This window comes from Nicotiana sylvestris, chromosome 10 (assembly GCF_000393655.2).
Source record: "Nicotiana sylvestris chromosome 10, ASM39365v2, whole genome shotgun sequence".
In the NCBI taxonomy this organism is placed as follows: Eukaryota; Viridiplantae; Streptophyta; class Magnoliopsida; order Solanales; family Solanaceae; genus Nicotiana; species Nicotiana sylvestris.
This window is the reverse complement of record NC_091066.1, coordinates 138215731-138287819: the sequence shown is the minus strand read 5'-3', so window position 1 is coordinate 138287819 and position 72089 is coordinate 138215731. Positions and strand designations below refer to the sequence as shown.

At 38.5% G+C, this 72089-nt stretch overlaps 4 protein-coding genes, 1 non-coding gene and 1 pseudogene across 5 annotated transcripts; 4 read left to right on the top strand and 2 right to left on the bottom strand.

The window, feature by feature from the left end:
* Window positions 1-4246: 4246 nt before the first annotated feature.
* Window positions 4247-6107, bottom strand: LOC104216089 (protein JINGUBANG-like). Its single transcript, XM_009766050.2, has 2 exons — window positions 5271-6107; window positions 4247-4873 (listed from the first exon to the last, which is right to left on the bottom strand). Exons 1-2 carry the CDS (start codon window positions 6017-6019, stop codon window positions 4348-4350), a joined length of 1275 nt encoding a protein of 424 aa, XP_009764352.1. The 5' UTR covers window positions 6020-6107; the 3' UTR covers window positions 4247-4347.
* Window positions 6108-11427: 5320 nt separating this feature from the next.
* LOC104216091 (secreted RxLR effector protein 78-like) lies at window positions 11428-11835 on the bottom strand. The gene has a single exon (XM_009766052.1). It carries the CDS (start codon window positions 11833-11835, stop codon window positions 11428-11430), a length of 408 nt encoding a protein of 135 aa, XP_009764354.1.
* Window positions 11836-16415: 4580 nt separating this feature from the next.
* Window positions 16416-16489, top strand: TRNAN-GUU (transfer RNA asparagine (anticodon GUU)). Its single transcript has one exon. It is a non-coding gene; the product is annotated as a tRNA-Asn (tRNA).
* Window positions 16490-22661: 6172 nt separating this feature from the next.
* On the top strand, window positions 22662-23147 carry LOC104216090 (uncharacterized). Its single transcript, XM_009766051.1, has 2 exons — window positions 22662-22881; window positions 22963-23147. Exons 1-2 carry the CDS (start codon window positions 22662-22664, stop codon window positions 23145-23147), a joined length of 405 nt encoding a protein of 134 aa, XP_009764353.1.
* Window positions 23148-24152: 1005 nt separating this feature from the next.
* LOC138880023 (uncharacterized) lies at window positions 24153-27904 on the top strand. Its single transcript, XM_070159674.1, has 3 exons — window positions 24153-24364; window positions 24491-24575; window positions 27833-27904. The coding sequence occupies exons 1-3, from the start codon at window positions 24153-24155 to the stop codon at window positions 27902-27904; spliced, it is 369 nt and encodes a 122-aa protein (XP_070015775.1).
* Window positions 27905-31677: 3773 nt separating this feature from the next.
* On the top strand, window positions 31678-32716 carry LOC104216088 (metalloendoproteinase 3-MMP-like; annotated as a pseudogene).
* The last annotated feature ends 39373 nt before the right edge of the window (window positions 32717-72089 follow it).

Sequence of the window (72089 nt, the reverse complement as noted above, 5' to 3'; positions counted from 1 at the left end):
AGATAGAAAAATAGAGAGGCATATACAGAGATTGGATAGGTATAGAGGGCACACACACAGACAAAAATTGGAAACTATCTTTCCATTGTTGTCTTGATTTCACTTGTTTCGACCTGTCTATTCAACACTGATTTTTCCAAGTCCCAACTGAGTTTACTGGTTGTTTATTTCGTTGGTTTGTTCCTGGATTTGGTCTATCTGGGATTTTGACTTCACTCCACTATTCGTTGCTATCATCTTGCTACTGTTTTCCATTGGTCATAGTTGCACCCTTGCATTGGGTTTGTTCTGCTGTTATTTGTTGCTACTGCTGCTGCTCGTTGCTTTTACTTGTGATCACTGCTGTCATCTGAGTTTGTTGCTGACTTGCTGCTTCCATTTTCTTCTTTGCATTTCAGCATCCAGGTACACATTTTTGAATCTCACATTGATGTAACAATAGCAATGAGTTGAAATGAAAGACGCGAAGAATTTTTAGTCCTTCGGTACTGCACCTATAGTCTTATAAAGTGTTAGTAAATTCGCGCAAATCTTTAGATTGTAACTCGATAGGAAGATACAACAGGTAGTTTTGTATTTAATTGAAAACTGGGTCTGTTTAATTATCTTAACTTACAATGGTTTATCTTGTTTAATTGTGTGTGTGATGTGATTACGCAATTCGTGGAATGTACGAGTAATTGGTACATCAAAAACTAGACTTCATTCTTAGTTATATTCTGCATGTATAAAATGGATTGCTATTAACCTGGACAGAGGCAACATTAGTTTTAAACTATTCAATTCAACTCCGTTACATCCGAATTTCATTAGGCAGTTTTGAATCTAATTAGTAGCAGTTTTCTAATAAATAGCCGATTTCATTAATCAAGCCCAAATAAGCTAGTTTAAATTCAAACTTGAAGGCCGTTTAGTGTAAGTTTAGTATATGTTATTAGCCTTGCTTGCAATCTCCCTTAGCAAATTAACAAGCGTATTCACTCGTTGAAGTAAGGCATGAGGCGATTCCCACCTCATAAGCAACCAATCAGATAATTAAACAAGAATCCGTATTTGTCCAAACCAGCAAAATTCGGCATCATCCTTTTCTTTAAAGATAAATGTAGTAAAGACGTAGTCATTGTAGGGTACCCTTCTAAAATAATGAGACGAGCCTCGCCGAATAAAAAGGCAAATTGCGGGGCCCTCAATAATTGGTCATAATAAATACTTAGAATTTGGGATGGACTGTTTAGTGAATTCCACTGCCTTCCCCAAAGATAATAACGCGTTAGACTTTTTAGGCGCGACTTAATTAAATTACATTCTTAAATTCGGGTGCGCATTTATGTGACCCAAATTCAAATCTCAACGGAGTCGAAATGTGTTAACAACTACGGGTGCATTGATTGTGACGTGGTTCGAGATGCATTTTCACGACGTTGCAATTCTATAAAAATAAATGATAATAATAAAAGCGGTTTAAAACTTAATAAAAGCACATAAGTCACAACATGTATTTAAATCAGATATTTAGCCATTATAACAATTTAAGCGACCGTGCTAGAACCACGGGATTCGAGGGTGCCTAACACCTTCCCTCGGGTCAACAGAATTCCTTACTTAGAATTTCTGGTTCGCAGACTTCATTTGGAAAGTCGAAAATTTCCTCGATTTGGGATTCAAGATAAACCGGTGACTTGGGACACCAAAAGCCAAACCTTTCCCAAGTGGTGACTCTGAATTAAATAAATAATCTCATTTCGAATATTGTCACTTAAATTGGAAAAACTCCCTCGCGCATTTTACCCTTCGAGGCGGGCGCGCAAAAAGGAGGTGTGACAATGTGTACATGCATTTGGTAATTTTATCGATTTATTTATTTATTTTAAATTGGACACAATAGATTTGCTTTTAATTGTGTATAAGCTTTCTATGAGCTTTTATTTTAATTTCCCTAGTAGTAGCACTAAAAAAAAAAAAAAAAAAGTTCATTTCCCTTTCTTACTGATACAGATGATTCAGCACTCAGCACTTTCAAATGTGATTATTGACTAAGGGTTGTAAGTGTTAGGTGTTTGCCATAATTTTTTTGTCATATTTAGTTTTTTTATTTGTTGAGTGAAATGGCAACATATTTATCTTAATGGGATTTTCGTTCTTGTAAAAGAAAATTACAAATCTCTCATATTTGGCTAGTCCTTTTTCCTGTAGGAAAAAGTTTGGACTTCTATAAATTGAGGATATTTCCTTCTTGTTCAGCAGCATTCACAATGTAGCCATAGGGGACTTGAGAGTCGTATTTAGGGGGAGAACTTTACGGGACAAGTGTTAGTATGTCACTTGTGTTTGCCTCTTCGTGAGGTTGTTCTCTCGATATTTTGTACTCTCTTTTATATAGTGGATTGCTCATCTCCGCCCGTGGACATAGGTCAATTGACCGAACCACATTAAATGTTTGTGTCTCTTTTGGTATATTTCTCTTTTGTTATCTGATTTATCATCATTCAAAGCTTGCTTTACTAGCTTCCGCATGACACCCAATTTTTCGGTCCTAACAGTAAGGTGCTAATTAATGGCTCCTAAAAACTCACGAGTAACCCGAGAACAGATGTAGTATGGGCGTAAACCTATAGATTCTTACACGGAAATTACAACATCAATAACACGTGGAATTCAATAAGTGGAGTCTGAAGAGCATAGTGTGTACGAAGGTCTTACCCCTACCCTGGGATGATAAAAAGGTTATTTTCGAAAGAACTCGTCTCAAGAAAGATAAAATGAAACAGTAGAAACAATTAATATCAACAAATAGGGTCAGAAAGATAGTAACAACAATCTCAAAGCCAGAAAAATAGATAGAAAGAAGCGATAACAACAGCAAATAGTAACAACAATAAGATACTAAGAGGCCATTTGCATCTATACCCACTTTTTGGGTCACGTTTTAACTTGTGTCCGCTTTGCAAAAAAAATTGCAAACGTACCCACTTTTTCACGTAACTTCAGCATACGGGGCTGAAGTAGCAAAGACAATCACGCAAAACTTCAGCATTCTAATAGACGGGACTGAAGTAACAAGTGTGCTGAAGTTTTTGTTTGTAATTGCTGAACTTAATCATAGTAGCTGAAGTTTTGTTCTCTATTTGCTGAAATTTTTGTTTTTGTAACTGGTGAACTTCAGCTCTAGAGCTGAAGTTTTTGTTTTGTAACTGTCGAACTTCAGCTCTTTTTGTTTTTGTAACTGGTGAACTTCAGCTCTACAGCTGAAGTTTTTGTTTTGTAACTGTCGAAGAGCTGAAGTTTTTGTTTGTAACTGGCAAACTTCAGCTGCTAAAGTGTTTGTTTGTAACTGGCGAACTTCAGCCTTCTAGAGCTGAAGTTTTACTGGAAAGAAAGAATTGTCATCATTGTGTTATAATAATAATGTTCGTCTAAAAGTTCTATTCCAGTAGAAGAAATCAATTGCTGAAACAGTGAAGAATTGTAGCAGTTGTAATAGCAGTTGAGTTTATTGGATTACTGAATTTTTTGACAATACAATTGTCTATCACACTGAGTTGAATTACAAGCATCTCTATGCGCTATGTTTCTCATGGACTCTGTAAAATCTCCACAATTCATGTCAATTACCGGAATATTTTCACAATTAGCCACTTCAAAAAGGAGTGACCTATCGGGTTGAGTGCGGATATAATTTTGAGAAGGAGAAAGGGGGCTGAAGTTGTTTAAAAAGTGAGTACAAGTTAAAACTTTTTTAAAAAAATGGGTATAAATTAAATAAGGACAACTAAATAAGGCGCCCCGTGCAATGTTTACGATTCTAACGGAAGCGAAAGATAATAGGAAAACAATATGAAATACTAGCAATCTGAGACAAAAGCTACCATACTGACCCTAATTAATATCCTCTGTACGGAACATAAATATGCTCCTACCTACTCACCTTCTACGATATTCTTCCAGCTTATTTGCATTCGATGTTGCAGCAAATCAAACGATTTAACTTTAGCAATTATAAGTTAAGATGAGAATATTTCTCTCCATGATTTAGTGACAAGTGTGTGTATGCAAGAAATATGTTTCTTGCATTTATTGTGTAAGATTAAATTACAGAGAAAGAGCGAAGTTCATAAAACTCATAGATACACATAATTGGTAATTACCATCAACTCACCAACATCCTAAAATTGGAGTTGAGCTACATACTTTAAAGTTGAATATGTTTTACGGAAGAAGTTATTGGAGTTATTAAACAACTCTGAGCTTATACCTTAAAATGAAGATTTCTCATTTCAATGTACAAAAAATATTGTATTGTGACCGTGCAAGTCTCTGAACAAGAGACAGATATCAAAGAGATAAATTCTATAGGGATGGAACCCAAAATTTCCAAACCTTAATATCACAATCCAAGCTACCACTATAAACCACATAAGAATTTCCAGAACCAAAATCATCTTTATTCCTACTACTACTATTCTTACTATCAAAAGCTGCAGTCAAACATTTGACTGGACCTCTGTGTCCTTCAAAAACTGACAAACATGAATAGCTTTTACCAATTCCTCTCTTCCATATCCTCACTGTTTTATCTGCAGATCCACTGCATACTAAATCTGACACCACAGCCAAACACAAAATTGCCTTAGTATGTCCTCTTAAAGCTCCAGCCACCACCATTTTTCCACTACCGCCACTATCTTTTTCCCATACAATTATGGATCTGTCACAAGCACCTGAGTATAAAACTGATCCATCTGTACTAAGAGCTAAAGCATTCACTGCTGATTTGTGCTTCTCTAGTGTTGCCACAAGGCTGTGTAATTTCTTTTCCCCTTCTTCTTTCTTCCATATTTTGATCTTCTTGTCTGCTGAACCAGTATAAACATACCTAGAGGTGGCAAAATGTATCAATTTTTCAGTAATCGTTCACTTGCTCAAGCTTAAACAGGTTGGTTTATGACTCGTTTTATCTGATTTAATCCAACAGGTTGAACTAGAAATAATTCAATCAAACTATTAGATTAAAATGAGCCAAAATAACTTAACCTGATGGGTAAAAATAAAACCCAAATTCATCGTACAAAATTAAGCTTGGAATTGAAATTATGTAAGTTTCGAACACTTAAGTTAGTAATTTAAGAAAAGTACATTAAATTTTGCATTTTCTTTATCAAAAAATAAATATAAAACACAAAAGGTTGAAATATTGGATGGGTTGGATACAACCTATTATTTGATCCAACTCGTTTTGACTAGAACTATGGATTTGCCATATTTATACTTACCCATTTTTCGATAAAGCTATTGCGTTTATCGCGTCATCGTGAGCGTTCAAGACTGATTCAAGGCATTTGAAATCCGAAGTTCTCCAAACTTTGAAAGTTCTGTCCCAAGATGCAGAGTAAAGCAGTGAACTATCTATTGACGAGGCTAAAGCTGAAACTGTATCAACATGGTGTACCCACGTACATTTCTTGTTTCTGCGGACTTCAACGTAGTTTTTTGCACTAAATAATCTCATACACCGATCATTAAGAGTCGGTAAAGTAGCAACGCATTTGTAATTCTGATTTGGTGCGTCGTTGTCAATTTTCCAGACACGAATTTTGTGATCTTGGTGAGCACTAAAGAGCTTATCCCCGAAAATGACTATGAATTTAACAGAACTGCTACTCCGTGCAACTACTATGTATTCTGTTGAATGATTTAAAGGGTCTCTGTTCCATAAGAGGATTTCTCCGTTGGAGTTGCCGGTGTAAAGGTGTTTTCCGGAGAGTGATAGGCAGAAGATATAAGAGGAATTGCCTTTAAAAGTCGCTGCACAGTAGGTGTTTGAGAAAAGTTCTGTCTGAGTGGAAGTCGGAGTTAAAGAAGGAACTGATGGTAAACTTGGCTGTGAGTAAAGGGAAGAATTAGTTGATTTTAATGATGATGAAGAAGAAGAATCTGAGTGAAGATATGTAAGATGAGATTGATCAGAATTTGTTGATTTTTTCTTGGATTGGCAGCGCAAAGGACATGGAATTATTCCCATTTTTGTTCAGAGATAAAAAAAGTTGGAAACAGTTCAAGTAGAGAGGTGAATGAATCTAACTTTGGTTTTGTTAGCTGTTTATAAAGAATTCAAAGATATGGTGGGAAAGCGTATTTTAACAGAATAGTTCTATTTAGCTAATAAAAATTTAAAGAAAAAAAAAGTAGTAGGACAGTGACGAAAGGGTACATGTAGGGCCAAAAGGGACTGTTCATGAATCAAACTAGTTCAATTTTTTCTATGATGTTAGGTACCCGTAGGGGCTGATTATATTTAGCCCCCCGTTTGGCCATACATTTTGACAAGTTTTTTTTAAATTTTTTTTGAAACTATTGTTTGTCCATAGATTAGTGATCTGTTTTTGAAAAATTTCATGAAAATATTTTTCAAGTTTCCAAAATCTAGTTTATGGTAGATTTTGGGTGAAAATCAAGATCCTACTCACAAAACTTCAAATTTTTTTAAAATAAAATGTATGTCCAAACATAATTTCTAACTTCCAAAAATTATTTTTCAAAACTACTTTAAAAATTATTTTTTCAAATTTCAACTCAATGTATGTCCAAAGGCTAGCTTAGATTGGTGATAGAAAATTTGATTAAGAATAAAACAGTACATCCACCACACGACGATTCAACATAACTTAAAGTAAGACCCTGATAAGATACCTTAAGCTCCTTTTTCAAAAACACTATACATATTTTTTATTTGAAGGATATTTCCCTTACTTTTTGAGATATTAATAAAAAAAAATTCTAATGAATAACACTATACACACATAGGCATTATTTTATAAGAAATATAGACGTTTGAAAAAGAAGCAAGTCTTTTCATATGAATGAGTATATCGACTAGAGTATTATATATATTTTATTTTTCTTGACATTTTTAATTCCAAGAATAAATCTAAACCATCAATATCAAATGTGACTTATACCTTAAGGTTCTTTCCGGGTTAAGGTATTTTTTTCAAATTCTCATCACCTAGTTATATCAAGTTTTTTACCTTTAACTAAGAAACCAAAATTATCTTCATACGTTTTGAATTGCTTAAATATATTCTGAAGTTTTCTTTTCTTAGTTTTGTTAAAACAATTGTACTTCCTTTGCTTCAAAATATTCATTTTTCTGGTGTAATATTGTGAGTGTTTGATGAAAGGATTATCACTTTTGCCTTAATGTCTTGATGATCACTTAATTTGTACTTGAGATTAACCTAGATGATTCGAACATAAACACGCAAATCTAAATACAAGTAAAATGATTGCTTAACTTCTTTAAGGGTTGGAAATCATGATTATCAAAACTATGTTCATAACATTTCAGATGTTTCTACTTTCTACAACACCTTTTAATTAGACTTTTCAAACTAATCTCTGTTTGTTAAAAAGCATACCTTTTTCCTTTTCCAGATGGTCTGAGAATTGCGCTGAACAATTTAGATGGTGGTTATTTGTAGAATTTTTCTTTGGTTTCCCATTCCGTATCCGATACCCCGATGAGAATTGATTAAATTTGAATTCGCACTGAAAAATCTCATATTAGAGGATACATTCTTCTTAATAAAACCGACTCCAAGTTAATCATACGATTGGATTGGACATTATTGATTAAATCTCAAGAACACATTGGCTTACACATAAGTTTATCAAAAATTCTGTTATACAAGGCACCATATCCGAACGACGGTATTGACCATAAAATATATCCTCCTCCTGTTTCAATAGATCATGTAATCTTGTTTAGTTAATCTAACCTAATGAAAACTATTCAAGATAGGTCCAGTTTTTGTATACGTACAATTATTCATGCATCATGCTAGTTATGTTGAATAAAGTTTAATTATGAGCTACTCTCAACGTAAAGCATTGCATGTTTACACGCTTAATGCAATTTAACCTGTTGTGATTAGTGATGGCAAAATGGTTAAAAGAAACCAGTTAACCAACCGTATTATCCACTAAAAAATAGATTTAATAATGAACTTTTTAAAAACGGGTCAAATATGGATAAGAACCATATTATTCATTTTCTAAATTGATAACTAATGGTAACTAATAGGTTTAACTTTTATATTTGTAAAGTCTCAAATTGGGGGTTCCTCAAGATTGGGAGATTAGGAATTCTCCCAAAAGTGATCATATTCTAGAAGTCATGGATACTATGGTTACTCATATTATCCACCAATTATCTGTATTTAATATGAGTGAAGTCGGATAATTTATCCATTTTTATTACCCGATTTTGAGTTTTTGACACGTCTCAAATCTGACACAACCCACCCGTTTGTCACCCATAGTTGTGATAATTGATAAGGCTTGATATTATGTGAGGATATATAGTTCTAGTTGATCTTTCCGTGATGTGATTGCGTAAATTTTTTAAAACACGGTCAATAGACAAATGTTGAGCCTCTTTGAACGATAGTTTTGAGTTTGGACGCTTTTCAATTAAAAATGAATCTTAGTGCACTACTAGTTAAGTTACATCATCTTATACCAGCCCAAACATCTGATCATCACTATTATATTTTGGTCTTACTTCGTCTATGTTTGTTAAGAAAACAATCATTTTCAAATTAGCTAAACAAAGTAATTATGGATCAAATATTAAAGTAGGGGGCAGATATAGGTAAACCGTAGTATGGTCCCCTTGTCCCAGCGCATAAAAGATATAGAGAAAATGGCAAATCGAAAAATGTAAAAGAACTAACTTTGGATAAGAAATATTTCATGGTAGGACAGATAAGTTGAATGGTAATAATAGGAAAATATAGCCTTTCCTTTTCAACTCTTTCTTTCTTGTGATATAATTGGAGTTTCTATTCTGTGACTTCATCTTTTTTATAAAATGGCTCTTTGTTGCTTTAGAAGTCAAATAATTAGACGTAACAATCCATGGATAATACCTAGCTAAGGAAAACTCAGCTCCTTTAATTTTTTTAGTTTCCAGTTCAGCAATAATTAAGACAAAATATATATAAAAATGGTCTCTTTTTCTAGAAGGCAATAATAATTAGAGAAACTATTCATTGTCAAAAGAGCTAGTTTCTATACCGCATTTGGAATTAATATATTTCTAGGGAAGTGGTAGGTTAGGCTATTAGCGACTCAAAATAGGATCAGAAAAGCTTGTATTTTCCGAAACGACAAGTGCATCATTTTCTTGGAAAAATTAAATGTATCTCTGTAACTCTGTTACTCTCTCCCCGCATTCCTTTTTACTTATCCAATTTTTTTTTTTTCACAAGAAAGTATTAACTAAATTATCCTTATTAATTATAATTGAAAAAATAACTATTTTTCTAATGATTTGTTAAAATAAAAAGCTAAAAGAAAATTTGTATTTTTAATATATTAGACAAGTAAAGAAAACGAAAGAACTATATCATTTTAGACCGAATATATATCGAGGTCGTGTACAAGTTTCATTCCTTTTATAATTACTTTCCCTATTAGGCTATTACTAATCATATTTGATTTTTGTATGTCTCTTAAGAAAATATTAATTAAGAGTTTAACTAATTTCCCTTATTATGTTTAAATCTTAATTTATTACTATTACTTCAACTATATTAATCATTCGCTGCATTTATTAGAGTAAGGGCAAAAGTAAAAAATTAATTAACTCTTTCTTAATTTATAAAATGATAAGTACATTTTGCAATAAATATTTTTAGTAAATATGACAACCAAATGGAACGGAGGGAGTAGAATATTGATTTGATAATGCTACTACCTCCGGTCCTTTTAAGTTGTCGTGGATACTAAAAATAATAGGTCCATAATACTTGTTATTTTATAAAATTAAGATATAATTACTTGTTTTCCCCCTATTGTCCTTAATATTAATTGTTTTTTTTTTGGTCAAAATAAAAATTTTATTCAACCAAGTGTATATATGTACATCTACTAATCCTTTTGGACTCTAGGACTAGTCCTCTATAGTCAACACCTAAGTAGTATCTCAAACTATACAAAGAAGCTAAAGAAACTGCTACTTCTATATAGGAAAACAATTCAGACTCTCTAACACTTTTGCCCATTTGTGATATCTCTGCCCTCTAGTATGCACATGGAGGATAATTTCTCTTACTTTATACGCACTCTCTTTCTTTTCCTGTTGGAACCTTCAGCTATTTCGTTCAAGCCATGATAAACAGTAGCAGCAAACAACCATCTTACAATTTCTTGTTTTACTTTTCCTCCCCCCGTTCTTTTAGCCATCCAATTTAGTTCTTCATTCCATGTATTTATCTGTCTAGGTTCTCTTATCCATCGCAGTAAGGTAGCCCATATATGCCTTGAATAGGTACATCCAAAGAATAAATGTGCAAAGATTTCATCCTCACTTGAGTTGCATAAAACACATTCCTTAGGAACATGAACCCCCCCCCCCCCCCATCTTTCCGGTCGATCAATGGTAGCCAATCGTTGTCGAACTGTAAGCCACCGTATGAACTGATGTCTTAGTATCAATTGTGTTCCTAAAATAATGTGTTTCCAAGGGACCTTCTAGTACTGTGGACATAAAGATAGATGTGTTTTCTTGATGCTGAAACCTTCATGTGTAGCATATTGCTGCAGTTCCATTGTAACGTCCTTGTCCTTATACTAGTTCCTGACATCGAAAATTTTCTGCACAAGCCAGCATGCTTGTTTAGGTGTTGGCATAGTGACTAGGTCCCTATTTTTTATATATAATCCATGAATCCATAGTACCCAAAGAGACTCTTTTCTTGTGATCACTGTCCAAAGAAGCTTACAGATTGTTGCTTTGTTCCATGTATGAAATTTGATGATGTTTAAACCTCCAACTGATTTGGGCATGCATAGCTTGTTCCCATGACACTAGTGCCTCCCTCGATGCATCACAGCTGCCTGTCCAAAGAAATGTTCTGCAAATACTCCTAGTAATTGAATTACTTTCTTTGGTAATAGGAAGACTTGAGCCCAATATGTTTGTATCTCAAACATCATGCTTCTGATCAGTTGTAATCTTCCACTATATGATAGCAGCTTGGTAGTCCAGCATCTGATCTTTGATGTCATTCTCTCTACCAAGGGCATACACTGCTGTATAGTGAGCTTCCTAGAAAAGAGGGGAACACCAAGGTATTTAAAGGGCATCTCCCTTAAAGTAAATTGCATTTCAGTCAAGATTTGTTCCTTCAGGATTGTTGAGACATCAGTGATATATAGAGAACTTTTGTCCGAATTTGATCTGAGGCCAGAAACAACTGAGAAGTGATTGAATGCTTGGAGCAACAGCTGAATTGATATTATATCCGCTCGACAACACATTATGAGATCATTCGCAAAGCATATATGCACCAACTTCATCTTCCAATACCTTGAATGGTAGTTGAAGTCAGGGATATGTTGTAGTTACTTGAGGGTCCTGTTCAACTATTCCATAGCCAGAATAAAAAGGTAAAGAGACATAGGGTTCCCCTGCCTCAGTCCCTTTTTTGCCATAAACTTAGGAGTAAGCCCTTCATTGATCAAGAGTGAGGAGCTCACTGCGGTAACACATTCCATGATCGAGTCCATAAACTTCCCAGGCAAGCCAAATTTCAGCAGTACACTCTTTAGAAAACCCCATTTCACTGAATCATATGTTTTCCTTATGTTGATTTTAATAAGGCATCTAGGTGATAATCCATTCTGAGTATAATCTTTAACCAATTCATGAGCCACTATAACATTGTCCAATATACTCCTCCCTGCTATGAAAGCTGATTGGGATAGCCCAACTAAAGAATCCACTACTAGCTTCAACCTGGCGGTGAAAGTTTTTGTTATGAGTTTGTACATGGTGGTGCAACAAGCTATAGGTCAATACTCTTTCACATATATTGGATTAGAGACCTTGGATACTAATGTTATTGTAGTATAGTTGATCTCCTTTAACAGTTTCTCATTTTCAAGAATTGCAGGATAGCCTAGTAACTTCATCTCCTATTATTTTCTAATACTCTTTAAAGAATTAATCTGCAGTGAACCCATCTATTCCAGGAGACTTGTCATAAGGTAAATCCCTCCTGAAGCACTTCCATTCTTGTGACAGGTTGAATAAGAGCTTGTTGTTGCTCTTTATTTAGGCATGGTCCATCTTTGGCATAGTAGGTATTTAGGCATGACTACTCTTGAGCACTTGTTCCTAGCAGACTTTGAAAGAAGTGTGTGAATTCTTTTTGCACCTGTGTAGGATCTGTTAGTTGCACTCCTTGATCATTCCATATTGAAACAATACTATTTCTCTCTTGTCTAGCTTTGAGTTGAACATGGAAGAACTTAGAGTTTGAATCCCCATGATTGATCCAGACAGCTTTGGATTTTTGTCTAAGCACTCTTTCATGGATAGTAGACCGTTTCTCTAGTTCCAGCAATATGTCTCTCTCTCTCTGATAGAATCAGTTGAGGAGTATAGAGATTATTTGCCAATTCACTTTGGATGTCACTGAGCTTTGACTGTGACTCCTCTAGTTTATGATATAGGGATGACATTTCTTTATTCATGGTCATAGTTACTTGCTCAATATGCTTCAGCTTCTTGCGCACTCTGTATATAGTATGCCCTGCGATGTTAATCTCCCAAGCTTTTTAAGTCGCCTCTTAAATGCTTCCTGATGTAGTAGCACATTTAGCAATCTGAAAGGCTAGGGTAGTCTCTGTCTAGGCACAATGACAGAGATGAGGATGGGTGAGTGATCTGAGCATCTCAGAATAAGATAAGAAGCTTTTAGATTGTCATAAGTGATGAACCATTGAGCATTGCCAAGAGCCCAGTCAATTAAACTATAAATTTTATCCTCGGGATCTTGTTTATTACTCCATGAAAACTGACATTCCTTCCTTCTGATTTGGCCCAAGCCAACTTTATCTATACATTCCTAAAAATCTTATTTTTCTGCTTGCTGGATAGGAGCTCCATTAACTCTATCACGAACCAACAGAACAGTATTGAAATCCCCCATTATCACCCATGGTTCTGTCATAGTATTGTTTATTCTTTTCAATTGCTCCCAAATTTGCTTCCTACCTTCAATAGTGTTATAACCGTATATATAAGTGGTATGGCAAGCAAATCTAGAATATTTGTCTTTCACATAGCAGTGCACTAATTGAGGATGTGATGATAAAATCCTAACCATAACCTGTTGTGACTTCCAACATACCCATATTCTGCCGTTAGGATTTGAGTTATAGTCTGTATCTACCTGCCAAGAATTACTCATAAAAATAATTTAAGAAAATCTCTTTCTACTAATCTATCACTAATTATGTAGCTTGAAAACAAGAGCAAAAACATGAATAAAAAGGTTAATTATCATTAGCAAAAAAAAAAAAAAAAAATCATAGAACGATGGAAAGAGACAAAGAAACAAATGGAGATTTGAATAAAAAGAAGGGAAAATGCATAAGTACCCTGAACTAAGGTCGAAGTTCCAACTACACACCTTATCATTGCCGGGGGTCCTATCACTCTCACTGAGCTTTTTTAAAACGGAATAAATATCATCCTAAAATTGAATGACCAAATTCTTGGCGGGCAGTAAAATACACACGTAGCCACGTGTCTATTTCGTAATTTTTGAATTTTTTTCTCTTTCTATTCCTTCTTTTCTCTTTCTTTTTATCCTATTACACTTTCTTTTTTAAAAATTCTTTCATTTTGGAAAAAATAGATGAAGACAAAATACGTCAGTAGGAGATATAGAGTTAAAATTAAAAAAAGGTAAAGGGTACAACAGAATTATGGAGTAATAAGTAAAGATATAATTAGAAAGAAAAATAGGAAACAATCCCAACACACCAAATCGGTTGTTTCATAAAATGGGGCTTCTCACTATTTCGGAACAATAAATTTAACAATACAATCAATTTTAATAAATAATCAAAACAAATATTATTTTGGGATAACAATATAATAAGATACAATATGTAACAACCATCCAAGCAAGCTGTTAAGGACGTAAAAAATGATATTCCCTCCGGTCTACTTTAATTGATTTTTGGCCTACTTTTTGTGCTCCATAATATTTGATTTTTTCAGATATCAAGAAGGAATTAATTTCTTTTTTCCGAAGTTGTCCTTGGAATAAAAAGTCTAGGAGTGTTTGTACGTTGTATTTTCAATGAACAAATTAAGACTAATTTGATCAATTTCATTATTAATTAATACTAAAGATGAATTTTTTAATATATATAAAAATAACAAAAAAAAATAATTAAAGTAAATCGAAGGGAATACTTAAAATGGACTGAAGGGAGTGATTAAATTTGAGGATTTTGTTATGAAACTGGATCCTATCCAACTTTTACCGCAGCACAAATTTTCAGGTAAAGCATGCTGCCATAAAGGTGTCGGAGAAAATATTCAAACATCCCCGGAATTAAATATATAAAAGATGGGGATCTAATTTTTTGCTTACAGTTTTCATATAATTTTTCTCCTAACTTAAATTAGTTGTGTGAGGCTCCTTTTTGTCTCACAAGTTTGTTGACCCCAATCTTACACTTTTAGGTTCACAAAAATTGGGTCCACAAAACTGTGAGACAAAAAAGATGTCTTATACAACTAGTGTCAGTTGTATAAGACACAAAATAAAATTTTCCAATTAACCTAATCAATTACGTACAAGTCTTCTTCTAGCCTGAATTTCCTGACCTTTTATTTTGGATGCGGTTCAAATTAAATGAAAGAAAGGTCGACCAATACATTTCCCTCACGAAACATTTTTGCAATTAGCCATTTCAGAACCACGAGTTAAGCGTGGGTACCAAAATGTACTCTCGGTTTAGCTAGAGTTGCCACAAATTAACCAAAATAAATCATACATAAAAATTAAAATCTTGAACCACTCTCTGATTTCGTCCAATAGCCAATGTTTACTTTCGGTCTGTCCACTAGTATTGGACTATTGGGTTCATACTGGTGATGTGGACAAATTGAGATCAACTATTGTATGTGTTTTTTTTCCTGTCATGCAATATTTGGAACTGTCTTCTTCATTCTCCAACCAGTTTAATTTCTCTTCAAAACATCTTATTAATTGGTGCAATATGTATCAATTACTAGCGTTTTTCTAGGTGAGCAGGCAGACGGGCCACTCCAGTGTGCAAGTTGTTCAGCCATACGAATAATAAATGGTCATTGTACACAAATTTCTTGAATATATGACATTTGACATGACGATTATTGCTTACTTATTAGACATGTGAAGTGAAATTTGTAGACATATATTGTTTGACCGATTTACTAAATCACTTAGTGAAGAGTGACAAGACTTTTTAGGTTTGTTTTCAAGACTTACTGTGCTGTGTGTTTATTTGTTATTCATTCATCTATATAAGGATATAATATATAATGAATTAATCTAAGCAACCGTTCATTCAATAGCTTAAAATATTTAAATAAATAGCTTTTGAAGTACGTCGGCGAAGGTATCCAATTTTTCCTTAGATATTTGTTGAAAGTGTGCACTTTTCTTTAGATATTTGTAAAAGAGAGACCCAATAAAAAACAATTACCTTTTTTTCTTTTTCATGATGAAACAAATTAAACAATTATTCTATCAGCACTTTGTTTTTTGGGAAAAGATTGTACAGAGACTTAAAGTGGAGAAGAGAATGACAAAAATAGGTAAGCGATTAAAAGTCTTTGAATTGTAACATTTCAGAAAACAACTCATCAAGAAAAAACACAAGCTGTAAAGCAACAATTTTCCAACTTATCTCTTCTTCAATCCTAAACCTTCCAATCATGTCAATTTTTGTTCCTTTCAATTACTTTTTTCTACATCCTTTTTCTTCTTCATCCAGATCTTTCAAATTTTCCGTTACATTCCAATTAAATCAAAATCACGACGCTAGTGATATATATATATATTTTTTTTTTTTGTATTTCTCGTCTTTTTCTTTTCCTCTCCTTAGTGCATCTATATGCTCGTGGGGACCAAAACTTGAAATAGACAATGGGTAGATTTCTTGCTTGGACATGACAGTTCTATGGAATTGGTCATTAGTGTTGAATAAAATGTATTACTTATTATATGAATATAAGTCAATTAGTAATCTAATATTGTCCCCCTTTATTTCCTTTTATTTCAATTAGAAGGACTAATGCGAGGAATTAGAAGGCAAAATTTAGTACAGGCACTCAATATATGTTACACCAAATTATATCATCCATCAAGGTAAATGATAAATTAATAAAGTACTATGTATTAATTATGATTTAGTATAACATAGTATGTGAAGACTACTTATTATGTATTTATTGAGTTGATGAAGACATTGCTATGGAAAAGTTTATTCCGAATTAGAGCCCACGAAATGTCAGACGTATAGGAAGGATATATTTTCATATTTAGTACTAAACAAACCAAACGGCTGGAATAGCTCAGTTGGTTAGAGCGTGTGGCTGTTAACCACAAGGTCGGAGGTTCAAGCCCTCCTTCTAGCGTTATTATATTTTTTTATCGTTTTGCTTAGATGGCCTAAATCTAGCCATTAAAATGGCCATACGCTCTCTTTTTTAGCGTAGTTCTCTTTTTTATGGGACATTTGCATCTATACCCATTTTTTGTGTCATGTTTTAACTTGTGTCCGCTTTGCAAAAAAATTGCAACCGTACCTGCTTTTTCGCATAACTTCAGCATACGAGACTGAAGTAGCAAAGGCAATCACGCAAAACTTCAGCATTCTAGTAGCTGGGTCTGAAGTTCAGCTCTAGAGCTGAAGTTTTTGTTTTGTAACTGGTGAGTTTTTGTTTGTAACTGGCGAACTTCATGCTTATTCCACTGTCCTCATTGAAATACAGGCAAGAATTGAAATTAATTTCTTCATCATCTTTATGATTCTAATACTAACATCTTTGTCTGCATGCATATATATATATATATATATATATATATATATATATATATATATATATATATTACGTACGACAATATGCATACTCATGTTTTTGTTGCTGAATTTGTGCTTGACTTAAAAATCATAACTGCGTAATTGAAATATGTGCCTTGGTTAATGTTAGAACACCGTAATTTGATTAAATATATCCATGTATCTATAGATGTATGTATCTTTATACAGTCTAATTAAAATAAAATAAATACTCATTTAACAAAAAACAATGTCCAGCTAAAGGTGGCCTTCTAGAAACGACGTATATATGGAGATCACTGGGAGAAGGAGAACGAGAAAAGGGGTTGAAGTTATTTAAAAAATGGGTACAAATTAAAAAAAAATTAAAAAATGAGCATATGTTAAATGGGGGCGACCAAATAAGGCGCCCGTGCAATTTTTACCTTTTTTATTGGCAAAACAATAATGGGCTAACTGTCAACCTATACGCCCAATCTAGCCACTAAGATGGCCTAAATCGGAGTAGAATCTTATGGACTAATCCAGCAGCTATTTCCACACTAACTGCTAGCCCATAGAGATTTGGATTGTTGTTCAACAAAAGGAATGCTGATTTTTAAGGAGGAAGTGCATGGTTGGCCTCTAATAACACATGTATTTACTTTTAATCTACCGTTTAAAATATCTTTAGTCTTTAGCCACTGCTTTAATAAACTTTAACTGCCCGAACGAAAATACCTTTCTGCTCATGTCCTTAACTTCAGGACTTCTGTACTACATGTCCTTAACTTTGAACTTGGAACTCTAAGTTCAGGACTTCAGGACTACATGTCCTTAACTTTTGAACTTATAACTCTAAGTTCAGGACTACATGTCCTTAACTTTTGAACTTGGAACTCTAAGTTCAGGACTTCAAGGCTACATGTCCTTAACTTTTGAACTTGGAATTCAAACTTCAAGACCAAGCGTCCTTAACTTTTGAACTTGTAAGTCAAAGTTAAGGACTCATTGTCCTTAACTTTGAACTTGTAACTGTAAGTTAAGAACTGCTTGTCCTTAACTTTTGAACGTGTAACTATAAGTTAAGGACTGTCTGTCCTTAACTTTTGAACTTGAAAATCAAAGTTAAGGACCTATTGTCCTTAACTTTTGAACTTGTAACTGTAAGTGAAGGACTGTCTGTCCTTAACTTTAGAACTTGTAATTGTAAGTTAAGGACTGCTTGTCCTTAACTTTTGAACTTGTGTCCTTAACTATTGAACTTAACTTTAGGACTTCAAGACTACATTTCCTTAACTTTTGAACTTGAAACTCTAAGTTCAGGACCGTGTCCTTAACTTTTGAATTTAACTTTAGGACTTCAGGACTACATGTCCTTAACTTCTGGGAAGGAATTGCATTTCATGTTTACTCATCACTCTTTTTCTTATTTTCACAATGTCATATCTTAATCTTTTTTTTTTTAAATCTGGAACCTCTCCCCATACTCCTTTTGCTTTTATAATCGTTCCCTTATGTTCTTCATGCTTGTTTAGCTTATCAACAAGAACTATAACCAAAGACATTTAACATTCAGTAGCATTAATAGAAGTTCGTACCATTTGGTGCTCTCGTTGACCTTCCTTACCAATGGGTGAAGGTGAGGTTCCGAATACACGATTGCGCACCTTAGATGTGGAAATGAAACAGTATAAATACACTGCATTTCCGTTTGGGAAAAGAGATAGAAGAAATGGTAACACAGTCTTTTCATATTAATTTTAATAGACTAGTGGCTACTATTGCTAAGCATTTAAAATGCTGGATAAAAAATAAATACCAGCTTAAACAGTGGCTACCCCACGCCATTTCTACGATTTTTAAGGAAAGAAATTGAGTTATTTACATAAAATCTCATAAAAAGGAGATTTAGCCGGATAGCCTCATATACTTTCATCCCTACGAACAACACCAACAACAATAATAACCTAGTAAAATCCTATAAGTGGGGTCTGGGGAGAGTAGTGTGTACGCAGACCTTACCCCTACCCCGAAGGGGTAGAGAGGCTGTTTTCGAAAAACCCTCAACTCAAGATAATAAAAAGACAAAAGGAGAGAATATTAAATTTACCACGGAGATCATAGGGAAAAAGGAACATAAAATGCAGAAGAAAAATGCAAAGCGAAAACGATGGCTAGTAAATGGATCCTGCGTCGAAAATAGAAAATAGTAAGACACGACATTGCCCCTAGATATCTTAGACAAAACCCCACCGGACTAGGCTCACAAAGGTACAAAGTAACGTAAGACTCAACTACCTCCTAGCCTACAACTGTAATACTCGACCTCCACAACTTCCTATCAAGTGTCATGTCATCGAAAATCTAAAGTCTCGCCATATCCTGCCTGATCACCTCTGCCCAATACTCTTAGGTCGCCCTCTACCTCTTCTCGTGCCTTCCACAACCAGCCACTCACACCTCCTTACTGGAGCATCTGGGCTTCTCCTCTGTACATGCTCGAACCATTTGAGCCTCGCTTCCCGCATCTTGTCATCAATGGGAGCCACGTGCACCTTCTCCCGAAATAAATAAAAAAAGACCCAAGAGTCACAGAGGAGTTTTTCATACTTTGTTTTCACACATAAATTCACGGGCGCCATTGCTTCTGATTCCATTTTATCAACAAGTGCCCTTATATTGTTGAGTTATCGGTTCTTGATTTAAATGAAATTAAAAAAGGAGAAAAGTGAAGGCACAAAACAACGAAGTGAAGCAAAGGCACGGATCACTTCGCGAAATGGAAGAATTTCAAAATCCGATGGCCACATGACGCGCGGAGGCAAACGCGGATTCCAACTTCTCCCATCCGAAGTTGGATTGAAAAGTTCCACCTCTCATCAACCCTAAGTAATATAAATACATCAAAGAACGACTTTTTAAGGGTGAGACAACATTTTTGAAGGCAAGAACAAGCAAGGAGCAAGGCGGAAGATTCAGAAACGACTTTTTATCTTTCTTCTTTCTTTTTCTATTATTAGTGATGAATTCATATATTATAGTTGTGTAAACAATTATGAGTAGCTAAACTCTTTATTCTAGGGTTTGATGGAACCTCTTGGAGGATGAAATTTTGTTGCGTTTAATATAAGTTTGCCATCGAATTTTCTCTACTTGTTCAACTACGTGATTATTGTAGTTGGTTGAAGCGCCCTCAATTGACTATGCTTATTTAGTGTGTATTACTTGGAAAAGGGTACATATTTAGGTAGTTGTTGAACAACATCACTCCTAACGTATATAAGGGATCAATACGGAGGGTTTAAAGGTGAGATTAGGAATAACGAAATCTTGGTGGGAACTTAGTGAGAGGTGAACTAATTCCAGCTAGCGTAGTTCGGAAGAATACATCTAGTAAATTGTTGTAGTTGCTCAGAAGATAATTACGACATCTAAAGTGCACACAATCGCTAGAGAATATCTAGGCAAATTTATAGGAGACGTAGCGGAGAGATTCCGATAAGAAGGGAAATCGTAACCCTAGACCTTTCCAATCTTGTCTACAATATTTGCTTTGTTAATAATAAAATTACAGCTTTTTAATTACCTTACTCTTAGTTAGTAAACAGTCAACTCATTATTCAATATTTCTGGAAGTTATTTCTTGAATTCTTACAAAACTAGCAATTATGATTAGTAGGTTAATTCCATGTGAGATTCGACTCCGAACCTGTAAACCGAATTATATTTACAATGATCGCTTTGTCTTTTTTATAAGGAATAGTTGGGCATGATCAAATTTTGCGCCGTTGCCGGGGAATTAACGATTTTATTAATTACAGCTAGAAGAATTTCTAGGATTCTTAGTTTAATTAATTTTCTTCATTTAAATTCATTATATTGAAGGTATAACATTTGTAGTCGTGTGTGTTACATCTGCATGCCTAGGAACTCTTCAAGAACTGGTGAATTCTTTGAAGTATTACCGGATTTTGAGAAAGCTTTTAAGGCATTAAATCGTTCAAACAAGAAAGACAAACAACAACAAAACCTAACGGAACACATCGAACTAGACATGGGGTATGTCATAGACGACTGAAATAACATAAACAATGTGAATGACCCGAACAATCAAGGTGTGGAACCTCTTGTGACAGAAGCATCCTTGTATGATTGGCCGCAACCCACTGCTCAAAACCTGGCAACCGCAATTGTAGTCCCTCTGATACAAGCGAAATCATTTCAAATTACAAACAACATACGACATTTGTTGAGAACAAAGGACTGTTCTCGGGGTCTTACATTGAAGATCCTTAGCAATATATGAAAAAATTTCTGTCGATTTATGTCACGCAAAGGCAACCGAATGTGAAACCTAAAGCAATAAGACTGTTGTTGATTCTATTCTCAGTGACGGGAGAGGCTTAGACTAGGCTCAATTCGCTCCCCATAAACTCCATCACTACTTGGGAGGAATTAGTCAAGCCGTTTTTGAACAAATTTTACCCACCCAATAAGACTGCCAGGCAAGTTGATCAGATATTGAGCTTCATACAGAAACCAACTGAAAACACTGCAAGAAACGTGTGAGAGTTTCAAGGGGATGCTAGTAAAGTGTCCACACCATGGCATTCCCAATCAGATGTTAAGGCAAATGTTCTACATGGGATTGGTACACAACTTATAGGCCAATGTTGATGCTTCAGCATGTGGAGAATTTTTGAGCAAATCATTAAGAGAATGTAAGGTCTTACTTCATAAAATGGCTTAAAATTCGGGATGGATAACAAGAGACTCTACAATCACTCATGTAGTTGACTCAGTAGCTCTAGACCCAAACAACTCCATGGCTGAGAATATGGCTACTATGATGATGCAATTGAGTATCCTAACCAACAAGATTGATGAGTCATGCTAGAATCAGGTGCACATAGTTGACACGACAACTGGAGGATTATGCACACCATACATTAATCAGCCATATGTGTGCTCGTGAAGTGGTGAGACTGACAATCAGAACTATCAAGAGAATATAAACTATGTGAGCAACTATGGAGGCCAGAGACAATGTGGTCAGACTTGGGGACATCAGAATCAACAATATAGGCTAGCACAGCAGCAGTACAATAATAATAATAATCTGGGAGCTGCATGACCACAGGGTCAGGTTGCGCCTATCAAAGGCAACAAGGGTACAATCAGCAGAATCAGCAACTAGCTTATCAACAACCTCAACAACAACAAATAGTGCGACAAGAAGATGGGTTGTTTGAAATTAAAGAAATGGTGCAACAACTCATTAGATCCAGGGGAAAATGGAAGAAAAGGTAGTATCACACGACTAAGCTATAAAGGGCATTGAGGTTCAACTAGGGAAAATATCCAGGGCCCTTAACAATCATCCTTAATGGACATTACCTGCGCACACACATGTTAACCCGAAAGAGCAGGGCCCGAAGCAGTTGATGGCTGTGAATCTGAGAAATGGTAGAGATCTTGATCTAGAGCAAGAAGTTGCTCGTGAAAGCCAATCAACTGAGATACGTGTGCTAATACCAATTGAGCTAGATGAGTTAACTGAGCTAATATAAGTAAGAGTGCAGCCAGCTTAGGAAGAACTAAGCAAAGATAAAGAGGTTGCAAAGGAGACTGAGAAAGTGCAAGAGAAGGCATTAGAAAAAGTGCCTGAGCATGATCTAACTCAAGTCACAGGAAAGAAACGACCGCCAGCACCTTTCCCATAGAGGTTGACCAAATATCAAAAGGATGAGTTGTATAAGAAACTCATGGAGATGTTAAAGCAGATTCAGGTGAACATTCCACTGATTGATGCTTTGAGAGAGATGCCCGGTTATGCAAAAAAGATGAAGGACTTGATGTCTCGCAAGTTCGACTTTCAAGACTTGGCAATTGTGACATTGACTCAGACCTGTAGTGATGTTATGATAAGACCTATAGCTGAGAAGCTATCCGACCCTGTAAGCTTCATAATTCCATGCACCATAGGTAGCTAAGAATTTGCCAAAACATTGTGTTATTTGGTTGCGAGCATAAATCTAATGCCATTGGTTATCTATAAAACATTAGGCATTGGAAGAGCAAGGCCCACATCCATGTTACTACAACTAGCTGACCTAACTATGAAAAGGCCACCAGGTATACTTGACGATGTACTTGTGCAAGTTGGAAAGTTTGTGTTTCTGGTGGTTTTTGTCATTATGGACTGCCATGTTGATGAGGATATTCCCATAATTGTGAAACTGAGGAGCTGAAGATGAGGCTAAATAATGAAGAAATAGCATTTATTGCGCAAAAGTATATGCGGCGACCTAGTGAGTTTGCAAATTGCTCTTTGATAGAAGCAGTGGATGTGATCTTGGAGGAAGATGATGAGGCACTTAATGCAAAAGACCCTCTAGCAGCCTGCCTCATGAACTTAGAAGAAGTAAATGGTGAGGACTTGGCAAAATGGGTGTTGACTCTTGAAGGCCAAGGGTACTGAAAAAGAGAGCTTGAATTCGAGCCTTTACATTTAGAAGAGAGAAACACCCCTCCAGCTAAGCCACCGACCGAAGCGCCACCATAGTTGGAGCTTAAACCGCTACCATCTCACCTTAGGTATGCTTTATTGGGACCTAACTCAACTTTACTTGTTATTATCTCATCTAGTTTGTTAGATGTGCAAGTAGAACATCTTTTGCAAGTGTTGAAAGAGTGCAAGACTAAAATTGGTTGGACCATTGCAGACATTAAGGGTATCAGATCGGCCTTCTGTATGCATAAGATTCTACTGGAAGATTGCACAAACCTTTTAGAGAATATCAAAGAAGATTGAACCCCAACGTGAAAGAAGTCATAAAGAAGGAAGTAATCAAGTGGTTAGATGCGGGAATTATTTTTCCCATCTCTGACAGCAACTGGGTTAGCCCAGTTTAGTGAGTGCCAAAGAAAAGTGGGATGAGTGTTGTGCAAAACGAGAACAACAAGTTGATTTCAACAAGAACAGTCACAGAATGGAGAATTTGTATGGACTACAGAAGATTGAACAAGGTCACCCGAAAAGACCATTTTCCCATGTTGTTCATTGATCAGATGCTAGATAGATTGGCAGGAAGGTCCTGCTTTTGCTTCTTGAATGGATACTCGGGGTATAATTAGATCTCCATTCCCCGGAGGATAGAGATAAAACATCTTTCACCTATCCATATGACATTTATAATTTTTGGAGAATGCCGTTTGGCCAATGTAGTGCACCCGCCACATTCCAAATGTGCATGATGGCCATCTTCATAGATATGATAGAGGACATAATGGAAATTTTCATGGATGATTTCTCAGTGGTGGGGAACTCATTTGATGACTGCTTTAGGAATCTGAAAAGAGTGTTGCAGAGATGTATGGAGACTAATCTGGTGCTAAACTGGGAAAAATACTGCTTTAGGATGTATGGCTCGAAGTTAATTGTTTATACTGACCATGCTGTTGTCAGGTACCTAATTGAGAAAAAGGATTCAAAATCACGCCTGATTTGATGAGTGCTGCTACTACAAGAATTCAACTTGGAAATCCATGACTTAAAGGGAACGAAAAACCAAATGGCTGATCACTTGTCCAGGTTGGAAGGAGCGGAGAACAAGGTTGAGGTAGAAGAGATTGTGGAAACTTTCTCGGATGAACAAATATTGGCCACAAGCCTTCAGGTAGTGCCATGATATGCAGTTGTTGCAAACTACCTGGCAAGCAGTATTATCCCCTATGTCCTATCCTATGTGCAAAAGAAAAAACTCTTTCGTGATTATCGCATGTACTTTTGGGATGAGCCTTATCTGCTCAGAATTTGTGTTGAAAACATAATCCAGAGATGTATTCTCGAGATAAACCAATCTTCTATTTTGTAGGCTTGTCACGTATCCCAATATGGTGGCCATTTCGAGGGAGTAAGGACAACTCCAAAAGTGTTGGAGTCGCGCTTCTACAAGCCGGCATTGTTCAAAGATGCACACTTCTAGGTGAAGGGTTGTGATGAATGCCAACGGACTATGAATATTTCCCGCCAACATGAGATGCCCATGAAACCAAGTCAGGAGGTGGAAGTATTTGATGTATAGGGAATCGATTTCATGGGGCCTTTTGTTAGCTCATATGGAACAAGTACATGCTCGTAGCTATGAACTATGTGTCAAAATGGGTAGAAGCTGTGACACTCCCTACAAATGATGCAAAAGAGGTCATTGGTTTTTAAGAAAGGATACATTCACCTGTTTTGGCATTCCAAGGGAAATAATCAGTGATAGATGCACTCACTTCTACAACTACAACCGAGCCTTCGCAAAGTTCTTAGAAAAATATGGTGTGCACCACAAGGTTGCCACCCCATATCACCTACAAACAAGTGGGCAAGTGGAGGTTTCGAACAGAGAGATAAAGAGTATTTTGACAAAGACCGTGAATGCTACAAGAATGGATTAGGCGAGAAAGTTAGACGATGCACTCTGGGCTTATCTTACCACTTTCAAAACTCCAATTGGTATGTCGCCATATAGATTTGTGTTTGGGAAGGTGTGTCACTTACCCGTGAAGTTGGAGCGTAGAGCTTGCAGGCATTGAGGCAACTGAATCTCGATATGGAAGCTGCGGGTACAAGTAGAGTCACAAAGTTGCATGATCTTGATGAGTTCCATTACCATACTTTTGAGAGCACAAGACTATACAAGGAGAGAATGAAGATGATGTATAAAAAATATTCTTGAGTGGAGTTTTAAACCTGGAGATGTGGTATTGCTATACAATTCAAAATTGAAGTTGTTTCCGCGAAAGTTGAAGTCACGATGGTCAGGACCATTTCGTGTGGTAGAGATACATTCAACTGGATCCATCAAGATTTCATTGGAAGATGGCTCCCGCAAGTTCAAAGTAAATGGACAAAGGCTAAAACATTACCAAGTCATGGTTGAGGAAGATAACATGATCTCGACCTTGTACTTGAAAGATCCTTGATAAGGGATAGCCGGAGTCGTATCGCGACGTTAAATCAGGCGCTTCGTGGGAGGCAACCCATGGTTTTGTTGTAATTCATTGTACCACGACGTTAAATCAAGCGCTTCTTGGGAGGCAACTCAATTTTTTTGTATTTTTCTTTATTTTCCTTGTTTGATTTGAAATTGTGGAAGCATTGACATGTTTATGAATGTTGCAGGAATGCGATTGTGTGAAATGGAATGACTCGGGGTGAAGAAATCATGAGAAAAGGCCAAAAGTGGCTAAATTCAAAAAGCTGAAAAATAGCCAGCACTGGGCTTGTCTAAATCCCTACCTTGCGCGAAGGCAGACGCAGTCCCAGGCCAGCCAAATTAAAAAAAATAGTAAAGTCCACCAATGGCGCGACTGCCTTCGCAAAAATTGCAAAGCTGAAAAAAATGGCTCGTTTGGTCGTGTTTGCGCTCGCGCGCAGCACGCTCGTGGATGAGCCAACCCTGCCACCAGCTCTCGCGGGCAGTGAACTGATCTCATTGCGTGACTCGCTGCGCGAATTTTTTTCTTTCCTCATTCATTTTTTTTCTTTTCTTTTTAGCCGCCCGGGTTTGTCCTTTTTCTTTATTTCTTTCTTTGTTCCCTCTCTCTATTCCCATCCCACGAAAAATGCCCCATCCCTCTCTCCCGTTCCCTCACTTGTTCCCCTACTGGTAAGAATTTCCAAACCCTTTTCCTTTATTTTTTGTTTCACCCCACCCCACATAACAACCCGCTTCTATCCGCCCTTAGGTTTGTTTTTGTTTTTCTCTTTCTTTCGTGTTATGGTTTATTGTGGTAGAATAATTGAATTTTGAATTTTGGAGTATAGTTTGCTCTAAATTTTGACAAGAGGGGTTGCTCTGATGGTAAGCAACCTCCACTTCCAACCAAGAGGTTGTGAGTTCGAGTCTCCCCAAGAGTAAGGTGGGAAGTTCTTGGAGGGAAGGATGCCGATGGTCTATTTGGAAACAACCTCTCTACCTCAGGGTAGGGATAAGGTCTGCGTATACACTACCCTCCCCAGACCCCACTAAGTGGGATTATACTGGGTTGTTGTTGTTGTTGTTGTTGTTGTTGTAGTTTGCTCTAGATTTTGTTGGTAGTTGTGTATGATGTTGAAAACTACAATTCCCACCACCTCACTCAAATTGGGAGGGCAAAACACATACCACTTGCATTGAAATATGATGGTAAAAATTATACATATAAGGTGTTCGAAAAATTGCCCGAATCAGAATTTTGATAGGTTTTGCAAAGTCTGAGTATGTGTTTTGTATCTATTGCAGTCTCTAAAACATCAGCTCGATGCCATGGAGCCGGTGGTAGTCGTAGCCGCCCCCAAAGAAACCACCAACCGATCTTTTGATCTTTTTGTTTAGTTGCGTATCAACTTCATTTTTGTATTGCTTGAATGCATCAATTATTTCATCTTTACTATTAAGTAAATAAATATAGCAATATCTAGTATTATCTTCAATAAAAGTTATGAAATACATTTTCCCACCGCGAGATGGTATTGACTTCATGTCGCAAATATCTGTGTGAATTAAGTCTAAAGGATTTGAATTCCTTTCAACTAACTTATAAGGATACTTAACATACTTTGATTCCACACATATTTGACATTTCGAGCTATTGCATTCAATTGATTTGGTAATATGAATATCTCCTGAGTGTGGAGTAGTCGTTTAGGGGTCTTTGCACTTAAATTGCATTTTTTTAGAACGAATGTCAACCCGCGGACAACTTAGGCACGACTCGTAAGTCGTCCTACCCACTTGATCTTCAATGATGCTAAGTAACCTTGTAACAATGCAATTCAATTTTAGTATTCAATTGTACCGTGGTTGCACACTTACACTTTCGGGCTAAGTGTGGTTGCAATGTGTACCGCTATGACTCAATGTTACACATTAGACTAATATGTGTTTTGTATCTATTGCAGTCTCTAAAACACCAGCTCGATGCCATGGAGCCGATGGTAGTGGTAGCAACTCCCAAAGAAACCACCAACTGATCTTTTGATCTTTTTGTTTAGTTGCGTTTCAACTTCATTTTTGTATTGCTTGAATGCATCAATTGCTTCATCTTTACTATTAAGTAAGTAAATATAGCAATATCTAGTATTATCTTCAATAAAAGTTATGAAATACATTTTCCTACCGCGAGATGGTATTGACTTCATGTCGCAAATATCTGTGTGAATTAAGTCTAAAGGATTTGAATTCCTTTCAACTAACTTATAAGGATGCTTAACATACTTTGATTCCACACATATTTGACATTTCGAGCTATTGCATTCAAACTTAGGCAATACTTCCAAATTAATCATTTTTGCCAAATTTTTGAAGTTGACGTGGCCTAAGTGTTCATGCCATAATTTATTTGACTCAAGCAAGTAAGAAGAAGCTGGAATTTTATTCATATCAATGGCAATTATATTGAGTTCGAAAAGTCCCTCAATAAGGTAACCTTTTCCTACATACATTTTATTCTTACTAACTATAACCTTGTCGGAAATAAAAACAGGACTTAAAGTCATTTTTGACTAGAAGTGATGTCGAGATTAAATTCTTCTGCATTTCAGGAAATGAAGGACATCATTTAGAGTTACAATCTTGCCAGAAGTCATCTTCAAAGCTATCTTGCCCGTTCGTTCAATTTTTGCAGTAGCAGAATTTGCCATAAAAATTGTCTCATTGGGTCCAGGGGGAGCATAAGAAGTAACCAACTCCTTGTTAGAACAAACATGACAAGTTTTCCCCGAATCAATCCAACATTCTCTATGATTTCTGATTAGGTTGCATTCCGAAAGCATAGCACATAAATCGTCTATTTCATCATTCTTCTCAATCATGTTTGCTTGACTTTTCTTCTTGTCCTTCTTTGGTGCACGACATTCAGCAGCCTTGTGTCTAACCTTTCCACAATTGAGGCAATTACATTTGAACTTCTTTTTGCTTGGGTAATTCTTTGGTCCAGACGACTTCTTTCTTTTTTTGCTCGTTGAAGCTTCCTTAACAATATTTGTACCCACTATTGTTGAATTTCCACAAGACTTCTTTTCTGCAGCCTTGTTGTCCTCTTCAATTCTTAGGCGAACAATAAGGTCTTCCAATGTCATCTCCTTGCGCTTATATTTCAAGTAGTTTTTAAAGTCCTTCCACATCGGAAACAATTTTCAATAAATGCCGCAACTTGAAACGCGTCATTTATGACCATACCTAAAATCATAAATTTAGGATTAATAATATAATCAATATCTATAATAAAAATATTGATTTGATTTATATCTTCGGCAAGGAGGTCATGAACGATGACTTGTAGTTCTTTAACTTGAGTTATGACAGACTTACTGTCAACCATTTTAAAGTCCAAGAACTTTGCGGCGACAAACTTCTTTAGTCCAGCATCTTCCGTCTTGTACTTCTTTTCAAGAGCGTTCCACAACTCTTTCGAAGTTTCCATGACACTATAAACGTTGTACAAGCTATCTTCCAAACAACTCAATACATAATTTTTGCACAAGAAGTCAAAATTCTTTCATGCCTCCATGACCACAAATCGCTCATTAGCCGAAGTCTCTTCTCCCAAGACTGGAACGCCCTCGCTTATAAAGCGCTGCAGACTGAGTGTGGTCAGGTATAAGAATATTTTCTGCTGCCAGTGTTTGAAGTCCACGCCGAAAAAAATTTCAAGCTTTTCTGCCGGTGCCATCACCGGTGCAGGCGTTGTTCGACTTGAAGACGTCGTAGCCATGGCAGCAATAGTCGTTCCAACAGAAATATTTTGTTGTTCCGTACTTGTTATTATTTTTCTGTAAAAGAAATTGACAGAAACAAAATTAATATCTCGGTGAATTTTTTATATCTTAAAATTGAATACAAACAACCGAGTAGAAAATCACAAGGATTTTAATCTCGAATTGAGTAGAAAGTCACAAAGACTTTAATCTCAAACTAGAGTAGAAAATCCGAAAATTTTAATCTCCAAAAGGGGAGTAGAAAATCACTACGATTTTAGTCTCCCAAACGAGAAAATAAGATGAATACATAAATATTAAATTCCTTAAGCTTGTTATCTCACTAAATTCAAAACCAGAAAATCAGTAAAAATTAATTTAAGAAAACAGAACAGAAAAAATTCCGAGCCCACAAGTTTCTTGTGTGTCCTTAAGGAATTTAATCCCCTCGCAGTTGCTCAAGGTTTCGGATTAATTCCTCCCAGGATAGAACGGAATAACTATTCTGTGATAGCGGCACTTCAAATCACAGAACTTCGGCAAACTCAAATGGCGGAGCAAATCATACAAAGTGCTTATGTTTTTGCTTTTGAAAAACAATGCAGAAGATAGAGGGGAGAGATATTCAGATTTCAGTGGTAGAAAATGAGGCTAAGCCTCTCTATTTATAGCAACCGAAGAGGTGCCTGCCGAAGCCGAGCCGAGCGAGCGACTACGACGGCGCCAAGCACCACTTCTTCTTAACTATTTAAAAGCTCGAAAATGTGCTTCTCTATATAAGCACAAAAATTTTCTTTCTTTCTTTCAATGAGGGACAAAGTGCATTAGTAAAGTGAACTAATTCAAAATTTCATTTCCCTCCATTTATTTTCCCACCATTTTTCATTCACACCTCTTTTGTTTATACTAACAAAACCCAACACTGATTGTCTTGCCTTCCTATTTCCATGCATTTTCTCTTTTGTTAGTGTTAGTCTTTTTCTCGCCTCTTTGCTTCTGTTGTCTATATTCTCCTTTGAATCTTTGTTATGTTGTTTTATCTATAAACAAGTTCATTGGGGAAAGAAGAAAAAGAAAGGAACAGAATGAGCAAACCGAAACCTCACCACTAATTCCATGTGTAAAAAAATTGTTTTCTGCATCGTCTGTATTCTCTTTTTTCCTACTTCAATTCATTTTCCTGAAACTAAGGTGGTATAATTAGAGCTTAAAGATTACGAATGATATTTCGTTAAGGTTTTCCTCTGCATTTTGTCTTTTAAGTGAATAGTGAGCAGGTATAGCTCAAATAGGACATCTTCTATTGCATCATAAGCAATATCGATCTGGTTTATCAAAGCATACAGTTTCTAATTTTTGAGGTATATTTTGTCTTTTTGCATTGACATCATAGTATATTGCGGGCTTTAGGTGCTTAAATAAGAATTATCTTCAGAAGCTCATATTAATTCAGAGTCCTTTTTGACCTAGGAGATTAGTTTATGTTCAACATTGTTCAAAATGTTAATGGATTTGCATCACTGGCTAGATCCTCCTATAGGATCTAATTTAGGTGTCTTTATAACTAATTAGCATAGAATGTGAGTAGTATTTCTGCTCCAAGCAGAGTTCAGAAATCTGGAGTTTGTTTTTCTAAAATGATGCAAAAGGAAAAGTCCAATGGAAGACACAACTTTGTTCTGAAGAGTGAAGAGTGAAGATTTTCTTGATATGATGCATTTTACCTCTTTAGTTTACTACGCTATACAAATTCAAACTAGTCAAATCGGTGAACTTTAAATATTGAATGATTAAATTTAAAAAAAAAAACAAACAAATAAACTCTCAAGAACCATTCAAACTGATTCTACAAAGTTTTCAAAAAAAACATAAATTTCTTGTACATTTTCGGACGTCTTACTCAAACGTTTCCACACCGGCATTTCTTGTTTTCTTAAAAAAAAAATAAAAAAATCCGTAGATATATGTATTGAAAAACCTTCAAATTGAGCTTAAATGTAAGACATAAAAGAAGACCTTTTCCCTTTCCACAAAGTAACATCGACAAAATGAGAATTCCCTTTTTTAGCTTCTTTTCTGTTGCGGTAATAATCATTAATGCTTCTTCTCCAGGTTTCTGCTCGTTTTTACACTAACATTTCTTCAATCTGCATGGAACCATTTCAACAAGTATTTGGGTTGCCATGTTGGCCAAAAAATCGAAGGCTTAGCTAAAATCAAGCAGTATTTTCAACATTTTGGGTATATAAATTCTTTGAACAAAAATTTCACTCATGAATTTGATGACGTTCTTTTTTCGGCACTTAAAACTTATCAGCTTAACTTTAACCTTAACACAACCGGAGAATTCGACGCGGTCACTCTTCAACATATGATAAAACCCAGATGCGGAAATCCAGATATAGTTAATGGCACTACTAGTATGAACTCCGGCAAGTCCCCGGCGAATTCTCCGGCCCTGCATAAGGTGGCTCATTTCTCGTATTTCAAAGGCCGGCCACGTTAAGGCAGCGTTTGGACGGGCGTTTGATAAATGGTCGGAGGTAACGCCGTTAAGTTTCAGAGAGACGGGTTCTTATAGAACAGCGTATATTCGGATCGGGTTTTTGGTCGGGGATCATGGAGATGGTAATCCGTTTGATGGGCCAATGAAGATTTTGGCCCATGCATTTTCACCGCCTACGGGATTTTTCCACTTAGATGGGGAGGAGAATTGGGTCGTAGACGGCGGGTTTTTGAAAGAACCGGTGTTGGAAATATCGGGTGTGGATCTTGAATCGGTTGCGGTTCATGAAATCGGGCATTTATTGGGTTTGGATCATTCTTCCGAAAAAGAAGCGATTATGTTTCCTACTCTTGGTGCTGGTGTAAGGAAAGTGGAATTGTCGAGTGATGATGTTAAGGGGGTTCAGATGTTATATGGGTCGAACCCGAATAATAATGGGTCAAGTACTGTTTTTACACCGAGTCAAGAGAATGACATCACTTTTGGTTCATTGTGGGGTCATAAGTTTTCGTTGGTTATTGGATTCTTTTTAGCATTTGCGCTTTGAATTTTGGTGTGATTATGTTAGTTGTATGATTTTATTATTTTTGGAATACTTGGTCAATAATATACTCCATGCAGTACACATGATGATTGATCAATTCAAGTATATATTCATTTTATATTTGTGAGAGGTGCTAATTAACTTTAATTTGACAAGACTAGTGGTGCTTATGTTCTTGTCAAGTTATGTACGTGGAAGAATGTTCCACAATAGTTACCCTTAGCTCTGCTCTTATTCCTCCTAAAAAAAATTTAGTATAAATGTCCGTCCGTTCGAGAGCTATATCTCAACTATGGTTTAGCTCTAACCTCCTTAACTATGAGTTGCTCGCTCTTGAGGAAACGTTATCGTGATTGTGTTTTGATCGTCCAATAGAACTCGATCTCACCGTTGGAAGAAATTAGTGGACATCTCAAAAAAGAGTCTCATGAATTTGGAAGAGCTCCTTTAAAAAATATGATAATTTTTGGAATGGTCTTTAATTTTTGACTTCCGTTTATCCCATGGACAGAACTTCAAGATCAAAAATTAAAAGTGTTGTCCATAGGACAAACGATGTGTAATACTTATTAAATTTAAATTTCTGTCAACTGGGCGGAAGTAGAAATAAAAATTCAAAACTATTCAATTTAGGGGCTAATTGTCTACTTCACCCCCTTTTTTCACTTTATAAAAACTTGTCCTTCCAGTGTCCTTGTACATAACTTGATTGGGTTGCACACACAAAAAAAACAAAATGGGCCAGAAAAACAGAGGGATCTTTATACAAATAGCCGGCCGTATTCATTATTTATTTTGTTTAATCAAATATAAAGATTATACATTGATTATACATAATTATACACATATAATATATAAATTATGCATATATTATACCTCCATCGACTATTTTTAGTTTAAGTGATTGGATGAGCGGTTATTTGAATTGATTCTTTGAAAACAAACTTCATGCTTTCAATTCCCAAACTTTCAGTTCATCTAATAAAACCTATAAATTCATAATATTATAAGTACAATGAAAAACACAGAGAAAAAGAAATGAAGATAGGAAAATATTGAGGTGGAAAAAAAGGTCGTAACATTGCAGAATATCTATATAAGTTATAATTTATTTAGGGACGGCTCAATGAATTTGGTGTCCTAAAGTCAGAATTTATTAAAATGCCCTTAAATTTTTATAGAAGTCATACGTTAATGAGATGCAAAGAAACCCAAATGTCCTTGGTCTAAGGTAAGAGCATAGCGCGTGGTGTGTAGGTTGCTCATTTCATAGTTTCGAACCATCTCGTGGACAAAAGCATGATATTTAAGTCAAAACATATAGAGGGGTGGACTCATTATCCATCAAGTTCGAATCTTGTGGCACTACCCTCGAGAATTTCTTCGATAAAAAAAATATGAGACACCGAAGAACTTGCAGTCTGATGCATGGATCAATCAAGTATGTTAAAAAAAAAATGGTTAATTCGGAGAATCTTATTGAAACTAGAGAATGAAAATTGTAAAAATATGAGGTAAAAAAAGTATACATAGAAGAAGAAAAAATAAGATATGATAAGAAGGTAATATATTATGTAAGTTATTGAGAGAAAAATTTTATTGTTATTTACTCACTCAATCATACAACCTCAATTAAATTTTAAAAATGTAAAAATCTAAATTATTTATTAATAATTGTATAAATAATATGTTATATATAATACTAATATAGTACTTTTAAATTTTGGGGCCCTTACTATTTGAGGTCCTATATGGCAAGGGTTTCATCCGCCTTACCTTAGAGCTGTCCCTAAATTTAGTGCATTTGAATTCACGTTCACTAGCATAATACACAGATGGAAGTAACGAAATAATTCATCAATTAAAGATTCATAGCTTGGTTCATATGAAAAGAGTATTATCAAATTTATGTGCTTGATATAAAGTGGATGAATTTTGCTCACAAGATTGCTCAAGTATAATCCTACCTCCTGTAAGATAAATGAGTAGATAATATTGACAAGAAAAAAACGGAAACAAGAACAACATATCGATAAATACTGTGTCATGGCAAGCTACTGTCTTGAAAGCGATTTTGGCCCGACTGTGTGCAAATCGTTAAGATCGGTCACTCCCCAAGGTTCCATATCACCTCCAAGCACGCGCACTCGTGGCTGGAAATTTGGAATTTGCACAAAATAATTGCCCAAAATTCGGTTGAAGAAGAAGAGAGATGAAGGTATTTTCTTCTGTGTTTTAAAAACTTTACAAAACAGCTCCTGATATAGATAAGATGCTAGAACTGTTACAAGAAGGAGAGTTTAATTTGGGGGCTATGAAATAAAAGTTGTTACAAAATTCAAGTAGGAGTTACAAGAATTCAAGTAGTAGCTGCTATAAATTAAATTATAGCTGTAACAAACGTTACAAAATTCAATTCAAAAGAGAATGAATTTGGACATATTTTCGTAAGCATGTATTTGGACACTTTTCTGGTAAGCTCAAAAAATGAAGAAATAAATTTTAGCAAAACCAGATTTGGATTAGGCCTCACGTATATCTCGCGCGCAGGGGGGTAAATCGACCCGTTTTGCCTTCAGGACTAATTTCTCATGTGCGCGATACCACTCCCTTTTACTAGCTCTTTATAAGCGCAACAAAGTGAAATTCAATATAAAGAGAAGGAAATGACTTTCCACAACCAATGAGGGACACTTTGTCTTTCACAAAAGACAAAGAAGTAAAGAAGGAAAAGGGACCACAATGAAATCTTTGGCTTTGCATTATAAAGATTAGTAATACCACCACTAATGCAAAGACAAAAATAGAATAAGAACAATTGTGGGCAAAAAAGGAACAAGTAGTTAGTTGTCAATATCTTTCGATTTGAATTGACACGTAGTAAAATGAGGCAACAACTAACATCCACAAAGTGAAGTACTCTTGAACTGAATGAACATTAGTTGAGACCCCCAGAACACATACTATATCCCTAATTTTATGCAAACTCTGCGATACAAACAAAGTGCTTTTATGGTCATGCACATACCTTGGGTCTCATGAGTGCTCTAGAAACACATCTCATGTCATTCATAAAAGGAGACCGCACCTTTACACTCACGTAGGCAATTCCATCAACTCTATCTACACATAGACCACCTTAAGGCTATGGAATTATTAAGAGCAAATAAACTCAACTGTATATGGCAATTGGTCCTACTCGATTTTACTATTTGATCAAGACCAGAGAGTTGCATCTAAGGTCAACCTCGTGGTGGATCAGATCGAAAAGCGAGGACAAGGCACCGAGTTCGAGAATCGAGGTGCCTGTCAAGATCGACTCCGACACCGATCGAGACCAAACATGGCAAACTTTGAGTAAAGCACAATAACAGAAAAGAGAGATATCCGTTACTGGTCAAAAATCATGGCAGGAATCTCGAAACGGATCAAATCAAAGGTAGTTGTTTAGGCTAATCATAGGATTTTACTTCTGTAATTAGAATTGTGTCATAGATAGGATTCCTCTACTATATAAAGAGGGTCCTAATCATTTTGTAAGAACCTTATACTCTGAGATATCAAAGCAATATAATGCCTTTTCTATAGTTTATATTCTTGTTCATCAGCTTGTAATATTTTTACTATTCTTGCACAAATTAGCTCGAGGGTAATCAAGCTCGAGGGCTGAATTCTATTCAAACACTGGTTTGTTTTATATTATTGTTATTTTCTATTGTTACTCTTTACATTTATCAGTTGGTATTAGATGAAATCACGTGTCCTTAAAACCACATCATAAGTTTAATTGTTATCCAATTTTAAGGGTAAACAGTTTGGCGCCCACCGTAGGGCCAAGGATAATAGTGATTGCCTAGTACTAATTCTCATAACACACACTACTTTACGCTTGTTCCCTTGAATGTTTTTGATTTCAGGATCAACATGTCTAACTCGCAAGCAATACCCACTCATGCCGATGACGACCTCGGTTTCCATGGAGAAAATGATAACGTAGCCGCCCCAGGGATCGAAGTGCCTCAAGCTAGCCACAAGGGAGTACTGATCGCAGACCCCGTTGAGGTCAATTCACACGTCGCCCTAAATGCAAATCTGGGCGTCGAACCTGGAAATAGTGTCCGCTGAGATGCTCGAGCAGCCGATTAGAATGCACAGAGTGGTGGATAAGGCGGAATTAGCCTTCGAATGATATTTGAATTATTGCAGACTCAAAAAATGCGATAGCACAACTCCAAAATCAGAATCGAGCACCAAGCAGAATTGAGCTCAAAACATCACAAGAAGTTGTTCATAGAATCAAACATGTGCTGGAGAAATCGAATGCTAATGAATCAAGGACTGATCTCGCCATTATGAAGATGCTCGAGGAGCTCACTAAGTGGATCGAATCAAGGTAAAAGAAAATCGAGGCTGATGACCAAAAAGTAGAAACATACAACTCACGGGTTGACCAAATACAGGGGGCACCCCCAATTTTAAAGGGTCTAGATTTGAAGAAGTTTGTGCCGAAGCCTTTCCCTCCAAGTGCGGAACCGAAGCCCATTTCTAAGAAATTCTGTATGCCAAAAATCCCCAAATACAATGGGACCACCGACTCTAATGAGCACATTACTTCTTACACATACGTAATAAAGGGGAATGACTTAGAAGACGATGAGATTGAATCTGTTCTATTGAAGAAATTTGGAGAAACTTTATCGAAGGGTATCACACCTCCTTTTTACGCACCCGCGAGGGCACAAGGGAGTTTTTTCCAATTAAAGGACAATCGAAACGGGATTTGTTTATTTATTTCAGAGTCGCCACTTGGGAGATTTAGGGTGTCCCAAGTCACCAATTTTAATCCCAAATCGAGGAAAAGAATGACTCCATATTACAGTCTGCGTACCAGAAATCCGGATAAGGAATTCTGTTAACCCGGGAGAAGGTGTTAGGCATTCCCGAGTTCCGTGGTTCTAGCACGGTCGCTCAACTGTTATATTCGGCTTATTTATCTGATTTTAAATACAATTATGAACCATGTGCAAATTTTATCTTTTAACCGCTTTTGTCATTATTATTATTTTTACGAGAATTGCAACGTCGTGAAAACATATCTCGAACCACGTTACATCAATGTACCCGTGGTTATCGATATATATCGACTCGGTTGAGATTTGGATTTGGGTCACATAAATGTGCACCCGAATTAAGAAAAATAAATTGTTAAAGGCGCGCCTAAAACAACTAGCGTCTTGTTATTTTGGGGAAAGTCGTAAAAATTCATTAAACGGCATATCCCGAATTCTAAATACTTTAATATATACATACATCTAGAGGGCCCCGCAACTCTGTACATTTTGTTTGTCGAGGCTCGTCTCGTTCTATTTTTAAAAGGAATTTGCGACGTCATGGACATGCATCTCGAACCACGTCACAATCAATGTACCCGTGATTAGAAACACATTTCGAATCTGTCGAGATTTGAATTTGGGTCACATAAATGCGCACCCGAATTTAAGAAGGTAAAATTATTAAATACGTGCTTAAAGAGGCTATCACGTTATTATTCCGGGAGGGTCGTGAGATTTGCTAAACGACCCGCCTTGGAAACTGAATGCTTCGATATATACATTTAACGAGGGCCCCGCAACTTGTGCGTTTTTATTTGTCGAGGCTCATCTCGTCCTTATTTTAAAAGGATATCCTATAGCAACTACGTTTCTTGTCGCGTTTGTCTCTACTAATTAAAAACAGAGACAGTCCTAGTTAATTATATGCTTACAAGTTATCTATAACAGAATTCCGAGTGCTTGCGCAAAATCAGAAGCACGACCACGTACACAATCAGCCAAATGAATATTAAGGGCCCAAACCCCAAACCAAGCAGTAGCGGTTGGGCCTGGGCCACTATTTTTCGCTGGGAGCCTGCTTGATTTGCTCGACTTGGGCTCAACCTTCGTGAGGTTGAGATTGCAAGCTCTGTGTTCTTTGTCTTAAAGTATGGTTTAAACAGTTATATAAGCCAATTTATCAGAAGGGAAAGAACTATACTAGTAGTGGATAGTTTACATGCTTGGCCTACATTAAAGAATATGTTACACAATTTAAACCTAAGTCTGGGATACAACCTACTGCATTGGGAATATTTATCTAACAGCATACATATACAACTAACATTCAATCCTCATACATTGATATCTACTAGGCGTGCAAGTTACCTTCAGTATCCAAACAAAATGTAAACTATTATGCATTACATGATATTCAATATAACAGTCTATGCTTAAAGTAAACAATCTTCAATTCTTCTCTTTTTGCATTCATACTCAACTTCAAGTTACATTGACAGTATTAGTCGTGTACCTGGATGTTTGCACAATAAGAAAAGGAAGAGAAAGAGTATCAGCAGCAAGTAACCAACAACAACAACAGATAGCAACAACACAGCAACACGACCAACAACAACTATGTAGCCCACAGGTGATTGAGCATCAGACAGACAAATCCCAGAAAAAGAGCAGAAAGACAGCAAGAAGCCCAAGATATCGGATGTAACAGCAACAGAAAATCCAATAACCCCAAAGCTCAACAAACAACCACTACAGTTCCGACAATCAGGAAGACTAGAACCCAATCCACAGCACACAGAAAACTCAGTGTAGTAACAATCACAGCAGAAGACACACAACCTTCTCTTAATGGAACAGTAATAAACCTAGTTAGGATGACCAGCTTGATTTCTTATGCAGTTTTTGGACAATGTTCAGTTACAGTATTTTCTGGAAATTTCTTTCTGTTTTTCTTTACCTTTCTTTAACTCACAAGACCCCTCTCAAGACTAAAATTTCCAGCCCCTTCTAAGTTCTGAAATAGCCTATTTATAAGCCAAACAACTAGTGCAGTCAAGCTGCCTGGATTCTGCCAATTGCAGACTGCCCATACCTATTAAATCCCATGCCTAAGCATCTTTTTGATGCCAGCCATTTGTTCCCCACGCCTGGCTTATTCCTTTTGTCAAGAGTCATGGGTTTAGTTAAGTATTCATTTTAATTCCCATACCCTTGTGCCTTGTTCCCCATTGGCATTAGTTTAATCCTAATTTAGTACCCTACTTGTCAGCTCAATTAAACTAAGCTTTTCTGTTCTTTTCAAACCCCAGACTACCCCTGTTAAACCCTGATTATTACTGCCCTAAGCCCATTGCAGCATCAGGGCATTTTGAACTTCTGAAAGTTCAAATTCAGAACTGCCCATGGACTGAATCTTTTCAGTCGTTTTGCAATGCAAACAAACCCATTTCAAACAGTGTCGGGCATTCAGTTAGTGATACGGTTCAATCAGTCATGTGACATTATTAGTTCATTTGATCAATTAGTTATAGAAAACTAATCGACGATGTTTATCGAGTCGACTATACTAAATACAACAGGTAATAATCAATCGTTCACATAAACAATACGTACAGGGACCTAAAGGGCATCGGACAACTTTTATTCAATCACTGGGAGCCTATATGAATTATTTATGCGACGACTATCCTAATCGAACATGTATATCACATAATATATTTAGAACACAAACACAAAACAATCGACCAAATAAAAAGGTCTTTGACAGAGATGGAAGAAATTAAGAAAATTATCAGACAATAACAAACAGTCACAACGAAGCATGCTAACAACTCAATCAAAATTAAAATAAAAAGAAGGGAAAACTTACTGAAAAAGTTTAAACCAAACTGACCCAAATCCGACTTGGCTTCGATCATTTGAGGCCGAATAAACGTTAATCAGGGTGTTCTCACACGAGAACACCTTGATTAAGGTCTATTAGACCTCAAACCCTGTTAAGACTGGCCGGTTTCCAAGGCTATTTATGTTCTAGGTTTTGGATTCTCAGATTTGAGATTATAAGAGTTGTGGGTAGATTCGGACCAAACCAAGCTTGGTTTGGTCAAGAGGGAGGTTAGGGGAGTGTCTGGTACGAAGATGGTGAGGTTTGGTATAGGTCCGGGTTCGACTCGAATCTTCAAATGAAGATTCGAGATGAAGGAAGGGGATTCGATGCTAGGGGGTAATAGATCCATGTTCAGGAGAGTGAGGGGGTCCTAGGGTGTTCAGGAGGTGGTCACCGGCGTTCATGCCACCGGGTTCTGGTGAAAGGGATATCAGGGCGGCTGCTAGGGTTTGGGGGTTCAAGGCTTGGGGAAGGAGATGAGTGAGGGGGGGGGGTTTCGGATAGGGGGCGTGGGGTGTGAGGGAAGGTTTATATACGGCATAGAGGATTGGATCCAGGCCGTTAGATCATCTGATCTCAACGGCTGGGATCTGATGGTGAGGGGTGAGACGAGGTCGTTTGGCATTAAACAGGGTCGTTTGGGTTTAAGTGATGGGTTGGGTTGGACCGGCTAAACAGGTCGGGTTACGGGTGCTGAGGTGGACCGTTGGATTAGTGTGGTTGAATGGCTCAGATCAGACGCCTGATGCGGCGTCGTTTTGGGAGGTGCCTGGGCAGGCCTGGTTTGGACCGGGTCCTTGGACGTGGTTTTGGGCCTATTTTGTTTCATTTCTTGGGCCCAAATCGATTTTTATCACTTTTCTTTGTTTTCTAATTTTAAAACAAAAAATGAAAATAACAAATAAATAATAAAACGAATGAAATTAAAACAAACAATAATGTAACACTTCAACACCATTATCACACCAAATTAAAATGTTTAAGTAAGTTAAATCACAACCTAGAACGAACGATGCACATATATTTTTCAATTTTCTTTTAACGACCGAATTACGGTTTGATTACCATGACAAACATACTTTGTATTTAGCAGTACATGTCATGAAAAATTGAAAATTTGTACAGCGAGGTCACTGGTCACTATTTTTGTTTTCTTTTGGAGTGATTGTCCGTGAAGCAAAAATCACGTGCTTACAGCTGCCCCTCTTTGCACGAAGACACGAAGGGTTTTCGCGCAAAGATAAAGCGAGCGATTTTTGCTCGTCCGAGTACTCCGTGTGAAGCATTTTTTTTGAAAAAGATTTGACCGAACCTTTGCTTCAGAGGTTTCCTACATATCCTGGGCTGAACAGGAATCAGGTCAATGTAGTTCGGGAATTTTTGGTAGCTAGGACTACCGCGTGACTGTAGTGTTAGCTGCTGCTGTGCGCTGTTGCATGCTGCTGTAGGATGCTACCGCTCACCGATCTCCTTGTTACATTTTTCTGAAAGGAAAAACAAGAAGCTAAGCTCTAGTATGGATCATGAGGTCTCATCTATCTTCAACTTGTCCTTGTTGCCTTGCTTCCTTATCAGCTAACGCTTTCCTCTGATGCCTTTATTTTGTGAACTTGGGGGATGATACTGGTCCTTCGCCTTTTCTGAATGCCAGTTTTCATCACTTTGCTTGATCTGCTGGGAACATGGCCCTCTTCTTTAAGCCTTTCAATGGTTTCTTCAATGGTATGGCTTTCTTCATCAAAATTGTTAGGTTGGGCATGCTATAACGTTCCCAAACTGCTTCTTTTTGAGACGCGTTCCTTCTTCCTTTTGAATCGCGCGCTTGCCTTTGCATCCTTCTGCTTCTTGGTGCTGGGGATTTTATTGTTTCCTGATTGGGGGTCTCTGTTGTAACCTTCCGCCTTAAGGTGGGGTTACTGATTCCACAATCTAGAGCTGAAAAGTATTCCCGCATTATACTGGTGGGCGACCTAGAACTTAAATGTATTCCCGCATTATACTGGTGGGCGACCTAGAACTTTAAATGTATTCCCGCATTATACTGGTGGGCGACCTAGAACTTAAATGTATTCCCGCATTTTACTGGTGGGCGACCTAGAACTTAAATGTATTCCCGCATTTTACTGGTGGGCGACCTAGAACTTAAATGTATTCCCGCATTATACTGGTGGGCGACCTAGAACTTAAATGTATTCCCGCATTATACTGGTGGGCGACCTAGAACTTAAAAGTATTCCCGCATTTTACTGGTGGGAGACCTAGAACTTAAATGTATTCCCGCATTTTACTGGTGGGCGACCTAGAACTTAAATGTATTCCCGCATTATACTGGTGGGCGACCTAGAACTTAAATGTATTCCCGCATTTTACTGGTGGGCGACCTAGAACTTAAATGTATTCCCGCATTTTACTGGTGGGCGACCTAGAACTTAAATGTATTCCCGCATTTTACTGGTGGGCGACCTAGAACTTAAAAGTATTCCCGCATTTTACTGGTGGGCGACCTAGAACTTAAATGTATTCCCGCATTTTACTGGTGGGCGACCTAGAACTTAAAAGTATTCCCGCATTTTACTGGTGGGCGACCTAGAACTTAAATGTATTCCCGCATTTTACTGGTGGGCGACCTAGAACTTAAATGTATTCCCGCATTATACTGGTGGGCGACCTAGAACTTAAATGTATTCAAATTGTTTCCCCGTTCTTCCGAGAAAATTTTCGACAATCGGCAGAAAATTTTCTGCCCCGGTTTTTTGGTGATTCCCTGGCGTTGCGTCTTGCTGCCATCATCAATCCTTTGTTTTCCTGCAGCGGACAAAAGGATTTAGTTAGTTTTAATCGTGGTGGTAGGAGATGCCTTTCCGGCGGATGATTTTTCCTCTCTTCCCCTTTTCTTGCTCTATGTCCCCATAATTGGTTGGTGGACACAATTGCTTGCTGGGGGTTTCTAGCCTGCTGGGGGTTGGTTTTCAATTTATCCCCTTTTCTACTTTCTCTTTAAGCACCTGCTGTGGGAGTCTGCTTTACTCCCGAAACCACTCCCTTTAGGAGCTCACTTCCTCCAAAACTGCAAGGCACGATCATTGCATTGCCTGGGGCCGGCCTTTAAGACTGTTTGTGTTATCCTGCATTGGATGAATTCCCCTTCGGTCTCTGGTAGTAAGCTTTGAAAAATCCTTTTCAAGACAAATTTTTTAGGAAGAGAAATAAAAGATAGAAAAAGGAGAAAATCTTTCTGAACCAATATTTGGTGGGAGAAGAAACTCAGAAGAACTTATCTGAAGGACATGACTGGTCCCCGTGATCATGATGTGCACCATAGATTCCCGACCCAGTCTATTCGTATCAATTGATTTGCCCGATGGTCTGACTTGCTGGGGATGATAAATGAGTGTCCACTCATTGCGAATGTGGTCGCTTTTTGTTGATCTGTCTTGTCGCCTCATAGTGCCCTTCGAGGGGTTTTCACTAATGAGACTCTCTCTTTTCTCTCATCTCCCGGCGCCTTATGGTGCCTGTGAAGGTTTTCACCAATAAGACTCTCTCATTTTATATCCCTCATCTTACATCGCCTCTCGGTGCCTGCGAAGGTTTTCACCGATGAGACTCTCTCATTTTATTTCTTTCGAGGAATCGGGGTGTTGTAGATACGACCCTCTTTTCTGGAGATTCCTTTGACTATCAATTCGTTCCCAATCTTACGATCCTCTTCTTTGCTGGGGCTTGGTGTATTATTCTCGGTCTTATTCGCCTGACTCGACATCTCTTGAACATTGATCGGGAGGTCTTTTGGACGTTGATGTTGGTTTTGGTGTGGGGTTAAAGAAAGGCTATAAAATTGAAGATAATTTGATGGGTGATGTGCTACAACTTTTGGAATCAAACCTTTGTTGGAACTTAAAAACATAACCTCTGCCCCAGTTTTCTTGCTTGGGGAATTTTATTTTTACACTTATGTTGAGCTACGTGCGCTACGCACACTGTGCCTATTATGCACACTATGTATATTATGCATCCTATATACACTATGATGCACACTATGACCGAGCCGTGAGGCGCCTACGTGTCCTCTTCGAGGAATCAGGTCAAACGTAGTTCCCACGGTTTTTGTGGTTTTTATCTTCCCTTTTTTTTTCTTTTTCCTTCTTTTCATTTTCCTTTAAAGATTTTTTTTCTTTTCTTTTTTTTTTCATGTCTTTTCCATTAGTGATTCCAAAAAGAGGGGTATGAAAGAATAACTTAAGGCTCAAAGGGGGAAGCAAGGGTTAAAAGTGTTTGGATAGAAGAAAAAATTGCCTCCGTCATCTCATTATCCAATAAATGCCACATACAAACAAACGAACCAATAATTGCCATAATTAAAGAAATTACGCATAATATCTCTTGACTACATCAGAATTGATAGCCATGTCGACACATCTCCCCTCGATATCTGTCAAACACAAAGCACCGTTGGACAATACTCTGGTCACGATATAAGGCCCTTGCCAATTTGGAGCGAATTTGCCTCTTGCCTCGACCTGATGTGGGAGGATCTTCTTCAATACCTGTTTCCCTACTTCAAACTTCCTGGGGCGCACCTTCTTATTATATGTTCTCGCCATTCTCTTCTGATACAGCTGACCATGGCACACTGCTGCCAATCTTTTCTCGTCTATCAAGCTCAACTGTTCTAATCGAGCTTTGACCCATTCATCATCATCAATCTTGGCTTCAGCGACAATCCGGAGGGATGGAATTTCGACCTCCGCCGGTATTACGGCTTCAGTTCCGTACACCAACAAATAAGGAGTTGTACCTATGGAAGTCCGGATAGTAGTGCGGTAACCCAACAAAGCAAAAGGTAATCTCTCGTGCCATTGTCTGGATCCTTCCACCATCTTTCGCAGTATCTTCTTGATGTTCTTGTTGGCTGCCTCGACCGCTCCATTCGCCTTGGGACGATATGGGGTGGAATTGCGGTGTGTAATCTTGAATTGTTGGCATACCTCTCTCATTAGGCTGCTATTGAGATTCGCACCGTTATCCGTGATGATTACTTTTGGGATCCCAAATCTGCAGATGATATGGGAGTGCACAAAATCCACCACTGCCGTTTTAGTTACCGACTTGAAGGTTTTAGTCTCAACCCATTTGGTGAAGTAATCAATGGTCACTAGAATGAACCTATGACCGTTGGATGCTGCCGGCTCAATAGGTCCAATGACATCCATGCCCCATGCCACAAACGGCCAGGGTGCTGACATCGTATGTAACTCTGTTGGCGGAGAATGGATCAGATCTCTATGTATCTGGCACTGATGGCATTTCCTCACGAAAGTGATACAGTCGCGTTCCATGGTGAGCCAATAACACCCTGTTCGAAGTATCTTCCTTGCCAATACATATCCGCTCATGTGTGGCCCACAAACTCCAGCATGTACCTCTGCCATAACCGTCGTGGCTTGACCGACATCTATGCATCTCAACAATCCCAAATCCGGGGTTCTTTTGTACAACACTCCTCCGCTGAGGAAGAAACCATTCGACAAACGCCGAAGGGCTCTTTTTTGGTCTCCAGAGGCATGTTCTGGATATATCCCCATTCTGAGGTATTCCTTGATATCATGAAACCAGGGCTCGCCATCTGCTTCTTCTTCTATGGCGTTGCAGTAAGCGTGCTGATCACGGACCTGGATGTGCAGAGGATCAACATACATTTTGTCAGGGTGGTGCAGCATTGATGCTAAGGTGGCCAAGGCATCCGCAACCTCATTGTGAACTCTCGGGATATGTTTGAACTTCACCGATCGAAATCGCTTGCTCAGATCATGCAAGCATTGTCGGTATGGTATGAGCTTTAGATCTCGCATTTCCCATTCACCCTGAATTTGATGTACCAAGAGGTCCGAGTCTCCCAAGACCAAAACGTCTTGGACATCCATGTCCGCAGCTAAGCGCAGACCCAGAATGCAAGCTTCATACTCGGCCATATTGTTGGTGCAATAGAAGCATAGTTGAGCCGTAACAGGATAATGGCGTCCTATTTCAGAAATGAGTACTGCTCCTATTCCAACCCCTTTTGCGTTTGTAGCTCCGTCGAAGAAAAGCTTCCAACCCGGTTCCTCAGTTAATTCCATCTCATTTGTATGCATTACCTCCTCGTCGGGAAAGTACGTTCTTAAGGGCTCGTACTTTTCATCAACGGGATTCTCTGCCAAATGATCGGCCAGCGCCTGGGCTTTCATGGCTGTCCTCGTCACATAGACGATATCAAACTCTGTGAGCAGAATTTGCCATTTTGCTAACCTTCCCGTGGGCATAGGTTTCTGAAAGATATACTTCAATGGGTCCAAACGGGATATGAGATAAGTAGTATATGAAGACAGGTAGTGCTTCAACTTCTGAGCTACCCAAGTTAGGGCGCAACATGTTTTCTCGAGTTGAGTGTACTTGACCTCATGTACTGTGAATTTCTTGCTAAGATAGTAGATGGCCTGCTCCTTCCTTCCTGTGTCGTCATGTTGCCCCAGCACACAACCAAACAAATTTTCCAAGACCGTCAGGTAAAGAATTAAGGGCTTCCCAGGCTTAGGCGGGACCAATACGGGTGGATTAGACAGATACCCTTTGATTTGGTCGAAAGCCTCCTGACACTCTGCCGTCCAACCTACCGCAACATCCTTTCTCAGCAGCCGAAATATGGGCTCACAAGTTGCTGTGAGTTGAGCGATGAACCTGCTGATGTAATTGAGTCTACCCAGCAAACTCATTACCTCTGTTTTGTTCCTTGGCGGTGGCAAATCTCGGATGGATTCAATTTTGGATGGGTCTAACTCAATCCCCCGTCGACTGACGATGAATCCTAGCAGCTTTCCTGATGGAACCCCGAATGCGCATTTGGCCGGGTTGAGCTTGATATCATACCTTCGGAGTCTTTGGAAAAATCTCCTTAGGTCTGCTACATGGTCCTCCTGACGCCAAGACTTTATGATCACATCATCGACGTACACCTCGATTTCTTTGTGTATCATGTCATGAAACACAGCAGTCATTGCTCGCATGTACGTTGCCCCGGCGTTTTTCAATCCGAACGGCATTACCCGATAGCAGTAAGTTCCCCATGGCGTAATAAACGCTGTCTTTTCCGCATCCTCCTCGTCCATTAGGATCTGATGATAACCCGCATAGCAATCTACAAAGGATCCGATCTCGCGCCCAGCGCAATTATCGATCAAGATATGGATGTTGGGCAATGGAAAATTGTCCTTGGGACTTGCTTTGTTGAGGTTGCGGTAGTCAACGCACACCCTGATTTTCCCATCCTTCTTTGGGACTGGTACCACATTGGCCAACCACTCGGGATATCTAGTGACCCGAATGACCTTCGCCTGCAACTGCTTAATCACCTCTTCTTTGATCTTTACACTCATTTCTGTTTTAAATTTCCTTAGTTTTTGCTTGACCGGAGGGTATGTCGGGTCAGTGGGCAATTTGTGAACCACTAAATTGGTGCTTAATCCAGGCATATCATCATATGACCATGCAAAAACATCTTTGAATTCCATGAGGGTTTTGACCAATTCTTCCCTGACATTCGGCTCAATGTGGATGCTGATTTTGGTTTCTTGGACGTTATCAGCGTCTCCTAGATTCACAGCCTCAGTGTCATTTAGGTTGGGCTTGGGTTTTTCTTCAAATTGGCATAGTTCTCGGTTTATCTCTTCGAAGGCCTTATCTTCGTCATATTCAAATTCATCGTCGCAAACGACCTCTTGCATTATTGAGTCGGATTCAGATTGATTTATTAGACTAGGTCGAAGATCCGCTGTGCATGCCATGTCATTAGAACCAGTAAAAAGAGAACTGTTCAGAAAGAAAAAAGAACAAAACAAAATTAAAATGGGACAAAAGAAGAGAAATTTATTAAACTTGCGGGATAAAAGGGTTCACACTTTTACAAAACAAAAGTAAAATTTGGATTACACCCTGGAATAATCCGAACAAACAAACAAACAAAACATAAATCAAAGCCTACTACCAAGACTCCCCTCGGACAGGAAGAGGAGTAACTGTCCAATTGTTGGTCTTGGCCTCAGGCCCCACAAACTGTATCTCTGTTCCGCTGGAACCTTCTCCAGCTTCCACCATACTGACATCAGCGAATAGCCTTTCAAAACTCTGATTCAAGTCCTCATTTATACGGATCAATGGTCCTAGAATCTTTGGGACCGGTGACCCCTTGGCACTTGCTTTGACAAAAGACCTTGAGAGACGTGGCACCGGCTTAGGCAGAAACCAGACCCTCTTCTGCGCTTGCTTCCTATCTGCTGTGGTTGGTTTGAACCCCAACCCGAAAGTTTCCAGATTTTTAGGCAAGGTGACAGGTTGGACAATCCCCTGCAGCTCGATTCCCAGGCCTTTTCCCGGTACAAATCCATTACCCAGCATTTCTGAGATCATCATGACTGTTGCGGCAGCTATCCTAGGGTGCAGGATGATTTCTCCTTCAGAAATTTTGTTGGCCGACCCTTTATCGAAAATCTGGTAGACCCAAGGACCTTTGTCATCATCGGTCTCTATGAAAGGTACAATGGCTCCGCCCATGGTGCACGCTGCGTCCTCGCCGTATAACACGACCTCTTGTCTTTCCCACTCGAACTTCACCATCTGATGTAGGGTGGAGGGCACTGCTTTGGCTGCATGAATCCATGGTCTCCCCAACAGAAGGTTATAAGATACTGTGGCATCTAACACCTGGAACTCCATGGTAAACAGGACTGGCCCGATGGTTAATTCAAGTACAACATCCCCCACAGTGGCTGTTCCGTTTCCGTCGAACCCTCGGACACAGATGCTATTCTTGCGGATTCTTCCGCGGTCGATCTTTAACTGGTCCAGAGTGGATAATGGGCAAATATTGGCACTTGAACCGTTATCCACCAATACTCGAGTTACCACCGAGTCTTCACATTTGACAGCTAAGTATAGAGCTTTATTATGCTCCGTACCTTCCACCGGCAGATCATCATCTGAGAATGTTACCCTGTTCACCTTGAAAATCTTGTTGGCAATGGTTTCCAGGTGGTTTACAGAAATCTCGTTAGGTACATGAGCTTCGTTCAATATCTTCATCAAAGCCCGTCGATGCTCCTCAGAATGGATCAGTAATGACAACAGCGAGATCTGGGCTGGTGTTTTTCTCAGCTGTTCGACCACGGATTAGTCCTGCACTTTCATCTTCCTCAAGAACTCCTCAGCCTCTTCTTCGGACACACTTGGTTGCAACTGGGTTGGTTCTTCTTAGCTCCACCGGAGCAAAACATCGACCTGATCGAGTCAGCCCTTGCGCTTCGCAACTAACTTCTTCCACTTGTTTTCCTTTGTACATCACCACTGCCTTTTCATATTTCCAAGGCACGACCTTGCTATCAATCATCGGCAGCTGGACCACAGGCTTTATGGTGACCAATTCTCTGTATGCCCCCTTCAACACAACTACAGGTGCGGGCGGAATCCCTGATATTACCAACTTGTTTGGCTCGGGTTTGCTTGTTATGGCGGACGGGATCTTTCCCAATATCACTACCGGTTTGACGCCTTCTCTCTGCGACTGTACACTCGTTCCTCCACTGGTTGAGACTTCTTTCGGGGCGGCCTGGATCATCATCACTGTTTGTGAGGGTTTTCTCAACTCTCCTCCCTCATACACCAACTCAATCATGTGAGTCTCGTGGTGCGCTGGCAGCGGGTTCTAGTTGATGTTAGGAACCTCCGGTGTCTGGACCTCGATCTTATTGGTGTCAATAAGATCCTGTATGGCATGCCTCAATTTCCAACACTTCTCGGTATCATGCCCGAGCATCCCTGAGCAGTATTCACAACTTATTGATCGATCCAAATTCTGAGGTGGGGGATTTGGTTCTCGAGTCTGGACAGGACTAACCAAACCCAATTGCCTCAGCTTGTGGAACAAAGCGGTGTAGGTTTCTCCCAACTCCGTGAAAGTTCTCTGCTTCCGCAACCTGTCATTCCTAGCATCTGGATTTCCCCGGAAGCCTGCCCCTGAAGGGTTTCTATACGCCCTCGGTGGAGGATAGGTGTTTTGTGGTGGTGCGTATATGTTCTGGGGAGCCGGCGCGCGCCATTGCGGGCGAACCGGAGGCTGAGTGTATGCTTGGGCCTGGTGTACGGAACAATGTGGTTCTCGAGGTGGATAGAAATTTTGGGGTGGGTTGTATGGGTAGTTTGACCTGTGAGGTCTGGGTTGGTTGTAGTGTGGCTTGCCATCCCTGGACCAACTTCCTGCCTCGATCGTGGCAACCTCTTCTTTCTTTCTTCTCAGCGCACCTCCCGTGCCGCTCTGAATAGCCTGGGTTGTGGCCTTGAGTGCCGAGTAGTTCAAGATTTTGTCAGACCTCAGACCCTCTTCTATCATGACCCCTATCTTGACCACCTCGTTGAAAGATTTTCCAACCGTTGTCACCAAGTGACCAAAGTAGGTTGGATCCAATGTTTGCAAGAAATAGTCCACCATCTCTCCCTCTCTCATGGGAGGATCGACTCTAGCTGCTTGTTCTCTCCAGCGGAACCCGAACTCGCGAAAACTTTCCCCGGGTTTCTTCCCAGTTCTTAATAATGTGAGACGGTCAGGGACTATCTCGAGATTGTACTGGAAATGACTTGCAAAAGCCTGCGCCAGATCATCCCATGTATACCACCTACTGGAATCCTGCCTGGTATACCATTATAGTGCAGATCCGCTCAGACTTTGGCCGAAATAAGCTATTAGCAGCTCATCCTTGCCGCCTGCCCCTCTCATTTTGCTACAGAATCCCCGCAAATGTGCCATGGGATCACCGTGCCCTTCATATAAATCAAACTTAGGCATCTTGAACCCAGCCGGGAGTTGGACGTCTGGGAAAGGGCACAGATCTTTGTATGCTACGCTGACCTGGTTGCCCAAACCGTGCAGGTTCCTGAAGGACTGCTCCAGGCTTTTGAACTTTCTCAATACTTCATCCTGTTCAGGGGCCTTAGTCGTCTTTTCAATCTCTGCCGGCACTTCCAAATATGGATTGTAAGCCTGTGGTTCGGGGGCATGAAACGTAGGCTCAGGGGGATAGTATTGTGTATCGTGAGCCTGAAACAATGGCTCACTGGTCGTTCTTTGCAAAGGGGCTGATGTTGGTCCCACAAAAATGGGAATATTGGGTGTTGGGAGAGGTTGATGGGGTGGTGGAGCTTGGGAATCATGAGGGCTTCTTTCTTGATGATAAAGGGGATTTGGGCGGCTTGTGGAAGGGCCGGAGTGAGGGTATTCTGGCATGTGTCCCAGTGTTTCAGGGCTCTTTTGTGTTTTGGCTATGGCTAGCTGCATTGCATTCATCTCTAGTCCCATCCTTTCAATCTTTTCCATCGCTTCTTTTAACAACTGGCTCATCGGCCTCTCTTCCTCATTACTATTCTCTGAAGTAGTCATGCTTGTTGCTATCGGTCCTTTGGATCTGGTTTGATAGGAGTGTGTTGCCAGAGTTCTTTAACAACTAACTTGTCTGGATCAGACAACAACAAACTTTTGTTAGCGTTAGAGTTTAACAGATTTGATCATAACACATAGAGGATGCAATGCTCCTAGGCAGTTAACCGTTTCTACATGCTTTGCTTCGAATCACATGCGTCATCCCGGTTTGCTCATTTGTCCCCTTTTCTGTTATTTTATTTTATTTTTGTATCTTCTTTTCTTTATTAAGAGCGGTCGAATCTTATGGAGATTGCCTACGTATCACGTCCCCGCGCAAATCAGACCAGGCGTAGTTCTGCCTTAAAGTAAAGAAATACAAAATTCTTGTGAAATCATTAAATTCATTTCTCAAAATTTTGCTATTATAAATTACTTCAAACAAAGAATAGCAATAATACAGACTCCACGGTTCTTTGATCCTATTTGATTAAAGGAAAAACAACATATGGGAATGCAACAAAGCCAAGTGACAGGATTTTGACCACGGATTAATTTTCCAACTTAGGGACCCATGAGACATCATTCGGCCTTTTCGCGACTCTAGGTGTGAGGTCTTTCTGCAAGCTTTTTAATTCATTCATGATCCGGTAGACGCAGCCCATGATGGAAACAAGAAGGGTCTTCCGAGGCATTTGCTCGCATGCCAGGCATTTCATGTAGATGTAATGCCCAATCTCGTCGATCCTTCCTCGAATGTTGTCTCTTTCTGCGAACAACTGCCTTATCTGTCGGTTCTTTAATCCTAGTGTTTGCGCATTGGTGGCGAGTTGATCCTGGAACATCTCCATTTGCCTTTCCATCCTGGTCATTGCATTGTAATAGCGTCTTCTGTCGGCTTGGGCATCTTGTGTTTGCTTGAAGATCCGCTCCTGCAGAGCGGAATTCGTTTCCTTTACCGTTTTGACGCTCAGCTCACAATCCCTCATGACTTGCTGTAGGCGCTGCCTCCGGGCCATTGTACCTTTTGCCCATTTGGTCCGCAGTCTTGCTGTGCTAGCCTTGGATCTTTCCAAATCTTCTTGGCATTCCGCAACCTGATCCTTTAACCCTGCTGTTAATCTTTTATCCGCCCGGCTCCTTGGCTGGTTGTCGGCCTCTTTTTTCATTCTCCGGATCTGAGCTTTGAGGATCTCGCCTTCTCTGATTAACTTGTTCTTTTCTCCCTTGTGGGCAGCAGACTGTAATTGGCACTCAAACTTCATATCCTGAACTTGTTGCTTCAGTTTGCCTGCTTTGACAAGATATTCCTGCTCTTTGGCCAACCAGCCCCACTGTTCTTGTGAAGATTTGGCAAATTCTTGCAGGTGAGGTCTTTTGGTCGGTCTTCCAGATGATGTCTCCCCTTTGTACCAGGCCTGATACCCGGGCGAAACTTCCCCTTTTGCCCGATTCATTACACAAGTATTTGCTTCTAAGTATTGACATTGGCTCCAAATTTGACGAACCCTTGCTTCAGGAAACTGGCCGTCGGGACTGATCTCGATTACCTGGATGCTCAGATCCTCGTCTTTCGGCACTATCTGATACCTCCCAAGTTGCCTTAAAACCCGATGCGGCGCGTATGGTTGAATGCTCTTAAGTCCCATTAAGAGAAAATGGGGCCTGGCTGCTGGCATGTATATGACTTCGTCGATCGGTAACCATCCTAGCGCCCACTGTATTTGACTGGCGTTGAGGGTATGGAAATATGAGGTCCATGCTGTGACTCCTTCTGGTAGGTAGGTTTCATTAACTCTGGTATAGAACTCCTCTATGCAGGTCTTTCCAGCGGATCCATGGCTCAGAAACTGGGCTCGGTGACATAGGTGTTCGGTCATCCACATTTGCAACAACAAATTGCAACCCTCGAAAAAGCTTCCTCCGGCTTTGCAAGAAGTGAGTGCCCGGAATATATCAGATACTATCATGGGCGCCAACGTACTATCACTCTGTGTGAGCAACGTACTGACGACCCCTGCTATCTTTATGTCAATATTCCCATCTTTTCTTGGGAATACTAGTAGTCCTAAGAAAGTTATCATGAAAGCAATTCGTCTATGTTCTTCCCACTTCTGGCGATTACCTTTGCTGCACAACTGGTTTTCTGGCTTGTCGAATCCTCCTATGTGACCATATCTTTGATATATGAAACTCATGCTGCAAAAACCTTTTGCCAAGTCAGGGTTATGAATTGTTCTGACTATTTTTAAGGAGTCCAGGAACCGGTGTACTGCCACAGCTCTCGGAGCAATCAGATATTTGTGCCTCAAAGGAGTCTCAGCGCTGCCGATATACCCTGCTATTTCTTCTAAAGTTGGGGTAAGTTCGAAATCTGAGAAGCGGAAGACATTGTGCGCAGGATCCCAGTGGGGGACTAGTGCCCTTATGATATCTCCTCGTGGCCTGATATCCAACAAACTCGTGAGGCCTTTCAGATACTTCTTGATTTCGTCATGCCCTTCTTTGCCCAAATCATTCCACCAGAGCCGCAATTGGAGGGGAATTTTATTCATGATTGAAAAGGGTTCATTCGGAATCGTGCTCATTCTGCACATTTATTAATAAGATTTTAACAAACGACACTTATCCTGATAAAACAAAAATATATGCGATTTTTTGTGAATTTTCGTATATATATATAAAAACTTTCTAAAGAAGTCAATAACGGAAAATATTTTGGATTTTTGTTTCGAAAACTGGGAGCCTGAAAGGACTTTTCTAGACCTTTAGCAAGACAACCTCCCGGCGTCCCTTTCGGAAACATTCGGCTATGTCTTGATAAAAAAAATATTTCTGGAGTATCTGTTTTGAAAATTGGGATTCTAAAAAACTTTTGGCAAGACAAATGTTCTTGCAACAGATAAAGATATATATACATTTTTTGGAAATAAAACTTTTGGATATATATATACATGTATATTTTTATTATTATTATTATTATTATTATTATTATTTTTTGAATTTTCATAAAAAAAACCATTTTAAAAAGAAGACTCTTTTTGATTTTTATTTTTATAACAAGACAAAACTATACAAAACAGAACAACGATTTTTTTTCTGTTTTTCCTTTGCTTTTAATAAAACAAACTAATAAGACGTTTTTTTTTATTTTCTCAAAATTTCGGCAAAGTTTTGACAGTATTTGAGTATTGGTTTTTTTTTTCAAAAATAAACAATCAATTCCTTAACTGCTATTTCCCTTTTTTTTCAATTTCACAACATTCGTAATATTCAAACACCGGTCAGCATGCGTGGACGAGACAAATAAATGCACGGAAAACAAATAGGATGCATCAGGATGGCCTTTTCATATCAGGTCGCTAGTCCTAGACGGACCCAACCCCTGTGTTGAGTCCCCTAAGTCAAATGCAACGTGATGCAAATAAGCGTTCCTACTAGGGATCCGGCATGAAGTCACGTTATTCTATGTTCAAAACCTGGGTCGGTGTTCTAGACAGTGTACCCGAGCGGACAACTCGAGCTGAGGAAGGAGCTCCTTTCCGGGAACCAAAAGGCCAGCCGGCTTAGAAACTTTCCGAGCCTCTTTTATTTAGGGTATGACACTAACAGAATAGGGAGTCTCAACCAGTGAGCACATCCCCGGAGGTAAGAAGAGAAAGGTTTCGGCACAGTTTATATACAGTTCAAATAATATCAAAGCGGTAAAAGCAGCATTTAGCACATTAGGCTCAGAACATGTAATAATCAGATAATAAATAAAGCCGAATAATAACAATTATTCTAAGCTCGAATTCTTAACCCTGAACCAGTGGTTCTGGGATAAAGTTTCCCAGCAGAGTCGCCAGAGCTGTCACACCTCCTTTTTACGCACCCGCGAGGCGCAAGGGAGTTTTTCCAATTAAAGGACAATCGAAACGGGATTTGTTTATTTATTTCAGAGTCGCCACTTGGGAGATTTAGGGTGTCCCAAGTCACCAATTTTAATCCCAAATCGATGAAAAGAATGACTCCATATTACAGTCTGCGTACCAGAAATCCGGATAAGGAATTCTGTTAACCCGGGAGAAGGTGTTAGGCATTCCCGAGTTCCGTGGTTCTAGCACGGTCGCTCAACTGTTATATTCGGCTTATTTATCTGATTTTAAATACAATTATGAACCATGTGCAAATTTTATCTTTTAACCGCTTTTGTCATTATTATTATTTTTACGAGAATTGCAACGTCGTGAAAACATATCTCGAACCACGTTACATCAATGTACCCGTGGTTATCGATATATCTCGACTCGGTTGAGATTTGGATTTGGGTCACATAAATGTGCACCCGAATTAAGGAAAATAAATTGTTAAAGGCGCGCCTAAAGCAACTAGCGTCTTGTTATTTTGGGGAAAGTCGTAAAAATTCGTTAAACGGCATATCCCGAATTCTAAATACTTTAATATATACATACATCTAGAGGGCCCCGCAGCTTTGTACATTTTGTTTGTCGAGGCTCGTCTCGTTCTATTTTTAAAAGGAATTTGCGACGTCATGGACATGCATCTCGAACCACGTCACAATCAATGTACCCGTGATTAGAAACACATTTCGAATCCGTCGAGATTTGGATTTGGGTCACATAAATGTGCACCCTAATTAAGGAAAATAAATTGTTAAAGGCGCGCCTAAAGCAACTAGCGTCTTGTTATTTTGGGTAAAGTCGTAAAAATTCGTTAAACGGCATATCCCGAATTCTAAATACTTTAATATATACATACATCTAGAGGGCCCCGCAGCTCTGTACATTTTGTTTGTCGAGGCTCGTCTCGTTCTATTTTTAAAAGGAATTTGCGACGTCATGGACATGCATCTCGAACCACGTCACAATCAATGTACCCGTGATTAGAAATACATTTCGAATCCGTCGAGATTTGGATTTGGGTCACATAAATGCGCACCCGAATTTAAGAAGGTAAAATTATTAAATACGCGCTTAAAGAGGCTATCGCGTTATTATTCCGGGAGGGTCGTGAGATTTGCTAAACGACCCGCCTTGGAAACTGAATGCTTCGATATATACATTTAACGAGGGCCCCGCAGCTTGTGCGTTTTTATTTGTCGAGGCTCATCTCGTCCTTATTTTAAAAGGATATCCTATAGCAACTACGTTTCTTGTCGCGTTTGTCTCTACTAATTGAAAACAGACACAGTCCTAGTTAATTACATGCTTGCAAGTTATCTATAACAGAATTCTGAGTGCTTGCGCAAAATCAGAAGCACGACCACGTACACAATCAGCCAAACGAATATTAAGGGCCCAAACCCCAAACCAAGCAGTAGCGGTTGGGCCTGGGCCACTATTTTTCGCTGGGAGCCTGCTTGATTTGCTCGACTTGGGCTCAACCTTCGTGAGGTTGAGATTGCAAGCTCTGTGTTCTTTGTCTTAAAGTATGGTTTAAACAGTTATATAAGCCAATTTATCAGAAGGGAAAGAACTATACTAGTAGTGGATAGTTTACATGTTTGGCCTACATTAAAGAGTATGTTACACAATTTAAACCTAAGTCTGGGATACAACCTACTGCATTGGGAATATTTATCTAACAGCATACATATACAACTAACATTCAATCCTCATACATTGATATCTACTAGGCGTGCAAGTTACCTTCAGTATCCAAACAAAATGTAAACTATTATGCATTACATGATATTCAATATAACAGTCTATGCTTAAAGTAAACAATCTTCAATTCTTCTCTTTTTGCATTCATACTCAACTTCAAGTTACATTGACAGTATTAGTCGTGTACCTGGATGTTTGCACAATAAGAAAAGGAAGAGAAAGAGTATCAGCAGCAAGTAACCAACAGCAACAACATATAGCAACAACACAACAACACGACCAGCAACAACTATGTAGCCCACAGGTGATTGAGCATCAGACAGACAAATCCCAGAAAAAGAGCAGAAAGACAGCAAGAAGCCCAAGATATCGGATGTAACAGCAACAAAAAATCCAATAACCCCAAAGCTCAACAAACAACCACTACAGTTCCGACAATCAGGAAGACTAGAACCCAATCCACAGCACACAGAAAACTCAGTGTAGTAACAATCACAGCAGAAGACACACAACCTTCTCTTAATGGAACAGTAATAAACCTGGTTAGGATGACCAGCTTGATTTCTTATGCAGTTTTTGGATAGTGTTCAGTTACAGTATTTTCTGGAAATTTCTTTCTGTTTTTCTTTACCTTTCTTTAACTCACAAGACCCCTCTCAAGACTAAAATTTCCAGCCCCTTCTAAGTTCTGAAATAGCCTATTTATAAGCCAAACAACTAGTGCAGTCAAGCTGCCTGGATTCTGCCAATTGCAGACTGCCCATACCTATTAAATCCCATGCCTAAGCATCTTTTTGATGCCAGCCATTTGTTCCCCACGCCTGGCTTATTCTTTTTGTCAAGAGTCATGGGTTTAGTTAAGTATTCATTTTAATTCCCATACTCTTGTGCCTTGTTCCCCATTGGCATTAGTTTAATCCTAATTTAGTACCCTACTTGTCAGCTCAATTAAACTAAGCTTTTCTGTTCTTTTCAAACCCCAGACTACCCCTGTTAAACCCTGATTATTACTGCCCTAAGCCCATTGCAGCATCAGGGCATTTTGAACTTCTGAAAGTTCAAATTCAGAACTGCCCATGGACTGAATCTTTTCAGTCGTTTTGCAATGCAAACAAACCCATTTCAAACAGTGTCGGGCATTCAGTTAGTGATACGGTTCAATCAGTCATGTGACATTATTAGTTCATTTGATCAATTAGTTATAGAAAACTAATCGACGATGTTTATCGAGTCGACTATACTAAATACAACAGGTAATAATCAATCGTTCACATAAACAATACGTACAGGGACCTAAAGGGCATCAGACAACTTTTATTCAATCACCGGGAGCCTATATGAATTATTTATGCGACGACTATCCTAATCGAACATGTATATCACAGAATATATTCAGAACACAAATAGAAAACAATCGACCAAATAAAAAGGTCTTTGACAGAGATGGAAGAAATTAAGAAAATTATCAGACAATAACAAACAGTCACAACGAAGCATGCTAACAACTCAATCAAAATTAAAATAAAGAGAAGGGAAAACTTACTGAAAAAGTTTAAACCAAATTGACCCAAATCCGACTTGGCTTCGATCATTTGAGGCCGAATAAACGTTAATCAGGGTGTTCTCACACGAGAACACCTTGATTAAGGTCTATTAGACCTCAAACCCTGTTAAGACTGGCCGGTTTCCAAGGCTATTTATGTTCTAGGTTTTGGATTCTCAGATTTGAGATTCTAAGAGTTGTGGGTAGATTCGGACCAAACCAAGCTTGGTTTGGTCACGAGGAGGTTAGGGGAGTGTCTGGTACGAAGATGGTGAGGTTTGGTATAGGTCCGGGTTCGACTCGAATCTTCAAATGAAGATTCGAGATGAAGGAAGGGGATTCGAGGCTAGGGGGTAATAGATCCATGTTCTGGAGAGTGAGGGGGTCCTAGGGTGTTCAGGAGGTGGTCATCGGCGTTCATGCTGCCGGGTTCTGGTGAAAGGGATATCAGGGCGGCTGCTAGGGTTTGGGGGTTCAAGGCTTGGGGAAAGAGATGAGTGAAGGGGGGGGGGTTTCGGATAGGGGGCGTTGGGTGTGAGGGAAGGTTTATATACGGCGTAGAGGATTGGATCCAGGCCATTAGATCATCTGATCTCAACGGCTGGGATCTGATGGTGAGGGGTGAGACGAGGTCGTTTGGCATTAAACGGGGTCGTTTGGGTTTAAGTGATGGGTTGGGTTGGACCGGCTAAACAGGTCGGGTTACGGGTGCTGAGGTGGACCGTTGGATTAGTGTGGTTGAACGGCTCAGATCAGACGCCTGATGCGGCGTCGTTTTGGGAGGTGCCTGGGCAGGCCTGGTTTGGACCGGGTCCTTGGACGTGGTTTTGGGCTTATTTTGTTTCATTTCTTGGGCCCAAATCGATTTTTATCACTTTTCTTTGTTTTCTAATTTTAAAACAAAAAATGAAAATGACAAATAAATAATAAAACGAATGAAATTAAAACAAACAACAATGTAACACTTCAACACCATTATCATACCAAATTAAAATGTTTAAGTAAGTTAAATCACAACCTAGAACGAACGATGCACATATATTTTTGAATTTTCTTTTAACGACCGAATTACGGTTTGATTACCATGACAGACATACTTTGTATTTTGATTGATAAGATCAAATGCAACATGGGCCGAACCACAGATGACCAGCGAGGTCACTGGTCACTATTTTTGTTTTCTTTTGGAGCGATTGTCCGTGAAGCAAAAATCACATGCTTACAAAGGGTTCCATGATATGGTATCATAACTTACCACCCAACTCTATTGATTCGTTTGCTATGCTCACATATTCTTTTGTGAAAGCCCACGCAGAGCCATTAAAGTTGCAACAAGGAAATCAAACCTCTTCAAGGTAAGACAGAAGGATAACGAGATGCTTAGAGAATTCGTATCTCGGTTCCAAACGGAGAGAATGGATTTGCCTCCAGTCACCGACGACTGGGCTGTTCAAGCTTTTACACATGGTCTCAATACTCTGAGCTCTATATCTCACAACAATTGAAGATAAATTTGATCGAATATCCATCTGTCACTTGGGCTGATGTACACAATCGGTATCTGCCAAAGATTAGGGTCGAAAATGATCAACTAGGAATTCCAACTGATTTGATTTATCCGAACAGGCCCATGGATAGAGTTAAAAGGGACGTCGATCGGGAACCACAATCAAATATAGATAGATACTGTCACACCTCCTTTTACTACCCCCGAAAGGGATATAAGAGAGTTTTTTTCCAATTTAAGTGACGATCGAAACATGATTATTTATCAAATTCAAAGTCGCCACTTGAGATAATTTATAGTGTCCAAAGTCACTGGTTTAGAATCCCGAATTGAGGAAGTTGACTATTATTTATGGTCTGCGGACACATAAATTTGGGTAAGAAATTCTGTTAACTCGGGAGAAGGTGTTAGACATTTCCGAGTTCCGTAGTTTTAGTACGATCGCTTTGATTATATTTGGCTTAACTAAATTGTCTAATTACTCATTTTAGAACCTATGTGTATTTGCCTCTTTTAATTAGGAAATTATCCTAAAACGAGTTACGCGTACGTGTACCCATTTGTTTGGCGCGTCAAAAATCATATCACGCGAACATGTCCACAATTAATAATGCTTTATTATTATTAAGAAAGTTTGATTGAAGTTGCGTGAACGCATACTCTGACTTTGTTTTTAGAATCGTAATTATATCACGCGAACGTGTCCGCAATTACGATAATTTATTTATTAATACGTGCCTAATATACTCGCCAAACATGAATGCCCTAAATATTTGCCTACCCAATTTAAGAGGAGCTCCTAAAGTTGCCTATTTCTATCGGACTTAAAAAAAAATATCATTAGTGAAGGAGGTGATTAAAACCCGAACATAATGTAACAAACATATATTAAGCAACAATCCATTAATCCTATACGAACCCACCGTTAAAGGTATCGTCCAACAACCCATATATTTGAGCACTTTCCTAAATTTATTCACTTGTAAAATTGGTTATCTTCTCTGTCACGGGTGGGATTCAACAAGTGCAACTATATATTCAGCCCAAAGTTAATCAACTCAAGCACATCTTTAAATAAAATCGCAAATCATTCACATAATAACTATTAAAGCATGTTAGGCAAACACACATCTCGATCAACCACACAATGCAATTTAAGTTATGTAAGAAATCAGAGAAGAGAGTGGACCTTACACAGCAGATTTGAAGGTCGACTGATACAAAACTCGAGCCTAAAATTCGACGAAATAAGCCACAACAAAATTGGTCCAAGAAACCGCAAACTTCAGCCTCGAACAGTCACCTCCGAATCCCGAAGCAGAAACAAAACTCAAATAAACTCCATGATCGGGATTGAATCAATTTCCATTGAAATCAGAAGAAGCAAAACTTTGACATTCAAATGAACTCCATAACAAAATTGAAAATCGAAATCATCATAACAAAACTGAAGCAACTGTGTGTGTATCTCTGTGTGCTTTCGTGTGGGTGGGTGTCTCTGATGAAGATCATTGATTCTATTGTACATGGTGCAGGTGACAGATCTGGAATAGAATGAAGAAGAGGGAGCGACTATGGGTGAAGGGAGGTCGGATCGTCGGTTGGTTGGAGATGGGTCTGGCCGCTGCTCCAAGTTCAAGGGTGTTCTTTTGGGTGAGGGTGTGCTTCGTTAGCTGCTATGGAGCAGATGAAGCAGCTGCCTTCTCTTCTATGGTGTATTGGGGTCTGATGAGGGGGTCGTTGCTGGGTTATTGGAGGGAAGATGATGAAGATCGGGGGGCTTCTATTTTTTGTGTTCAGAGCCGATCTCTTAGAGTGTATAGGTCTCGTTCAAACGGCTGCCCCTTTCTCTTAGTCTTTAGGTCTATATAAAATTCCTAATGCCTTGTTTTACATTTTAGGTCTTTTTTGCCGTTTTCCCCCCTTAAGGGTATACGGTCTCTTTTTGTTGTGTCTAGGTCTAGGGTTGTTAGGTTTGGGCTTTTGGGTTAATTGGCTAAGATGACTTTTGGGTTTTTGGGTTGGGTTTATGTATTATTGGATTGAAATTGAGCTAAAACTTAAAGTTCATGAACTATAGATCCAAGTCCAATTCTTCTTGTACAATAGTATAAAACACCTATAAAAATGTAAGATCACTCCTAATTAATTGAAATAGACTATTAAAGATAAACCTAAAATAAAATTGTTTTTGGTAATTTTCAAGATTACGTAAAAAATATACTATTTTTGTATATTTTTTTATTTAAATTTACGAAAGATACATAGATTAAAATATTTTGTTTGTAATTTTTATTTTTGTGACGAAATAAAGTAAAAGAGTCAAAGCTAGTTCAAATAACTATATTGGACCTAAACTAAATATTTATCTGCTAAAATATGTAAAATCTCGGGGAGGGTCAAAAATCACATGTCTACAGATACCAACCATACAATGGAGATCCTAGAAATAATGGGCCTGGATGCAACCCCACACAGAATGATAGAAGGAATGATCGGGGGCAGAGTTCCCGGGGGTTTATGAGCAAAAGTAGTTTCGATAGGGATGTCAGGTCCAAAGAGGCACCATGACTGTCAAAATACAACTTCAACATCGATGCATCAGGTATTGTATCAGCCATTGGTCGGATTAAGGATACTAGATGGCCCAAACCCTTACAGAGCGATCCAGCTCAAAGGAACCCTAATCAAATGTGCAAATACCATGGTACCCATGGTCATAGAATAGAAGACTGCAGACAGCTGAGGGAGCAGGTAGCTCGTCTATTCAACGAGGGTCACTTTCGAGAATTCTTAAGTGATAGGGCCAAGAACCACTTCAAAAATAGAGATTTGAACAGGCAGAACGAGCAAGAAGAGCTGATCAAGGCCAACCCTACACTACTATGGAGTAGCGAGAGAGGTCGAAGCAGTTTTTACCCAATTAAGGTCGGGATCGATTTTCACAGGGAGCTAGATATTGGAGTCAGGTGTCTATCTAAAGTGGACTTATGTATTTGCTCTTAATTGCACTTCTACACATTTTTGGTTTTGATTATGATTCTAATTTTATGAAACTACAATGCTCAATTAAACTAAAATAAGCTAAGGTTAAATTATTGCGAGTTGTTCAACTGATTAAAAGGCACTAGGGTAGTGACTTTTGCCTAGGTGGTCAATTGACGGATTCTTGAGTCTAAAGCTAGATTGTCACATTTGGGGAGTATGATATAACCATTGCATGATTCTACTCACTCTATACCTCTCGGTAGTTCAAATGATTTTGCCCGAATTGAATTTCTCAGGACCAATTGGGTATGCAAATTTGCACAAGCAATCAAGGTTCAAGTCGGTTATTACTATCTCTAGGTTTAACCCTTTAATTGGGGCTATCAATCTCTTGAGTACGCCCCAATTCCTTGTTGGACTAATTTCATGGACTTAGACTCTCTTTCTCAAGAAGAACCAAAGTCTACTAGGCATAAACTAGTGTTTGCAACCACTAATTCATAATTAAAACCCTAAATTAGCCCAAATATCAAACACCTATAGACAATCAAGCATCAAAACACAAGACCCATCAATTACCCACACTAGGGTTGAGCCACAACTCTAGCTTATGGGTCTAGCTACTCATAATTAGAGAATAAAACAAAGCAATAGATGAAGAGAAACTCATAGCAATTAATTGCTAAATTAAACTTGAAGATCCAATGTTGAAATCACGCTAAAACTACTCGAAATAGCTAAAATGAACGAAGTCACGAGCGCAGCTCAGTAAAAAAACTATCTCATGACCTAAAAATGGGAAAAGAATCTATTTATACCAGGTTGAAAAATCTGAACAAAAATACCCCTGCAGGGCTAGTGCGGACCGCACAAAAACGAGTGCGACCGCACTAAGGCTCTGAACTTGAATACTCAGCTCTTTGAACTTGGGCAATGCGGACCGCACGAAATCGAGTGCGGCCGCGATGGCTTCCATTATGGTCCGCACAAAAATGACCGCAGACCGCATTGAGCTTCAACCTAAAAAACACCACTCCCTGAACATTGGCTCCGCGGACCACACTAAATCGAGTGCGGCCGCAATGATCCCAATGCGAACCGCACAAAACCCCTTGCGGCAGCATTGCCTTTTGGCCTGAATAACAACCTCTCTGAACATCACTTGTGCGGACCGCACAGAATGGTGTGCGGCCGCACTGGCCCTGTTTGACTGAGTTTTGTCTTGTCTTGGTACTTGTGCAAGTTTCACTCCTTTTTGAGCTGGTTTTTGACACTTTGTCACCTTGTTGATCATACCTCCAATCAATCACAACTAGTGAGCCTTTGGGACTATTTTGTACACATTTCTAATCAAAACTTGAGCATGAAGGAGTGTAAAATGCATCATATTCCCTAGTTATTAACTCCCCCAAACTTAAGCTTTTGCTTGTCCTCAAGCAAACAAAATAAGACCCACCCCTTACGAGAAAATCCAAGAAAATTCAGCTGTCCTAAAGTGACCTCATTTAGCATCAATTGGGACTAACAATTGCCCTTAATACAAATGAATCATTAACAATATTTACTCTTTTAAATACCATGGATTAAGTGCGACACAAGAGCATCAAGAGTTGACTCAACACATCAAAGAACTCTTTCTATTACTTTGGTCATTGTGGAACCCAAACTCACACATCCTCAACTCTCCCTAAGCAAACCTCACCTTTAGGATAGTGATACTCAGAACGAGGTTAATGGAAATACACTCATCTCTCTCAAAGAAAAATCGTAAGTCCGGCTCTAAGTACCTTATGCTTGCCCTTTATATGAGTCAACACTTGTCACACCTCCTTTTTCCGCCCCCGCGAGGGGTGAAGGAGTTTTTCCAATTAAAGGACAATCGAAACGGGATTTATTTATTTATTTCAGAGTCGCCACTTGGGAGATTTATGGTGTCCCAAGTCACCGATTGAATCCCGACTCGAGGAAAATATTCGACTTTCCAAATGAAGTCTGCGAACCAGAAATTCTAAGTAAGGAATTCTGTTGACCCGAGGGAAGGTGTTAGGCTCCCCCAAATCCCGTGGTTCTAGCACGGTCGCTTAAATTGTTGTAATGGCTAGGTATCTGATTTTAATACATATTATAATTTATGTGCTTTTATCAACTTTAAACCGTTATTATTATTATTTTTAATAGAATTGCAACGTCGTGAAAATGTGTTTCGAACAACATCACAATCAATGCACCCGTGGTTGTTGACACATTTTGACTCCGTTGAGATTTGGATTTGGGTCGCATAAACGCGCACCCGAGTTTAGGGATGTAATATTATTAAAATCGTGCCTAAAGAGTCTAGCGCTTTATTACTTTGGGGAAGGCCGTGAAATTTGCTAAACGGCCCATCCCGAAGTCTAAGTATTCAATTAAATATTTATCGAGGGCCCCGCAATTTGTGCGTTTTATTGGGCGAGGCTCATCCCATTTATTTTAAAAGGATAATCCTAAAATGCCTACATCTTTTCCTATTAAATTTGTCTTTAAAAAAAATGAAAATGAAGAAAGCCCTAATTTATTTACATGCTGAAATTAACCAATAGTATTTAGCTAAACAATATTCCTACAAGTTCCGAAACGGTTTATTCGATGAATTAACGTACTTTTTGAGACATGGTAATCATCCAACAATATAGAATTAACTATCCAACAATATAGAATTAACTAGACGAAGTTACCACACCATTTATTTATTTTTTAAGCAATATATAGATAGTTCGTCCGTTAAGCTATCATCGGATGATCCACTATATGTATTAAATAGCTACACGATTCTGATTTTTTGCAAACTAAATAAATTATACATACAAATAAAATTCAGAATATAATTAAAGTAAATTTAGAATTTCAACTCTTCATTTTTCGTATTCATGCTTCATATTCGGATTACAATAACCAGCGTGTCAGTTGTGTACCTGATATTGGAAGCAAAAGAAAATGAAGATGAGAATCAGCAGCAGTAATAACAGTACAACACAGCAACGACAGCCCAACAACAGTAACAACCCAGGAAAAGAGTTTGCAAACCGGTGGAATAGTAATCCCAAAACAAAAGCTTCAAGCTTCGATCAAACAACAACAATTAATGCTGATTTCAAACAATGAAAGAAAGCAGAAGATTTTTTTTTCTTTAGTTTTTTTTTATTTGAAATTTTAAATATTTTTCGGAATTTTCTTTCTCTCTTAAATATCCAGCTCTTTTTTTTTCTCTATCTCTTATTCTCTATCTGTCCGTTTTTTCTTTCTGTCTTGTTCTCTCTCTTATTTTTTCTCTCTCTGTATTGGTTCCCCTATTTAGATTCAAGACTTCTTATTTATAACACATTCCCAAACCCTTTAATTAACTAATAAATCAATACTTTTTCCTACCAAACCCATTATTCTTCCCACTCATCCCCATTACATTAAATAAGTATATCAACCCCACCCCATTATATTTTGTCCCCCATGCCTACCATAAACAATTACCATATTCCTCTCCACTATATTTTGTCTTGTCCCCCATTTATATTAAACAACTATATCACTTACACCCCATTATTTTTTGTCCCCCAAGCTTAACATAAAAAATTACAAAATGTACAATTCCTAAACTACCCCTCCGACCTTATTGCAATTACTATTTCACCCCCGGACGTACTACAATTTACCAAACTACCCTCATCAGCTATAACCAATCAATTAATCAAACTCAACCAAAATATAGCCAATATGACCAATTTCTACACAAATTCAAACAACAAATCACATGAACATGATTTCTTCAACATTTCAACAACAAATCACATGAACACAAATTGAACAACAAAGAACAACTAAAATTTGATTGAACAATATTTTTAGCAACAAACAAACCTATTTTCAGATTCAACAACAACAACAACAAACAAGTATATTCAGATTTCTAAATTCAATAATATTGAACTTAAAATCAACTCTAACAACATTACAACAAACAATTCCTATATTAAACTTAAACAAGATTATGAGACAAATTCAAGAAATAATCATAAATGATAAACAAGAAATCAAACTATACAAATTTCGGATTCAAGATCAACCAAACATAATATGAACATGAATTAAATCTATTTTTAAACAACAAAACATGACGGATTCACATGATTAAACCAACATACTCCCTATTACAACTAAATTTTTTTTAGGCAAATAACAAAACAAAACCTAAGAAAAATAATTATGAATTTAAACTTGAACTTAACAATATTAACAATTTCTAAATATTCATAAAACACAAGAAACAAATTGATGAAACAATTAATTAAACTTCAATTTGTATCTAACCAACATTAACCTAACAACTTTTACCTAAACAATAAATAAGAACAATGAAACAAACATGAAACAAACTGAAAAATTAATTAATCAAAGTTCCATTTGAATCTGCAAATTAAATCAACAAAACATATGAACAAACTAGAAAACTATTTCAACGATGAACAAACAAAACAAGAATTGAATCATTTATCGATTTTGGATCCGAAAAATACCAAACAAAATATGGACGAAATTGAAACATAAACCAACTAACCGGTTCAAAACAACGACGAAGCACGAAGAAGATGAAGGAGCATGAAGCAGAAACTTGAAGCAGACGCAGCTGGCCAACGCAGCATCAATGCATGCTTCGTCCATGGCGGACCACGGCAGTGTGGTCGACGGACTGCTGTACGCCGGCGAGTGAGCTGTGGGAGAGAGGTGGTCGTTTGGTTTTTTCTGGCGTGGCTGGGGGTGAATGATGACTGTGACGGGGTAGCCATGGCTTGGGTTGTCATGGTGGACGTTCAGCCATGAACGATGAGGCAGAAGCTGGTCGAGGCATCTCGGGGGCTTGAAGTTGAACAACGAAGCAGCAACAGCTGGAGGCGACGAAGAAAACTGAAGCAATAGCAGCTGCTTAGCAGCAGTAGCAGCTGCGTGAGCGGACATCAATGGCATCATGGTTCGTTTTGTGTTGTTCTGGCGTGGCTGGGGGTCGTTCGGAGGTGGTGAAAAGCTAGTTGTTTGATGGTGGCGTTTGGAAGGAAAAAATGAAGCAGCAGGTGGTGACGGGGTGGGGCAGCCATTGATGCTAGGGAGGGGAGCTTGAGGAAGAAGAAGGAAAATGAGGGGGGGGGGCAGATGGTTTGGATTTTTAGGGTTTTCTTTTGTTTTATTTTTGGTAAAATGTAAGATAATAGGATGTTGGGTTATGGACTGGGTCGACCCAGTTCGAAATGGACTGGGTCGTTTGGGAAGATTGGGTCTCTTTAGACCTATGACTTAAATTTGAGCCCAATTCCGATTTTCTTTATTTTTTGCTCTCTTTTCTTCTTTTATTTTTCTAAAACTAAATCATAAAAATACTTAAACTATTATTAAGAACTACATTAAGTTATAAAAGCGCAAATTACCTCCAAATAATAATTAATGCACAATTAAGTAATAATTAAGCATAAAATTGTATATTTGGACATTAAATACTAAAAATGCAAACGATGCCTATTTTTGTAAATTTATTTTTTTGTTAAACAAACTTAATTACTAACAATTGTATAATTAAATCCTACATGCAAAATGCGACATATTTTTGTATTTTTATTAATTTAACAAATAAACATGCACAGACAAATACAAATAATTATTCAAAAATATCACAAAATATCACAAAATTGCACACCAAGGAAAATTATTTTATTTTTGAATTTTTTGGGAGTAATTCTCATATAGGGCAAAAATCACGTGCTTACAGCTGCCCCTCTTTGCCCGAAGACACGAAGGGTTTTCGTGCAAAGATAAAGCGAGCGATTTTTGCCCATCCGAGTACTCCGTGTGAAGCATTTTTTTGAAAAAGATTTGACCGAACCTTTGCTTCAAAGGTTTCCTACATATCCTGGGCTAAACAGGAATCAGGTCAATGTAGTTCGGGAAGTTTTGGTAGCTGGGACTACCGTGGGACTGCAATGTTACTGTTGTTGCATGCTATTACTACTGCTTACCGATCTCCTTGTTACACCGTGCTTAAAAGAAAACAAGAAGCTAGGCTAGACTGCAATTTTTCTTGTTGCCTTGCTTTCTTGTCTGCTTGCATTTTTTCCGGTGCTTTTCTTCTTTTTGACACATGCACTTGAGTTTGTGCTGGGACCTTTTGTTGCAACCTTCTGCTTCCCAGTGCTGGGGATTTTTATTGTTTCCTGCTGGGGATTCCTGTTGTAACCCTCTGTTTTATTGTCCTCTGACTTTATCTAGAAATGTATGCCTCTGTTGTATGGGCGGGCTCCCAACTTCAATACTTGAAAATTAATGCTGAATGTATTCCTCTGTTATATAGGCGAGCTCCCAACTCCAATACTTGAAATGAAAAGACTGAATGTATTCCTCTGTTCTATGGGCGGGCTCCCAACTTCAACACTTGAAATGAAAAGACTGAATGTATGCCTCTGTTCTATGGGCGGGCTCCCAACTTCAGCGCTTGAAATGTAAAGACTGAAATGTATGCCTCTATTATATGGGCGGGCTCCCAACTTCAACACTTGAAATGAAAAGACTGAAATGTATGCCTCTGTTCTATGGGCGGGCTCCCAACTTCAACACTTGAAATGTAAAGACTGAAATGTATGCCTCTGTTCTATGGGCGGGCTCCCAACTTCAACACTTGAAATGAAAAGACTGAAATGTATGCCTCTGTTCTATGGGCGGGCTCCCAACTTCAACACTTGAAACGTAATACTGAAATGTATGCCTCTGTTCTATGGGCGGGCTCCCAACTTCAACAACAACTTTAAAAATAAACGTCATTCATCTCTTCAGGCGGGCTCCTGAATTCAACCAATAAATCACCATTCTGTTCTTCAGGGGGGCTCCTTATTCCAACCAATAAATCGCCATTCCGTTCTCCAGGGGGGCTCCTGACTTCAACTAATAAATCGTCATTTTGTTCTTCAGGGGGGCTCCTGACTTCAGCAACAACTTTAAAAATGCCATTCCTTTCTTTAGGTTGGCGAGATTTCAACAACTTTTAAAAATAAAACGCCTTTCCTTTCTTCAGGCGGGCTCCTGACTTCAACCAATAAATCGCCATTCTGTTCTTCAGGGGGCTCCTGACTTCAACCAATACATCGCCATTCTATTCTTCAGGGGGCTCCTGACTTCAACCAATAAATCGCCATTCTATTCTTCAGGGGGGCTCCTGACTTCAACCAATAAATCGCCATTCTATTCTTCAGAGGGGCTCCTGACTTCAACCAATAATGCCAAAAATAAATCGCCATTCTGTTCTTCATGGGGGCTCCTGACTTCAACCAATAATGTCAAAAATAAATCGCCATTCTGTTCTTCAGGGGGGCTCCTGACTTCAACCAATAAATCACCATTCTATTCTTCAGGGGGCTCCTGACTTCAACCAATAAATCGCCATTCTATTCTTCAGGGGGCTCCTGACTTCAACCAATAAATCGCCATTCTATTCTTCAGGGGGGCTCTTGACTTCAACAACTTTTCAAAAGTGCCATTCCTTTCTTTGGATGGCGAGATTTTAACAACTTTTAAAAACGCCTTTCCTTTCTTCAGGCGGGCTCCTGACTTCAACTTTAAAAATAAAATGCCATTCCTTTCTTTAGGTTGGCGAGATTTCAACAACTTTTTTTTTCAAATTCAAACTTCTTCTTTTTTTTCAAATTATCCTAGGAGAAAATTCATCAGACTAGATTTTGATCCTAGGAGAAGATTCATCCGACTAAGATTTTATTATACTATCTTGGGAGAAAAATTTCATCAGACCAAGATTTTGACTCTAGGAGATAAATCGTCAAACTAGGTCCATTTTGTTGTGATCTTAGGAGAAAGATTCATCGGACTAAGATTTGATATCTTAGGAGAAAATTTCATCGGACTAAGATTTCTGTCTTAGGAGAAAGATTTATCGGACTAAGATTTGATATCTTATCTTGGGAGAAAAATTTCATCGGACCAAGATTGTGACTCTAGGAGATAAATCGTCAAACTAGGTCCATTTTGTTATGATCTTAGGAGAATGATTCATCGGACTAAGATTTGTTATCTTAGGAGAAAATTTCACCGGACTAAGATTTCTATCTTAGGAGAAAGATTCATCGGACTAAGATTTGATATCTTAGGAGAAAAATTCATCGGATTTAAGATTTGATATCTTAGGAGAAAAATTCATCGGACTAAGATTTGATATCTTATCTTGGGAGAAAAATTTCATCGGACCAAGATTGTATCGGGAAAGAAATTCATCAGATTAGGACTTTTATCCTAGGAGGAAAATGTAAAGATCAATGATTTGAGAAACTTACCTTCGTAATTTCTTCTTTTCTTTTCTTTTTCCTTTGCGCTGCTTTGTTCTTGCTTGCTGGGGATAATATCACTGTGGAAGTCTCCTTTCTTCCCCTCCTTCAAATTCAATTTTTTTTTTCTCTCAACACTGCTGGAGATAAAAGTGTTATCTTCTTGGGATAACATTGTTGAGAATAACGTTGCTGGGGAATTTTATCCCTTCAAATCGATGCTTCATTCTTCTGAAAGCTGCTGGGGATGATAATGGCT

What these genes read in the sequence shown, in the direction of transcription:
- LOC138880023 (XM_070159674.1), top strand. Translation starts at nt 24,153, where the DNA reads ATGGCCATCTTCATAGATATGATAGAGGACATAATGGAAATTTTCATG. An exon ending in ACTGACCATGCTGTTGTCAG is followed by an intron (nt 24,365 to 24,490) that starts GTACCTAATTGA and finishes TCACTTGTCCAG; the next exon opens with GTTGGAAGGAGCGGAGAACA. An exon ending in TATTGGCCACAAGCCTTCAG is followed by an intron (nt 24,576 to 27,832) that starts GTAGTGCCATGA and finishes TATCTATTGCAG; the next exon opens with TCTCTAAAACACCAGCTCGA.
- LOC104216090 (XM_009766051.1), top strand. Translation starts at nt 22,662, where the DNA reads ATGGAGATGTTAAAGCAGATTCAGGTGAACATTCCACTGATTGATGCT. An exon ending in CATAATTCCATGCACCATAG is followed by an intron (nt 22,882 to 22,962) that starts GTAGCTAAGAAT and finishes ATAAAACATTAG; the next exon opens with GCATTGGAAGAGCAAGGCCC.
- LOC104216091 (XM_009766052.1), bottom strand. Translation starts at nt 11,835, where the DNA reads ATGTACAAACTCATAACAAAAACTTTCACCGCCAGGTTGAAGCTAGTA.
- LOC104216089 (XM_009766050.2), bottom strand. Translation starts at nt 6,019, where the DNA reads ATGGGAATAATTCCATGTCCTTTGCGCTGCCAATCCAAGAAAAAATCA. An exon ending in ATAGCTTTATCGAAAAATGG is followed by an intron (nt 4,874 to 5,270) that starts GTAAGTATAAAT and finishes TGCCACCTCTAG; the next exon opens with GTATGTTTATACTGGTTCAG.